Genomic DNA, 60,948 nt, shown 5'->3' with positions numbered 1-60,948 from the left:
ACTATTTTTATCGGGTTAGTTTCTTCTTTGCCCAGTATTGGGATGAATATTTTCCATATTTTTTTATTAAGTCCTCTCCTGCCTTGGTTCTGGTAGGCCTCGTATTCTCAGATTCTTTTCTTCCAGTCTATATGTTCAGTTTTTAAGACTTTCATTTCTCCTTTTAATTCTTTTATTGTTTGTGTATGACTGTCCAATCTTATTTGTATTTGTTCTATCCTTGTAAGCATATGTCCCAAATCCTTATGTATTGTTACCATCTCTACTTTCAAGGAGTTCTCCAGGGCCGCAAACATTTCTGCCATTTCTATTTTTGTTGGTAATTAAGCCTTCAGTGGTTGCTCATCTTTATGTCCTATCTCCAGATCTATTTCAAGATCTTGTTCTATTCTTGACTGGGAAAGTGTACTCACATCTGGTGATGTTCTATTCTGACCTTTTTTTTCCTTTCACTTCTGTTTGTCTTCCTTGGGCTCCTTGTTGCTTTTCTGTTGTCTGTTTTTCTGCATTGCCCCCTTGGGAAATATACTTTTTAATTTGACCAGGGCTTGCCTGCCTGATTCTTTAACTGCCACCTGCTTTGGCATCTGGCCTGTAATTGTCTCAAATCTGCTTCATAATTTGGGACTCTCCCTGGTCCTAAGGGAGAGGCATTCTTAAGAGACGCAGTCTCGATGTGGTCCAAAATAAAAAACACTGCTCTCCATGAGGGGAGCCCAGTGAATATTCAAATAATTCTAGAACATGGAGCTCAGTAACAGCTATCAGAGAAGTTCCAAATAATCCATGAAATATTAAACCAACTACAGGTGAAGCAAAGACATGTGGTAAAGAAAGATCATAACTTACGTAAAGAAAAAAAACATTGAGACAGTATCATATGTAGTTGGATACCTTGCAGTCTGCATCAATGTGATATAAAATCCATAAGCAGAACCACAGTAATACATTGGTGACCTGTGCTCAAAATAATCAAAATATTTAAAGTAATATAATACAAATTAATAAAAAAGCAGTGTAGGGCAACCAAAATCTACCTTGTACTTAAAGAAGCTTTACTACAAAAAAAGTGTACAACAAAAATTACGCTCACATTTGAAAATTAGGTAAAAATAACTTTAAAGTCCAATCAATAAATAGTGTGATCGCCACTGTGCCACTGTTATCCAAATAAAAGTGCTCCATATCTCTACCACCATATCGGTTTACCTCATGGCCATGACCTCTGCATTTCCAGAAAGGTCAAAGCAAGTTGTGTTCCCCTCAGGGATAATGGCTCTGACAGATGCTTGGCGAGTCCTCACTCCTTTCTCCTCACAAAACCACATGTAAATAGGAAGGAAATGGAAACAAACAAGATCTAATGCTCTGTTTAAAAATGTTATATATAAGAGATAACACTTACAGAGTGAAGGACTGCTGCCAGTGCTAACTTAAATGCACATGTCAAACACATTTGCCGCCATTCGGCTCTGAACACAGCCCGGGCTGTGTAGGTATATAAAAAGTGGACAGTGCAGCTCCACTACTACTGAAAAATTCCCCATTTTGGTCATAATACATATGGAGGGAAGGGGGAACAGAGCCTTGGGCGTGACATCATCCTGTGGCCATCCTGCTACAGAGCCGAATGCCGGCATATGTGTTTGACATGTACATTTAAGTTACACTGGCGGCAGTGCTTACTCAAAGTATAAAACATATATTTTATGTATAAAAGCTTTAAAAGGAGAGCAACTCCACTCACATACAATAGAGCTTCAAAGCCTCTTAGCAGATCATATTGACCATTAAATAAAAATAAATTCCTTTTTGTTATTCCGGGAATGTCTATTAATGGTGAGTGAAGTCACAATTTGGATACCATTAGAGGCATGTTTGATTTCAAGAGCGCTTTAAATGCGTTTAAACATGGTCAAGAGCGCTTTAAAGCGCTCTTGACCATGTTTTATTTAATGGTCCATACGATCGAGTAAGAGTCTTTGAAGCTTTATTGCATGCAAATGAAGGTGCGGAAGGGTAGATATGAAGCTGTGTGAAGGGTAGATATGAAGAATGTAGATAGGAGGCACACTTCGGAGTGGAGACCGTACCACACTATTATGGCTCCATACACACTGGTAGGGATGAGCCAAACACCCCCCCGGTTCGCAGCAAAACATGCGAACAGACCAAAAATTAGTGCGAACACGCAAACCCCGTTAACCACTTCATGACCAGGGCGCGACGATGTACGTCCCAGCTGCTGCACAACCGAGGTATCCATCTCTTCAGGCGAGATCACTGTTTTCAGCGGCGGAAGAGATACCACCACCCCTCCCGCTGCTCTCCCACACCCTCCGCCGCTTACCAGAGCCGTTGGTAGCGGTAGAGGCGATCGGGTCCTGTCTCCTGCTTGGTATGGATACGAGTGAGAGCAAGATGGCCCCCACCCGTCGCCATACCATAGCAGGGCAGAAGCAACGTCAAAAGTCACTTCCGCCCATACTTCTTAAAGGCACATTTTTTCAAATGACACATTTTTTTTTTTGCATTTAAGTCCAAATATGAAATCTGAGGACTTTTTGACCCCAGATCTCATATTTAAGAGGACCTGTCATGCTTTTTTCTATTACAAGGGATGTTTACATTCCTTGTAATAGGAATAAAAGGGACCCACATTTTTTTTTTTTTTTAAACTGCGGAAAAATAAATAAAAACAAGTAAAAAAAATTAGGATTTTTTTTTTAAATGCCCCGCCCTGACGAGCTTGAGTGCAGAAGCAAATGCATACGTGAGTAGCGCCCGCATATGAAAACGGTGGTCAAACCACACATGTGAGGTTTTACCGCGATCAGTAGCATGAAAGCAATAATTCTACCCTTAGACCTCCTCTGTAAACTGTAGAATTTTTTAAACGTCGCCTATGGAGAGTTTTAAGGGTAAAAGTTTGACACCATTCCATGAGCGGGCGCAATTTTGAAGTGTGACATGTTGAGTATCAATTTAGTCGGTGTAACATTATGTTTCACAATATAGAAAACAATTGGGCTAATTTTACTGTCATTTTATTTTTTATTCAAAAAAGTGTGCTTGTAAGACCGCTGCTCAAATGTGGTGTAAAAAAAATATTGCAATGCATTTTATTCTCCAGGGTGTTAGAAAATAAATAAATAATATATATATATATATATATATATATATATATATATATATATATATATATAAAATGTTTGGGGGCTCTAAGTAATTTTCTAGCAAAAAAACTGTTTTAAACATGTAAACACCAAAATCTCAAAACAAGGCTGGTCTTTATAGTCTATGGGACTCGAACGCGAAAAATCAAAAGTGCTAATTTTAAAGGCTAATATGCAAGTTATTGTCATAAAAAGTGTTTGGGGACCCGGGTCCTGCCCCAGGGGACATGTATCAATGCAAAAAAAAGTTTTAAAAACGGCTGTTTTTTCGGGAGCAGTGATTTTAATAAGGCTTAAAGTGAAATAATAAAAGTGAAATATTTGTTTAAATATCGTATCTGGGGGGTGTCTATAGTATGCCTGTAAAGTGGTGCATTTTCCCCATGTTTAGAACAGTTCCTGAACAAAATGATATTTCTTAACCGGTTCCCGACCGACTTCTGTAAATATACGTCAGCAGAATGGCACAGCTGGGCAAAGTAACGTGTCATACATTCTTGTTGTTTCACTGTTAGCTGCAATAACTAAATGAAAACAATTACACAAAAGTTCCCTTCTCCTTATGGTTGTAAGTCCACACTGACCAGTCCTCAATGAGCTCATCAAACTGCCAGAATCTCTCTGAAAACAATGACATGTCAGGAACTCCACGTTGTAGAGCTGATCTAAAGTTCAGGCTGACTTGGAATAAAGTCATAGCATAGGTATCAACATCAATCCCAAGTACCAGGCTACAGGTAAGGGGAAAGGAAGTCTAGTCCTATTACACAGAGGTAAATCTCATCTTAGTTCATAAATTATTTGAGAAGAAATGTTTTGTTACCTGAATGTTTTTGAACATTTTTTAAATGGGGGGGGGGGGCATTATTCATTATTTTATTACTGCATTATTCTACTTGTTTACTATCTAGTTACACTCTTTTCTGAATATGAAACTATTTTTATATTGTACCATTAATACACATGTTCACATTTTAGTTTACTAAAGTTTACTTTAGTTTTACCTCTCCTCAGTTCAGAAAAGCACAAATGCACAATAAGAACTACCTTACGGTTAAAATAACAATTAACTTTATAACATAAGATAGGGTTAGCTTGTATCCAGCTAATGCCCCATACACATGATCCAAAAATCGGATGGCAGATCGGCAGACTTTTTTTACCTTACTAGTTACAAGTAGAAATTAAATAGATTACTAAAGTCACGAAAATTCTCGTACATGCTGTAGTCCAATGGTCATCAACCCTGTCCTCAGGGCCCACTAACAGGCCAGGTTTGCAAGATAACTGAAATACATCACAGGTGATATCATTTGCTTGCAGTATGCTAGTCTGCATCTCCCCAAGGTAATACATAAAACCTGGCCAGTTAGTGGACCCTGAGGACAGGGTTGATGACCACTGCACTACAGCACATGACATCACTTCGGATTTTTTTTTTTCTGATGTACGAGAATTTTCGTGACTTTAGTAATCTATTTACTTTTTGTTGTAGTGTATTAGTATTGTATTTTCAGACGACAACTGTACTGACTAAACGAAAATCGTACGATCTGGTATCGTACGAGGAAAATTTTCAGGCTTGTCCGATTGAATAATATCAGATGAACTGTCATGATAGGCTCTAGAAAGCTCTCTACTAACGATCCGATTATCGTACGATTGAGTAGATTCTCAGATCGTGTGTAAGGGGCTTTTAGAACCATTATTTCATTGTATAATATATAAACAAATCTTAATTGTCTGACATTGCTATTTTTCTTTATATAGATTTCAATTACTGGGAATCCTTTTGGCTGTCTCTTCTTGACCTCCTCAATCTTTCAACATGTTGGTAAAAGTTGCAGCACTCGCACTTCTTGTGTGCGCAGTCACAGGTCAGTAAAATCACTATGTACACACTGGTACATATGGTCACAATTAAAAGGGGATGGAATTTAATTCAGGGGAAAGACCTACTCATCATGGGTGGGGCTAGTATCAAAAGTACTTGGCAGCACTTTAGAAAGAAACACTCCTGATGCACAGGCCCTCACACTCAATATCTGTAACTATAAGCTGAAAAGGCAAAACTGATCTGTACTGTTGTTACCTAGTGATAGTAATAAAACTCCAGTGTGCATGTATGTATATATATATATATATATATATATATATATATATATATATATATATATATATATATATATGTATATATATATATATATATATATATATATATATATGCCTATTCTTTCCTAAAAACCTTATTGTCACTACAGAACCATTTCTAAAGCTGTGGAATGGAGGGTGCAAATAGGTCAGTGGGGGCCTTCCGACAATATCTATATAGAGGGGTTTTCTCAAAATTGGTATTACTGGGAGCCATCACATAAAAATAAACTGCATGTAAAGAAGTGCTGATCTTACTACATGGTGAACAATAGGGTTTAAAGCCCAGATTAATTAAACATCAGGTTTTGGTGCCTCAGCACTAATGACCACCTCTGTAACAACCAGTCTCTGTATATGCTAGCTTTCTAAGTAGATAAAATGTGATTGTTTTTTATGAGCTACTGCACCTAATACCAGATCTAGCCACTGGGTTATTATATAAGCAAATTTAATGTGGCGTTCTATGTCTGTCTGATGATGGGTTCTTCTCCCCGTTAGGATCTCAGGCAGAAGTCAGCACTGACCAGGTATCCGATGCGTTCTGGAAATACTTCACTCAGCTGACCACTGGCACAAAGGACACTGTAGATCAGATCCAGCAATCTGACATCAACAAACAGCTAAAGTAAGTGAAAATCACTGTTTCAGCATAGTCAAAGTCAGTAGAACCTACTGGATAAATTATTTTGGCTTTAAAAGGCATAGCATTTTATCAACTCTTTACCCAAAAAATAAGCTACCTTGCCTATCAGCCTTTCTTGTTATAGAGGGTTGCAAGGGTTGTGGCAAGTAGGGGTTTATCTGTGAAATAATTTTCCTTGTAATTTTATTGGGGTACAGTATCGTGGGTGACATGGTATATGACTTTCCCTACTGCAAGAACCCGCTAGTGACAACAAATTTTGCCACAGCAATTTTGCTCATTATATCTAATGAACCTGTAAATGCTCTGTCCTCTAAAAATGTAATCTTTACCTAACTTAGGGTAGCCATGTTAACAGCTTAATTATCATCATTTCTGTCAGTAATGTACTTCTTTCACTAAACCTTAATTCCAAAATTGTTTTAGAAACATTGATCTATTCTGTACATTTCTAGGTGCTGCTTTACGTTATAAGTTTAGTGTTGTGTGTGTGCGCGTGTGTATTAATTCTGAATATCACACTTTATAGAAACTACTACAACATTTTTATATTTTTTTTCTCTGTAATGTTAAAACACATAGGTGATCAGCACTCAACAGGCTTGTGTAATGAATGACTGGCTTCTGTTTTTTTCAAATTGTAATAGTTTTTATCAGAATCATAACATATAAGTGCATAGCATAACAGGTAAATCTACATAAATGTTGCACAAGCAGGCACATCACAACTATAATGAAGATATAGAGTTTCAGTTTGGATTAAGTTGTCTACTCAATGGAGTTGATTTACTGAAATAGGCTGTTCACTTTGCAGTGAAAGTTGTTTTTCGCAAGGGAATTTTACCCAGAGCTTAGTCACTGTAGTGACGTTTTACTTTGGAAAGAATACCTAATCACATGCAAGGAAAAGAACATTTTTGCTTGCATATAATTGGATGATGGAAATAAGCAGAGCTTCACCTCATTCGCTAAGCTCTGAGGACCAATTCGCTCGCAATGTGCTACTTCCCTTGCAAAGTTAACCGTCTATTTGTCTTTAGTAATTCAAACCCAGTGCAATGTAAGCTTTACTTAATACTTCAAAGAAATGGGATATCTGGGAAAGGTATGACAATATTAATTAACCACATATAGATTAAGAAACGGTAGATAGCAGATAAAGAGATACCGGAAGCAAAATAAATCAACCAACTAGGTGTCATCATTATAAATGTTGTAGTCTTCAGAAGCCTTTCGATATTCTGCATGTCATTTATTTTCTACCTATGTAATTATGTAGGACAGATGTACTAAAGAAATGTAGACATTGCTATTGCTGGCTCCTCCTCCTGAAAATAATAGCCGATTGTTGATCTGAATCTATAACTTTAGTACTTTCGAAGCCACTGGCTTGGAACAAATATAAGATTCAGGAGTTCTGACTTGACTCTGACTTTCCTGGTCTGCTTGCTTATCCCAGCTCAGTGACTAAGATGGTTATAAAGTCTATGGCAGTCAAGCAACTAGCATTTTCACAAGACGACCAGCAATGACTACCTCCAGATAAAGAACAGGCAAAATTAAAACTATAATACTAATATACATCCTAAAATGTATCCAAAGTCCCAATTTTTGGTAGGTTTGGATAGAGTGGTAAGGGGTTAGGATGCCTATGAATTTGAGTATTGATATTTGTGCCCCTGTTAGGGACATTTGCTCTATTTTTATTCTGGTGAACACTGTCACTGGGACTACAAGCAATGTGAAAATCCAAAGATAGTTGTCATCAGAACAAGGAAATCTTCTACTGGAGACACTTGTTCCAGAGATAAATGTTTCAGATGGTATTTCTGTCACTTTACCCTCACTTCTTCTTGTCCCTCCAGGACACACGTGAAGGGTAATCTACACAAATAGGCACAGAAAAAAGAAAATGTTTACCTTTAGATATACTTTAATATTATTGATATATTTATTATAAAATGTGTTAAAAACAATAGATGAAATAGTGGACACATTTGATTTAGGTAAATGTGGTATTTGATTGCTTTGTTTCCACCCACAGTGTTTTAATTGAAGAAAACCTGAAGAGTGTAAATGTATATGCAGGGGAATTACAAAAACAACTCATTCCTTTTGCCAAGCAGATACATGAGAAATTAACACAGGATGCAGAAAAACGAAAAGAACAAATTAAAACCAAGTTGGAGACGCTGAAAGAGAAGATCTCCCCATATGCAGATGAGTGGCACAAGCACCTGAACAATAATGTCAAGGAACTTCAGATTAAACTGGCTCCATATGCAGAAGCCTTCCAAACCCAACTGGACAAAAATGCCCAGGAATTCAGTCAACAGCTTAAGTCTGTGACCAATGGCGTGGAAGCTAAGTTCAAAGAGAATGCAGACCATATACAGGCAACACTGGCTACATACTCACAAGAGTTTCAGGTCAAAGTAGATGAGAATATGGACCAATTGAGGAAGCAGGTGACACCTATTACAGAAAAAGTAAAAGAAAACATTGATCAGCAAATACAGGAGCTTTATAAAAGTCGGAATCCCTATGCAGAGGATGTTCAAGATGAGCTGTGAAAACAAATCCAGAACATGGAGTTTCAAATGAGAAAAAATGTGAATGAGATGGAGAACAGAGCTCTGAAGCTAACGGTACAACTCCGAGAACAACTCTACCCTTATGCCAATGAGTTAAGAAACAAGGTTAATGGAGATATGGCAAATTTCAAACAGATGCTGGAACCCTATCTGACCCAAGTAAACCAGCAAATTGATAAGAAAATCACAGAATTTAAAGACACAATTACACCAGAAATGGAAGCTCTTAACAAGGCTCTGGTGCAGAGAGTAGAGGACATGAAGAAGAAGTTGGGAGAATACACTGTGACTATGCAAGATCAGGTGGAGTACCTAGAGAAAGATGTTCGGGACAAAATCCATGAATTCATAAATCAGGGTGTTTCTAATGAAAACTGAGTTTTCCTCAGTCAAACTCATTTTCTGAATAGAAATATCGGTAATAATATCTACACAGCACTACACACAAAATGTGCTTTTAATTAAATTCATCAAGAATCCCATAAAATATGTCTACAACTTTCAACTCAATACATTTACACCCAGCACTATCTGTAGCATGTATTTATAATGTTATCCCGATTCTTCCTCAGTTTTATTTGCCTAGCACATTATCTGTAGCTTTTCAAGGAATACTGAACTGTACTTACCAAAATTTCCATAGTTTAGCAGGTTAGCTGATGTTGAAATTCAGCTTGAGAGTTCCAACATTCTCCAAATATAATATATGAAACAAATTGGGGTAAAGGGAACCCCAGTTACCAACAATGATGACATTTTTTATGCAATGGCCAGGATTCACGATAATTCCTTTTTATAGATTGCATTAAACATCTGAATGCAGTTTTGTAAAAAAAAGCACTATAAGGATGTATAAAAAAATGTTCCTTTCTGCTTTTAATGTTTAGTGTGCATATATATATATATATATATATACAGAAGGCAATATGATTGATAGTATTAAATATGTAAATGTACAATGTGAAGTCTGTTAAATAAAAAGTAACTTAGCAATGCATAGTTTTTCCTTTTTCTACTATTTGTTGAAGTGATTATAAACTATCACCGTGTAAAACAGCACATTCAGGTTATAATAGAAATAAAAGGCTAACCTTTTTTATATAGATATAATAATACATTATAAATACCCTTTTTCATAAGTTATCACATTCTCTCTTTTCTCAGCTGCACAAGAGCTGCCAGGGGGGGGGGGGGGAGCAGCAGTGCACTGAACTTCCCAGTGAATGGCCGTGCAGTGGGGGCGTGTGAGGACAAGTCTGGTTATTGGAGGAGAGTACACTGAATTCCCAGCAGAGCTAGAGAACTGACTATGTGCTCTCCTGTTTAATGTGGTCAGATTTGAATAAGAAAGCAAAGGGCCTGGAAGGATCACCAGGGATTTCACGCATAGGAAGCAATACAAAGAGAACAGAATACTTTCTCATATAAGTACATGGTACAGCTGGCACATATCAGGAATATTAAGTTTTGGGGTAACAAACGCTTTAATTACATGGTTGTTGAGTTTTACAAGAGTTACTGAATTAAAAAGTGGAATGGATTACTATGTAACTATAAGAAAAGGGTCATAAAATGAACAAGGAGGGAGATAGAGTGCATACATATGCATGAAATAATCTGGTATACATATATGCTTAAAACAGTAACAATATAGAAATATATTTGCTCCTAAGAAAAAGCTAAATAGTATTGAACAACAATAACAACACCTGGGTTTTAGTTTAAAAACTTTTGGATATTTGCAATATACTGCAAATATATATAAAGTGGACTATACATACAGTAATACACAATAATGTATTCACGTTTATTTATTACATAGTGTATAAGTGGTTCCCATATTGAAACTATGTGTTCACCCTTGGCCTTGAGACTTATTTTAGGCACAACTTCTTTGGTTAACCATGGCGAGGCCTGTTCTGAGTGGAACCTGTCCTGCTAAATCGTTGTATGGTCTTGGCTACAATGCAACAGCTCAGTTTCAGGGTCTTGGCAATATTCTTATAGCCTAGGCCATCTTTATGTAAGCGAGAATTATAATTTTTTTTTCAGATCCTCAAATAATTCTTTGTCATGAGATGCCATGTTGAACTTCCAGTGACCAGTATAAGAGAGTGAGAGCAATAACACCAAATTTAACACACCTGCCCTCCATTCACACCTGAGACCTTGTAACCCTAATGAATCACATGACTAATTGGGCTCAATTTGGACATTTCCACTTAGAGGTGTACTCACTTTTGTTGCCGACGGTTTACACATTAATAGCTGTATGTTGAGTTATTTTGAGGAGAAACTTACACTGTTTTACAAGCTAATGTGAGGGGTATACTCACTTTTGTGCAAATTGAAGATAGATGCGCTACCAAAAAAAAGGAAACAATGTGTACAAACTCAATTAATAATTGATATACTAAGTGAAACATGCAGTTATGTTTAAAAATAAACAAAGTAAATGTTCATCTGTGTGCATACATTTAAACCTTAGTTAATCCAACACTGTTACATAAAAAAATTATATATATCCAAAAAATATTAAGGTGTACACAATAGTCCAGAAAAAGAATCCTTGACCATTAACACCCGGTTTTCTTCTCACAGCATAGTCCCACCCTATAGCTACGGAATAATAAATGCCAGACGGAATAATAAATGCCAGATGGCCGCTTACCAGAGCCGTAGGATCTCTATTACGGAGATCATGCTGGCAAGAATAGGAGGGATAATTCAAGCAGGGACGGCACCTTCAAACATCCATCCTTCCAGATCCTCTTCTCCACTTGTAAAGCTGAACTTCCGATCTACTCCGTGGTGCTAACATTTGGGGTAAAGACTTTCAGAGGGTGAGTCAAAAAATGAAGAAAGAGGGCTCCACGGTGCAGTAAATTTAGTATAAAATCAAAGTTCCTTTATTTCTAAAAAAACAAATACAAACACTGCACCAAAGATAACAAGCAGGTACTTCTAAGCGAAAGACACAGCCATGGCTCATGCCAGCTGGCTGGTGTGAGATGTAGTATGATGTCCTGTCAGCTAGCTCCACCCGACGCTGCATTTTTCCGTAAGTGGCATCCACAGGGAATGAGGCTAGTGATATACCGTATTTATTGGCTTATAACACGCGCTTTTTCCCCCTAAAATCAGGAGGAAATCGGGGGTGCATGTTATACACCGATGCTTTCTGCCGCTCTGTAGCTTCCATGTATTTTCGGCCACACTCTGCCATTCTTGGCTATCTTCAGCTGCACTCGGCTATCTTCGGCCGCACTCGGTTATCTTCGGCTGTGCTCGGCCGTTCTCAGCAGCTTTCAGAAAGCCAAAAGCCGCTGAGATCGGCCGAGAGTGGCTGAAAATAGCCGAAAACGGCCGAAAATAACAGAGAAGGGCCAAGTGCGGCCGAAAATACCCGAACGGCAAATGACAAGGCTGCAAATGCAAGGCTGCATACGACTAACAAGGCTGCAAATGACTGACAAGGCTGCAAATGCAAGGCTGCAAACGATTGACAAGGTTCCAAACAACTCACAAGGCTGCAATGCATGGCTGTAAATGACTGACAAGGCTGCAATGCAAAGCTGCAAATGACACTGACAAGGCTGCATTGATGGGCATTTAAAGTTTTTTTCCTTAAACGTCCCTCCTAAAAGTTTTTTTCTTTTAAATTCCCTCCTAAACTTGGGGTGCGTGTTATACGTCGGCGCGTATTATACGCCGATAAATACGGTACTCACTTTTGTAAGATACTGTATCCATTACACACTATACATTTCATACTTATTCATACTCTGTTGCATCTACTTACGAAATTATGAAACAAATTTGATTGCTGTTGCATGAATTCTCATTGGATACCAGTACCTAATAAGCATGAAGAGAGAATACAGAGGAGCTTGCCTTCCCTATGAGAATTTATAAAAAATATTAACTAGTACTGTTATTGAGTAGGTATGAGCCGAGCAACCCCCGGTTCGATTCACAGCAGAACATGCGAACAAGGCAAAAAATTTGTGCGAACACGTGAACACCGTTAAAGTCTATGGGACTTGAACATGAAAAAATCAAAAGTGCTAATTTTAAAGGCTAATATGCAAGTTATTGTCATAAAAAGCATTTGGTGACCAGGGTCCTGCCACAGGAGACAAATATCAATGCAAAAAAAGTTTTAAAAACTGCTGTTTTCTCTGGACCAATGATTTTAATAGTACTCAAAGTGAAACAATAAAAGTGAAATATTCCATTAAATATCGTGCCGAGGGGGGGGGGGGGTGACGACTATAGTATGCCTGTAAAGTGGCACATTTTTCTGTGTTTAGAACAGTCCCTGCACAAAATTACATTTTTTAAAGGAATAAAAGTAATTTAAAACCGTTTGCAGATGTAATGTCAGGTTCCAGCAATATAGTTACATAGTTACATAGTTAGTCAGGTTGAAAAAAGACACAAGTCCATCTAGTTCAACCATATATAGATGAAAATCATTGAAAAAAATGGCATGGGTACCCCCCCCCCCCCCCAGCCCATTACCAGGCCCCTTGGGTCTGGTATGAATATTAAGGGTAACCCCGCACCCAAATTACAAAAAAAAGGCTTGGGGCCCCCAGGCCCTATATACTCTGAACAGCAGTATACAGTGTTACAAACATGATCGGGACTGTAGGTTTGTTGTTAAGTTGAATCTGTTTGTAATTTGGAACAGGTACATTTTTAAAGTGTAGCTCCAGCCAAAAAAAAGTATGTTAAGCTTCCTGGATAACATAGGGAAGGGTTATCACCCCTGTACCATTTGTTTTGCTGTCTGTCTGTGCCCCTGTTCAGAAGATTTCACCTCACTTTCTGTCCCAATGACTGGTCGTGTGTACAGGGTATTACAGGAGAATATTTTCCCTTCCTATGGGTAGATTTTCTCTCACTTCCTGTTGTCTCCCTCCGTTTGTAAGAGTCGTTTGTAAGTCGAATGTTTGAAAATAGGGGACCGCCTGTATATACTATACGGCCTGCCCTATACACTCTGTGGGAAATTGGCCCTTAGGTGTTGGTGGTACCAGAACACTGTAAGCCCTCACAGTTACTCTTAGTGGGCACTAGAACAGGCCCTGCTGTGAAATATTCACACACACTTCTCCCAAACTTATTTCTTTATTCTTTTACTCATTTCATCAATACAATATTTTAATTCATCACATCTCCCCAATCTTTTGTTTTTTGTTTTTTTTAATTTTGTGGTTAGTTTTTTTAATCAACATCTCCTTTTTTGACAGTTTGCTCATCTTTGCATTTTTTTGGTGTGTTTTGTGTGTCAACTTACCACAACACCATTATTATCTTTTTAATTTATTGTTTTCTTTTTTAATCCAGAGAAGGTTGTTTGGTGTTGGTGCCCCTTGTTATTCATTTGACTTTGTATTTTTGAAATGTACCTGCCTACTCACAAATAAACTGTCCTTTTTCAAGTAAAACACATACGCAAGCATTTCTTCAACCAAAAAAAACCTTTATTTAGGTGTCAAACAAATAAACAGGAAGGCAACACTGGAGAAACTGGTCAATTTGGCGAAGCCTTTGGCCCCCAGGGCAAACATGAACTAATTTGAAAATGCTAAATTGGTGCCCTGAGGAGTACATATCTCAGGGAGAGCAGTCTGGTCCAGAAGTCCAAGAGATCAGGAAGAACAGATGACATTCCCCAGGCTGTAGTCCTACAAGACGCTGCATCTTCTTTCAGACCAGACTAAACCCAGGCCATCACTCTCTGGTCTTCCTTGGGCACTTCCCTCCAGGCTTCCTTCCAGGCTGTGGCTCGGCTCCTGTAGTTGAGGAAGGAGGAGGAGGAGGAGGGCGATGCTCGACCTCCCGGCTGCCACTTGCCACAGCCTCCTCCTAGCTGAGGTCTTCCTGTGTGTGAAAATGGGACATAGTTTTAGTTTTTGGTCATCAATCACACAATTTTGTGCTCATGACTGTTGCAAATTGAATATTACCAAATAGAACAGACTATCATTCTGAGCCCAGCATTTTTCATTCTTGTCCCAATCATTTTTGGTCACTACTATCTATTGAGATGTAAACCACTTTGTTAAATCACAACTTACTGATCAATAATAACATCTAGTTAACATCATTAAATGTACGACAAAAATATGTTGAACAATGCTATACCTGTCTCAAGCTGGGCCCCTCCACATGTTGCTGCCTGGAAGGCCCAGGTTGGACATTGGAAGCCTCAGCTGGGGGTGAAGGAAGCCTTGAAGGAAGACTGGAGAGTGGTGGCGTGGGTTCCCCCTGGTCTGCCATAAAATGCAGCCTCTCGTAGTACAACATCTTGGGGTAATAAATGTCATGTGGATCTCCTGATCTCAGGGAATTCTGGTGCTTCTTTCACTCCCTGAGATATATACACCTCAGGTCACCAACTTTGCTCTTCACATAGGTCATGTCTGCTGTGGGGACCATGATCTTCACCAAAACAAGAAGTTTCTCCAGCGCTGCCTTCCTCTTTCTTAGGTCATTATAAAAGGGGTTGTTCTTCTGCCACAGGCAGGGCAGCTCCCTGAGCAGATCAATGAATAGCCCCATAAAATTTGAGTGTTTGAAGTGATCCATCTTGTCTGCAAGACACAAGACAAACCCTAATAATAATAATGCCATGCTAAACTCTCCTAATCTTGTCCCAACATATGCCTATATAGAAGCAGTATAGGTTAGTGATGTATCAAGTTAAAAATTGTACCTTCGTTTGCACGATCGTCCTCACTCTGCTCACAGATCGTACATATGACACACGCATGTTGCGTTTTATATACAGTGCGCATGCGTGAAACTCCGCCCGCCCGTGACGTTCTTTCTAGACTATTCTAGACCTTCTCTTTCGGCGCAGTGGGGAGAGCACATGGCGGAGACAATGCAGGTGCGCAATCATAGTTCCACTAACTAAGAGGGGGGCGAGGAAAGCCCGGAGCCTGAAATGTCCCGATCCTGGAGGAGAAGATTTAAGGCCTCAAATATGTATTTTGGAGAGATGTTGGAGATGGTGGACATATTGAAGAGGAACAACTATGATGGGAAGTATGGACCTTACCCAAACCCAAATATCAGAAAGGCCAAGATCATGACTAAAGTTGTGAAGAGTCTTCAGAAGAATTTTGGGGTACGAAGATCCAAGGATCAACTGAGAAATCGCTGGTCAGACCTGAAACTGAGGGAGCACAATCAGTACAGACGGATCAAGCGAGTTCTTCAAAAAAGTAAGTAGTTGTCGTATGTTCATATTATTATTATTACTTGCATACTGCTCCATGTGCTTTGATATAATGTTGTACAGTTTAAAATGGCCACTTTCAAGTTCATGGGTTCAATCGTTTGCACTAACATCGTTCGTTAGCCCACTCCCAAAACAATGTTTTTCCAACTTACACTTCACTACATTTGTTCACACTGCATGTAAGTATTCCAGCTTTAGAAAGTGTGAAAAATAATGTTCTCACCTTTGAACTCGGCCAAAATTACAATTGTACGACACTTCCAAGCAATGTTTCATATTCCTATTTCTGCCCTCTGTGTTCTAAGTATTCCTTTTTTACATTCTCATAGGGGAGAGAAGACTCGGGACGTCTGAGGACACCAGGGACCCCACACCTCCCAAAGAAGGGGGAATACCAACACCAGAAGCAGAGGAAGAGGAAGAATGATAAATTGTTGAAGTTGGACAAATTGTCACCACAATAGGTGAGTGTCGGAGACCACAGCTTCCGGTAAGTTAATCAATGTATGTCTGCATATTTATAATACATGGTGTGTTTATTTTATTTTTTAGGTGATGTGGAAGAAGAATCACATTTTACCAGTGAAAGTGCCCAGATCCTCATTGGGGAGATAATGGGGTGCAATCGCGATTTAGAGAATATACAGAAAAACATCAATGATGTTCAACAGAAAATGAAGAACATCATTGATGTTTTGGGGAGAGTCTGAAACACCGCAAACTAGCTAGCATCGTTTTTGATTTTTCCACAAAACTTTTATATTTTTCAAAAAGACAAATTTGGAAGATGCACACAGTGTGTCAACATGTAGTATCTCCCATCATGGTGGATCAATGTATGTGTTTTGTGGGTGCAACCCCTTCCTTGCTACTAAAGTGGCTGAGATAAAGGGGTTGCACCCCCAAAACATGTACATTGATACCCCATGATGGGAGATGGCACATGTTGACATTAGGCATGGGATCAGGGGGAAACTGGCCACTTTTGTATTCTCAATGAGTGTGCATCTTCAAAAATTTGGCTTTTCCAGGGGTGACACCCCATCTCATGAAGGCAATATCAGCACAGTTTGTACATATTCATGTCTGATATTGTCTTCACTTTTCAAATTTGAACTTTGTACTGTATGTTATGCTTTGATACATGACTGTTTACACAAAAACGCCAAATAATAAAAATGTTACCCAAAATAATGTTTTCTATACACCAAATATGTTGGTTTGTTGTAAAACCCTTTTCTAAACGCACATGTGAATGTGCTTTGAGTAAAAAGGGAAATTATCAACAATGTGTGGCTTCCTTTTTCAATGCGCAAAAGCAGTATTTGGAATAAAGTTGTTGGTTTCTGTCGCAATGGGTGTTATTTACTAAAGGCAAATCGACTTTGCACTCCAAGTGCAGTCTCAGGTGTACTTTTGCAGTGCACTTGTAGTGCATAGTGGATGTGCCTTTAGTAAATAACACCCACAGTGATGTTTAAATTTCCCCAATCACGCCATTTTAATGATCCCACATATTTCTGCCATGGTGCTGAAAATTAGCAATATTTTTGTCAGTAATGCACTACACACATTATCAGCAAAAACAAGGTGTGTGTGTAGCAGACCCAAAACATAATAAGATTATCTGAAGAAGAGACTGTCACCTCATCTTGCTCAGAACTTAGGGTTTGCACTGTTGTTAAAAAAGGCACAAAAAAACAGCAAAAATACCTATGAGACACCTAAAACAAAGCCAAGCAGTAAATGAAACCAAAGATTACTGGAGTTTCAAAGAAAAATGTATAAAAAAAATGCCTCTCAGACAATGTCTGGCATATCAATGGCCCCCCCTACCCACAAAGTACTCCATGTATTGGTTTCTGACCTCGCGGGCGCTTTGGGGGGGCAAGCCAGGATGAGCAGCTTCAAGGGGTGTGAGGTTGTCATTTTCTGGCAAGTCTGCATCTGGGCCAACTGAGACCACATAGTTTGAGGAATGTTTTTTCCAAAAATTGTGTAGAACGCAGCAGGCAAGCACTATATGATTTTGTTTATATTCCGCCATGTGGATTGGCATCAAAAATAGGCGGAACCGACTCTTCTGGCCAGCTGGAAATTAAAGATCCTCTGATTCGGGGTGAGGGTCCTCATCGGGAAAGGCCGCATCAGATGGTTTGACAGAGGTTAGACAACGCCTCATCTGTGACGAAAATGAACGGGAGTCCTTCCAGATTCTCCTCTGGAGGTGGCAAGCCCAGACTGCCACTCTGGAGACGCCAGTAGAATTTCGTCCATGCGAACACTCCACCATCCGACATCCGGCCATTTTGCCCCACGTCCACATACAAGAAGTCATAGTCGCTGACACTACCGCCAACATCACGATACTATTAAACCCCTTGTAATTATAATGGTAGGACCCCGAGTTGGGGGGTGGGACGATGTGGACATGTTTCCCATTAATTGCACCTCCACAATTGGGAAAGTCCCAACGGCTGGCAAAGTGGGAGGCCACAGTTTGCCATTCCTGTGGCGTTGAAGGAAACTGTGGAGTGAAACAAGAAAAAAAAATTGTAATTTTGCACATCAACATTGCAAGCAGATTAGACACAAACATTTTTGGACAGTATCAGTATAACATTTTGGGAAATTAGTATTTAAAGCCTAAAGTATAAGGTCCCCTTATCAGAGTCATCACCCCCCCCCATCTGATGGGCCCTTGCCATAAATGAGGGGGGGGGGTGTTTTGGGGGGTTCCTAATGAGTTTGGCCCAACCAAAAAAATAAATCTGTCACTCTGCATGAATTTAAGCACACACATAACATTTGTACACATTTTAGGGGGTGTTTAGGGAAAGCAATACTATGGAGCTGACAAAATACATTGCTAAGTGACTAGACTATAGTTTTATGGGCCCACAAGAGCATGCTGGGGAAGTTAGTGAAGGCAAATATGCATGAAGGACAAAAAAGGAACTTGAAAAGCTTCCAGCATGCATGAGGACAAAGGGGCACAGCATATCAATTAGAACATATTGCAATGATGGTAATTAGGGAATGAGGAAAGAAATCCAATACATTAGCAATCATTAAATACATAGAATGTGATGTTATAGGAGAAAACTTACCTTCATATAGTCCTTCTGCAGGACCTGAATGATGGCAGAACAGGTCTCTGGAATAATGATCCCCAGAGCCTGGGGGGAGATGCTTGTTGAGGTCCTGAAGGCTTCTCCCTGTCACCAAGTAGTGCAACGTGGCGATGAGCCTCTGCTACGGAGGGATGGCTTGCGGCATGCAGGTATCCTGCCTGCTGATATAAGGGGACAGCAAAGCCAGCAGACGGTGAAAAATGGGGTCCGTCATCCGGAGATAATTCCTGAAATCATCAGGATTATTCTCCCAGATCTCACGAAGCAAAGGCATGTGCGAGAACTGGTCACGTTGGCGCAACAAATTCTTGGTCCACAAACTCCTCCTCGTCCTGTTCACGGGCCGGGCTTGTGTCAAAGCTAAAAGCCCAACACCAAGCCCCTGCACAGCACAAACTCTATGACGAGTACGTACACGAAACATGGCTTAAAACGGTCGGCTGGTCAGAACGGACAACAGAAAGCACCGATAAACAGCAATGCCTGAAAGAACAACCTGAAAACCAGAAACTAGCAGACAATAAGCAATGAAAATCAAAGCGTACTATACCAAGATATAGTCCACAATGAGCAACAAATGCTAACTGACTACACGCACTGATAAGCAGATATGCACCGACAAGCACAAACTGAAGAGCAGTAATGAACTGAAGCACAAATCTGAAAGCGCAAATAGTCTCTCACCAAACTTCTACTAACACGCGATAAACACGAGATCAGCAGAAGGAGCTCAAAGGGTGCCGGACGTGGTGCTGAACTTCCCTTTTCTTGTCCCGTCATACGCTGCTTACATCACTGCGTTCTTGGCAACCGGAAATTCCTACAACTCAGTCCGACCGTGTGTATGCAACACCACTTCCGGACCACTTCCGGACTAAATCTGTCGGAATTTATCTGACGGATTTGGTTGCCGGAATGTCCAACCGTGGTACGGGGACTTACACTCTCTAGGCTAATCACAAAAAAGTGTTAAAAATGTTAAGAGGTGTCTACAGCATTTACAAGTTTATCATAGTGATGAACCACTGGGAATGCGACTGAGGTGGGAACAGGAAAGCTTTGTAACTACTCAGAAACGTTAGAGTCTTGACAGTTCAGAATGGCCAGTCCTCAAATATGTAGGAAACTGCTGCTGTAGTATGTGACTATATATTTATCAGCAGGATCAACTTTTATCAGAAGGGGGTATGTTTGTACAGGTCTTGAATAATACACAAATGTCAGTTCACAAAGATTATCAAGTGGGTTGTCACTCATTAAAATATTGTTATTTGTATAGGTGTCATTTACATCCTCTGGATTCACATTTTAGTGAGTGACTGACCTGAAACAAGTATGTGACTTTAATATGGGAACTCCTAATCTGGAAGCACGCTCCAGGTCAATACTGTACTGGGGTTTAGGAAAGGCAAATAGGTTGTTCACTTTGCAAGGCATGTTGCACTTTGCGAGGCATTTGTCCCAGAGCTCAGTCAATGTGCTTAAGGTTTCACTTTGCAAAGAATGACCAGTCACATGCAAGAAAAAAAAAAAAAGCTTGTACATGACTGGATGATGGACGTCAACAGAGTTTCACCTCGTTCAATAAGCTCTGGGGCAAATTCTCTATCAAAGTGCAATTTCCCTTGCAATGTGAACAGCCTGTTTGTCTTCAAAGTAGAATTCCAAGATAAACCTAATTAGTACTAAAAATGCAGCCCCTCAACACCTACGCTGACTAACCTTTATACAAAAGATGTATACACTCCGACTCAGTGGAGAGATGTGATCTGACTCCTTTATGTCAGCCAGTGGTGGATGCAAGGGAGAGGAGAGAGAACTAAACAATGGCTATTAAAGCCTGGAGTGGTGACGTCACTCTTAGACTCCTATGACCCACCCTTTGTCTGCTTTTCCTCCTTTCCCCTGCAGCTTCCACTGACTAACACAGATGAGCTGGTTCATGTAACCAGACCAAAATAGGTATAATAAGTGTATACATTTCTCTTACATAGGTTAGTCAGCATAGGTGTTAGCAGGGAGCATTTTTAACACTACTTAGGTTTATCCTGGAATTCTACTTTGATAAATCAACCCAACTTAAAGCAGAAGTATAGTCAAAGCTATTTTGGCTGTACTTCTACTATGGATCACAGAACTGCAGTTCGTTCGGCACTCCTGTGACTCGCTGACTGCTGACATCACAGAGCCGGTCCAGGCTCTGAAAAGATCCCAACCAAATAGTTGGGATCTATGCAGATGTCTCAACCGGTAGCTGGCTCAGCCTCTCAGCAAGCTGCTGAAAGCATGAGCCAGCTGCTACTCCCCTTGTACAGCCCAGCACTCCAGTGAGCCTTGGAGGGCAGAGAAGAGGGCCAGTGACTGACAGGTACCAGCTCTCTGCAGACTGAAGACTGAGAGCTGAGCGATCAGTGCTCTTTGATCGCTCAGTTCTCAGTCTGAGAGCCGGTGGGGGATCGATGCTGCAGCCATCTAGGTGAGTATGAATATCTGTTTGTTTTTAAAGCCATACTTCTCTTTTAAATGGTAGGGTCAAAGAACCTGCAGGCCTCTGATACCTTCTAAATGAGTTAGCAACGTCAGGGGTTCCATTTTCTTTAATTGTGGCTTACTAGGGGCCTTTCACTAAGTAAATACAGATCCTTTCCAATTAAATTGGCCCAGTGGTATAGTGGGTAGCAATCTTGCCTAGCAGTAAAAAGGGTTGCAGGTTTGTATCCCAACCATGACACTACCTGCCTGGAGTTTGCAGATTCTCCCTGTGACTCTGTGGGTGACCTCTGGTTTCCTCCCGCACTCCAAAGACATGCTGATAGGTTAATTGTCCCTAGTATATGAATGAGAGTTAGGGACCTTGGATTGTGGGCTCCTTGAGGGTAGGGAGTGATGTATGTGTGGAGTGCTGTGTAAATGTATGGTGCTATTGGGTCCCTAAATAAAAATAATAATAGATGAGCATCTTAATGAGATACAATGTATAGGAATATGGACAATTGTAGACTCACACTGGATGAACTGGTGTCTTTATTCAACCTTACTTACTATGTAAATCCAATTATTTGACCTCAATTGCCTCTAAGCTTTTTTTAGCTGAGTCGAGTATATATAAAAATAACCTATAACTCACCAAGTGTAAGCTTTAGTAGTAGTAGTAGTAGCAGTAGTAGTGTTGTTTCACTGTGAGCTGCAATAACTAAATTAAAATCCATACTGACCAGTCCTCAATGAACTCATCATACTTCCACAATCTTTCTGAAAACAATGACATGTCAGGAACTCCACGTTGTAAAGCTGATCTAAAGTTCAGCAGGCATAGAGTCATAACTTAGAGTCCAATATAAAGGGCAGACTGTATCATCGGTATCAACATCAATCCCAAGCACCAGGCTACAGGTAAGGGGAAAGGAAGACTAGTCCTATTACACAGGTGTAAATCTCATCTCAGTTCAGAATTAAATTGGGGGGGGGGGGGGGGGGTGCATTATTCATTATTTTATTACTGCATTATTCTACTTGTTTAGTATCTAGTTACACTCTTTTCTGAATATCAAACTATTTTTATATTGTACCATTAATACACATGTTCACATTTTACTTTACTAGTTCTGACTCTTATCTCCCAGAGATACATAACAGCAAACTTTGGGTTTTGTAACACTGGTTTCTGCATCCTAAAAATTATGCTAGACTATTGAAGAGGGTAACATAAAATAAGGTTAGCTTGTATACAGCTTAGAGCCATTATTTCATTGTATAATACAAATATTAATTGTCTGACATTGCGGATCATGTGTAAGGGGCTTTTAGAGCCATTATTTCATTGTATATAATATACACACAATCCTCAATTGTCTGACATTGCTATTTTTCTTTATATAGATTTCAGTTACTGGGGATCATTTGACTGTCTCTTCTTGACCTCCTCAATCATTCAACATGTTGGTAAAAGTTGCAGCACTCGCACTTCTTGTGTGCGCAGTCACAGGTCAGTAAAATCAGTATGTGACCAGGGTCATTTCTTTGAGAAGACAATGTAAAATCTTATCTAAGATAGCACATTTTAGGTGAAGCATGAGATGATATCTTCATCTAATGGCATCTATCCTTCTGTATACACCAGTAATATAATTTATCACATTGTTTCCATAGTGTTTACTCTGGTACATATGGTCACAATTAAAAGGGGATAGATTTTACTACAGGGTAAGGATCTACTCCTCATGGGTGGGGCTAGTAGCAGAAATACTTGGCAGCACTTTAGAAAGAAACACTCCTGATGCACAGGCCCACACACCCAATATCTGTAACTATAAGCTGAAAAAGCAAAACTGATCTGTACTGTTGTTACCTAGTGATAGTAATAAAACTCCAGTGTATATACCGTACTTATTTTTTCCTAAAGACTCCATTTCCACTACAGGACAATTTCTACAGCTGTGGAATAGAGGGTGCAAATAGGTCAGTGGGGGCCTTCCGACAATATCTATATAGAGAGGTTTTCTCAAAACTGGGATTACTGGAAGCCTTCACATACAAGTAAACTGCATGTAGAGAAGTGCTGATCTTACTACATGGTGAACAATAGAGTTTAAAGCCCAGATTAATTGAACCACAGGTTTCTGTGCCTCAGCACTAATAACTACCTCTGTACTTCTAATGCTGATTATTTTATACATTTACATGCATTAAACAATCTTCTGGCCCCCTTTTAAGATGTTTATAGTGCAGTGACCTATAACAATCAGTCTCTGTATAATATATAAATATAAAATGTGATGGTTTTTAATGAGCTACTGCACCTAAAACCAGATCTAACGTTCTATGTCTGATGGGTTCTTCTCTCCGTTAGGATCTCAGGCAGAAGTCAGTACTGACCAGGTATCCGATGCTTTCTGGAGATATTTCACTCAGCTGACCACTGGCACAAAGGACACTGTAGATCAGATCCAGCAATCTGACATCAGCAAACAGCTAAAGTAAGTGAAAATCACTGTAACAGCATCAAAGTCATAGTCAAAGTCAGTAGAACCTACTGGATAAGTTATTTTGGCTTTAAAAGACATAGTATTGTATCATCTCTTTACAAAAAAATTATAAACTACCTTGCCCATCAGCCTTTCCTGTTATATAGGGTTGCAAGGGATGTGACAAGTAGGGGTTTATCTGTGAAATCATTTTCCTTGTAATTTTATTGGGATACAATACTGTGGGTGACATGGTATGGGACTTGCCTTACTGCAAGCAACTGCTAGTGACAACAAATTTTGCAACAGCAATTTTGCCTCTGCTCGTATATCTAATGAACCTGTAAATGTTCTGTCCTCTAAGAAGTGAATCTTTGCCCAGCTTAGGATAGCCAAGTTAAATGCTTAATTATTATCATTTCTTTTATTTATTATTCATTCATTTATCATATACTTCTTTCACTAAACCTTAATTCCATAATTGTTTTCGAAATATTGATCTATTACAAATATAATGATCTACATTTCTAGGTGCTGCTTTACATTATAAGTTCCGTGTTGTCTGTATATTAGGGCTGTTACTGATTAAAATGTTCATGTTCGATTAATCATTTTTTTAAATCGATTAATCAACTAATTTTGATTAATTAATTATAATGCACATACAGATCCAACTACTTTTAGCTGATCTCCTTGCATTACAACTCTGCATTAGTCAGTGGTAAATGTGGTATACACTATTTACAATCACCCGACACTAGTTTCTACAATCCATGACTTAAAGCGGGAGTCCGCCGGGAGTCCGCCGGGACTCCGCGTTTTTTTTTTTTTAAAGTCAGCAGCTACAAATACTGCAGCTGCTGACTTTTAAAATAGTGACACTTACCTGTCCAGCGCGCCCGCGATGTCGGCACCCGAAGCCGATCTCTAGATCGACACTCGAGTGCTGCCGCCGCCATCTTGGGTATGGGAATCAGGAAATGGAGCCTTTCGGCTTCATTTCCCGGTTCCCTACTGCGCATGCGCGAGCCGCGCTGCGCAATGAGGACGGTCCCCCGCTGCCTCTGGGATCTGTGTGTTTCCCAGCAGGCAGCGGGGCACTTGCGGAAGGGGGCGGGCACTTGCGGAAAGGGACGTAATGTACGCCCCTTTCCGCAGAGAGCTAGCCCGGAAGTGGGTGCAGTTACCTGGATTATGAGCGGAAGGTCCATTTTAGGGTGGACCTCCGCTTTAACTTCACAGTTCACACAAGTACGTTTTAAATTCAAAATGTAGCACTGACGTAAGTATTTTTTTTCCAAAGTAGCATGACAATCCCTCCACCTCCGGTCTAACTAATCACTCTCACCTTATGGCATGGACCCCTGTGCAAACAGGTGGTCATGCAAGTGAGTATCAAAAGGGTTAACACGGACCATAAACTTCTCTCACGTCTCCTTAGATCTCAGCAAGGACACCAGGTCATGGGTAGAAAGAAAAGATCTAAGTGCTCACCTCTTAAGTATAAGATTTAATTTTTGTGTTCAAACACAAACTACTCACATAAAGATGATAAAAACACAGCATGTATAGCCAACAATCGTGTTAGTTCCGTAGGGCAGCAGCGGGTGATGTCATGCGTAGCTCCTCCCCGTACGTATTATGTTCAATCAGAACTTTGACATCACCGGACTCCTCACCCTTTCCTTTGTTAGCAGAAGGAGGCACTTGGGGAAGGGAGGAGGAGTCCAGTGACGTTGATGTCTGTGACGTCACCGGATCTCCGACGGAACTCCCTGAAGCCGGCGGAGAGGTGAGTACCAATCAAAAAGAATTTTGATTGATCAAAAAAAATTAATTGATTAATCGAGGAATTAACCTTTATTTTTTACAACCCTACTGTATATTAATTCTGAATTTCACACTTTATAGAAACGACTACAACATTTTTATATTTTTTATCTCTGCAACGTTAAAACACATAGGTGATCAGCACTCAACAGGCTTGTGTAATGAATGGCTGGCTTCTGTTTTTTTTTCAAATTGTAATAATTTTTTATTAGAATCATAACATATAAATGCATAGCATAGCAGGTAAATCTACATAAATGTTGCACAAGTAGGCACATCACAACTATAATGAAGTTTCAATTAAGTTGTCTACTCAATGGAGTTGATTTACTGAAGGCAAATAGGCTGTTCACTTTGCAGTGAAAGCTGTACTTTGCAAGGGAATTTTATTCTGAGCTTAGTCACTGTAGTGAAGTTTTACTTTGGAAAGAATACCTGATCCCATGCCAGGAAAAAAAAAAAACAGCATTTTTGCTTGCATATAGTTACATAGTTAGTCAGGTTGAAAAAAGACACAAGTTCATCCAGTTCAACCAAAAAAAAAAACCATACAATCCCATATACACAATCCTTCACCCAGAGTTGATCCAGAGGAAGGCAAAAAAAACCCAGTAAAACATGATCCAATTTGCTACAGCAGGGGAAGAAATTCCTTTCTGATCCCCCGAGAGGCAATTGGATCTTCCCTGGATCAACTTTACTTATAAATGTTAATATCCAGTTATATTATGTACGTTAATCACTTCAACCCCGGAAGGATTTGCCCCCTTCTTGACCAGAGCACTTTTTGTGTTTCAGCGTTGATTTAACTGACAATTGCGCGATCGTGCAACGTTGTACCCAAACAAAATTGACGCCTTTTTTTCCCACAAATAGACATTTCTTTTGGTGGTATCTGCGGTTTTTGTTTTTTTACGTTATAAACAAAAAAGAGTGACAATTTTGAAAAAAAAACAATATTTTTTATTTTTTGCTAGAATAATTATCCCCCAAAAAATCTATAAAAAACAAATTGTTTTCCTCAGTTTAGGCTGATAAGTATTTTACTACAGATCTGTGGTAAAAAAAAATCACAATAAGCGTATATTGAATGGTTTGCACAAAATTTATAGCATCTACAAAATAGGGGATAGTTTTATAGCATTTTTATAATTTTGTTTTTATTAGTAATGGCGGGGAGCTGCAATTTTTATCGTGACTGCGACATTATGGCTGACACATCGAACGCTTTTGACACTATTTTGGGACCATTGTCATTTATACACTGATCAATGCTATAAAAATGCACTGATTACTGTCTAAATGACACTGGCAGTGAAGGGGTTAACCACTAGGGGGCGATGAAGGGGTTAAGTGTGTCCTAGGGAGTGATACTAACTGTGGGGGGGATGGGCTTCAACATCTTGGTGACAGAGAGCAGTGATCTCTGTCATGACACTAGGCAGAATGGGGAAATGCTTTGTTTACAAAGGCATCTCCCCGTTCTACCTCTCTATGACACAATCGCGGATACCAGGCAGACATCGAGTCTGTGGGACCTGTGGTCATGGTCACGGGGCCCACCCGTGTCATTCTGCCGATGTATATCTTCGTGCAGCAGTCAGCAAGTGGTTAAGGAAAGAATCCAGGCCTTTTTTAAAGCAATCTACTGAGCTGGCCAGAACCACTTCTGGAGGGAATATATTCCACATTTTCACAGCTCTTATTGTGAAGAAACCTTTCCTGTATTTGGAGATAAAATCTTTTTTGATTGGATGATGGAAATCAGCAGAGCTTCACCCCATTTGCTAAGCTCTGAGGTCAAATTCCCTTGCAATGTGCTACCTCCCTTGCAAAGTGAACAGTCTATTTGTCTTTAGTAATTCAACGGCAGTGTAATGTAAGCCTTCTTTGATCCCTCAAAGAAATGGGATATCTGTGAAACGTATGACAATATTAATTAATCGCATGTAGATTAAGAAAATGGTAGATAGCAGAGAAAGGTTAAAGATATACAGGAAGAAAAATAAATCAACCAACTAGGTGTCATCATTATTATAAATGTTGTAGCCTTCAGAAGCCTTTCAATATACCGTATGTATACCGAGTCACTGGTTTGGAACAAATATAAGGTTCAAGAGTTCTGACTTGACTCTGGTCTGCTTAATTAAACCAGCTCAGTGACTCAGATGATAATAACGTCTATGGCAGTCAAGCAACTAGCATTTTCACAAAAAGACCAGCAATGACTACCTCATAACGTACCGTAACTATAATGCTAATATACATCCTAAAATTTACCTAATGCCCCAATGTTTGGGTTATTTGGATAGAATGGTAAGAGGTTAGGATGCCTGTGAATTTGTATATTGATATTTGTGTCCCTGTTAGGGACATTTACTCTATTTATTCTGGTGAAAACTGCCACTGGGACTAAAAGCAATGTGAAAATCCAAAACTCTGAGTTGTCAGAACAAGAGTAGGGGGAAATCTTCTACTGGAGACACTTGTTCCAAAGATAAAGGTTTCAGAGGGTATTTCTGTCACTTTACCCTCACTTCTTCTTGTCCCTCCAGGACACAAGTGAAGGGTAATCTACACAAAGAGGCACAGAAAAAATAAAATGTTTACCTTTAGATATACTTTAATGTCATTGATATTTTTTTTTATAAAATGTGTTAAAAACAATAGATGAAACAGTGGACACATTTGATTTAGGTAAATGTGGTATTTGATTGTTATGTTTCCACCCACAGTGTTTTAATTGAAGAAAACCTGAAGAGTGTAAATGTGTATGCAGGGGAATTACAGAAACAACTCATTCCTTTTGCCAAGCAGATACATGAGAAATTAACACAGGACGCAGAAAAACGAAAAGAACAAATTAAAACCGAGTTGGAGAGGCTGAAAGAGAAGATCTCCCCATATGCAGATGAGTTGCACAAGCACCTGAACAATAATGTCAAGGAACTTCAGATTAAACTGGCTCCATATGCAGAAGAGTTCCAAACCCAACTGGACAAAAATGCCCAGGAATTCAGCCAACAGATAAAGTCTGTGACCAATGACCTGGAAGCTAAGTTCAAAGAGAATGCAGACCATATACAGGCAACACTGGCTACATACTCACAAGAGTTTCAGGTCAAGGTAGATGAGAATATGGACCAATTGAGGAAGCAGGTGACACCTATCACAGAAAAAGTCAAAGAAAACATTGATCAGCAAATACAGGAGCTGTATAAAAGTCTGAATCCCTATGCAGAGGATGTTCAAGATGAGCTGCGAAAACAGATCCAGAACATGGAGTTTCAAATGAGAAAAAATGTGGCTGAGATGGAGAACAGAGCTCTGGAGCTAACGGTACAACTCCGAGAACAACTCTATCCTTATGCCAATGAGTTAAGAAACAAGGTTAATGGAGATATGGCAAATATCAAACAGATTCTGGAACCCTATCTGACCCAAGTAAACCAGCAAATTGACGAGAAAATTACAGAATTTAAAGGCACAATTACACCAGAAGTGGAAGCTCTTAACAAGGCTCTGGTGCAGAGAGTAGAGGACATGAAGAAGAAATTGGGAGAATACACTGTGACTATGCAAGATCAGGTGGAGTACCTAGAGAAAGATGTTCGGGACAAAATCCATGAATTCATAAATCAGGGTGTTTCTAATGAAAACTGAGTTTTCTTCAGTCAACCTCATTTTCTGAATAGAAATATCGGAAATAATATCTACACAGCACTACACACAAAATGTGCTGTTAATTAAATTCATCAAGAATCCCATAAAATATTTCAACAACTTTCCACTCTATACATTTCTCAGCACTATATGTAGCATGTATTTATAATGTTCTCCCGATTCTTCCTCAGTATTATTTGCCTAACACATTATCTGTAGCTTTTCAAGGAATACTGAACTGTACTTACCAAAATTACCATAGTTTAGCACATTACTGATGCTGAAATTCAACTTGTGAGTGCCAACATTCTCTGAAATAAAATATGAAACAAATTACGTTAAAGGGAACCCCAGTTACCAACAATGAAGAGATTTTTTTTAAAAAACAATGGCCAGGATTCACAATGATTCCTTTTTATAGATTGCATTAAACATCTGAATGCAGTTTTGTAAAAAAAAAAAAAAAAAAGAAAAGCACTATAAAGATGTATAGAAAATGGTTCCTTTCTGCTTTTAATGTTTAATATATATATATATATATATATATATATATATATATATATATATATATATATAGAAGGCAACATGATTGATAGTATTCAAAATGTAACTGTGCAATGTGTTACAAAGTCTATTAAATAAAAAGCAACTTATCAATGCAAAATTTTTACTTGTTCTACTTTTTGTTGAAGTGCTTGTAAACAATCACCTTGTAAAACAACCCATTCAATTGAAGATAGAAATAAAAGGCAAAACATTTTTGTATAGATATAAAAATACATTATAAATACAGTTTTTTCTCCCTTTTTCGTAAGGGATCACATTCTCTCTGTTCTCAGCTGCACAAGAGCTGGGGGAGGAAAAGCAGCAGCACACTGAACTTCCCAGTGAATGGCTGTGCAGTGGGGGCCTGTCATGACAAGTCTCATCATTGGAGGAGAATACACTGATTTCCCAGCAGAGCTAGAGAACTGACAATGGTGTGCTCTCCTGCTTAGTGTGGTCAGTTTTTTAAATTAGGAAAGCAGAGGGACTGGAAGGATCACCCGGGATTTCACACATAAGAAGCAATACAAAGGGAACAGGAGACTTTCTCATTTAAGTACATAGTACAGCAGGCACATATCAGAAATATGACGTTTTGGGGTAACAAACGCTTTAATTACATATCTGTTGAGTTTTATAAAGCTTACTGAATAAAAAATTGGAATGGATATGAAAAGGGGTATAAAATGGACAGGGAGGGAGATAGTGGGCATACATATGCATGAAATAATCTGGTATACATATATGCTTTAAACAATAACAATAATAACAATTTGCTCCTAAGAAAAAGCAAAAACTTATTGAACAACAACAAGAACACCTGGGTTTTAGAATACAAACTTTTGGATATTGAGGGGGAACATAGGTAATTCTATAATATATTTAAAGTAAACTATACATGCAGTAATAAGCAATAATAGAGTATATAGCACTTTTTCTCATTGTATTATTTATTATAAAGTGTGTATGTGTATTCCCGTTTATTTATGACATAGTGTATAGGTCTTCCCAAAATGTAAACTATTTGTTCACCCTTGGCCTTGAGACTTAAAGTATTACTTTATCTTTATCCTTTTCTCAGCATACAATGTTTTAACTGTCATATGTCATATGTTTGAAATTTCTATGTAACTTTTTTCTATATGCACAAAAAATGAATTTTTTCATAAAAAACCTTTATTGCCTTAAAAATCCCACAGTAGAGGTTTTTCTTATTGTTATGGATGAGCTTGCCTTCCCTATAGACATTTATAAAAATAGTAACTAGTACTGTTAGTGAGTCATTTAATGTTAGGATTAATGATCGTTATTTTTCATATTTTATATGATTTGTCAGACTTATTTAAGCTTACCTTAAGGACAAACGTGAAAGAAATTTGGAGATACGGGACTTTGAGGATACCGAAATACAAAAATCGCATGATACCAAAATAAAATAACAATTAAGTATTTATTGAAAACATTTTTAAAAAGAGAACATATATGATACCTGCAATCATATCTGTTATCATAGGCCTATACATATAACCCATTACAGAAAAACAGATTACAGCATTTAAATATATAGATCATTCTGTTCCCATTTTTTCGACATGTTTCGCTCATAGGGCTTCCTCAGGAAAAGGACACAGAATGCTTTATCTGAGTATATAAGAGAATGAATCCTCAAGACGTATATAACTAGAAAAGAACACAAAAATGAGTGCATCAAGATATATAGAAATATATTCACACAAATACAATACAAAACCAAATTTTTTGCAGATGCGTGGCTTCAGAACCCCATATCCCCAACAAGGTTCCAGAAAATATATGTTCCAATGCAAAACATGATGTTGCATGTTCCACCTACCTCCAAAACGGTGGGGCATGAGGATCATATCCAGTACAGAAATAGTTCCCAAAAATTCTGTTATGCACGTAAACCAGAGAAATAGTCCATGGAGTGCCAGATTACCCCTAGAGAGGGGTAAATTTGCTACAACCTTACTTCTATATCATGCAAATGCAATACCTGTGAAAGCATTAAATCATAAGAAAAAGAGGAGAAATTAATCAAACATAGAAGGAAGTAGGAAAACAGATCAAAACAGGCTTCTAATACTGATCCAGACTTACCTCCCACTAATGAGTAAACAGAGATATCAAAATAAATTCAGGTGCTCGGGTTGACCATACACTGAGCAATTGTCTTAACACCGACAAAGTCTGTATGCAAAAAATATCATAAAAATAATAATAGTGTGATACTATGACAAAAGGTTTCTCCTGGAAACATTTATATTAACTGTGTTCAAACACAGTAAAGATCTCTCACCTTTTATGGCTCCCACATCGCTAATATGGGGCATCCCGATGGATCCCCCCATGGGAGGGACAATCACAAGCAGGCACCCACACCCCCAACCAAGGGTAGGGCACCTCCCCAGAAAACAGATCGTTCCCAAAGGATGACCCGGTTTAAAAAATAACATATATATCAAATAGATACCAAATAAATAAATGTTTCCAAAGTACCCAATTAGAATATTCCCAAACATGGCCATACAGAGAAAAATTCTATACCTTCATGTCGCGATAAGCAAGTATCACGAGCTCCTCTATACTCCTCGGCCGGCTAAGAAAGACGGCCGGGTTTAAATAGGCCCTCTCCATGGTGCTAAACACCGGTGTGTGACGTCACGCTGCTATGGCGCCATGCGGACGCTCAACCAGAAGTCCAAAAACCGTCACCAAGCCGCCAGAATCAGAAATCACAAGTCACTTCCGGTGCAAGCTTACAAGTCACGATGGAAAGTGCCCCTTTGCTGACACTAAGCAGCAAAAGCCCTTATAAGGCTAAGATGTTAAAGGGAAGACTACTTAAAAGGGCTGATAGATTCAGTGGCATCGAGGACCTCCATAAATGGGCCAGTAGAGAGGAATATCAGTCCAACCCATAAAATAAAAGGGTAAAGACCAAATGCCTCCCCAAATAGGCCCCCAGGCATCTGTATGGGCATCTATAGCACATGGACCCAATGGCAGCAGCAAACAGAGGGAGAGAAAGAGAAAAAAAATAGGGGAGGAAGAGGGAGTTTTTTTTTTCTAAACCTAAGCAAAGCAAATCATCTGAAACCACACAACTACATTCCAAAAGTAATTATCATAACATACTTAACCTAAATAGTTCCCTATTACGGGAAAGAAAAATTTAATTTAAATATCAAATATAAAAACACACATATCCCTCCAATATTTGGAGGAAACTAGCAGCAGATGGCCAGGGTACCAACGTGGAGAGACCTCTCAAAAAATGTGTACAAAATATTGTGTCTGAATCCCTACTGGGGAGGGGAAAGTACTGAAAGACAAATTGGGAGGGAAATAGGAAAGCAGGAAGAGAAGTAGATAAAATAAGGGGAAAGGGGTCTTACCTTAAGGACAGGGATGTCAAAAGCTATTGATGGTCAAAGCTACATATGCCATTTATCTAACAATATTTATTTCATGCTGTTATCCATATTTGCCTATTATTTTAGCATTTAAGGGGCACTCACCCATAATGGCCCCGGAGTCTCGATGGGATTTAGAATAAGGTGAAAGCCTCACATCAGACCCAGATCTTTAAAGCAGTATTAACCCCAAAAGCAAACATTCATTATATTGCAGCTCACCAATTCCTAGATGTGATGGCTGCATTCGTTTTTTTTTAGTTTTTTTTTTTAGGCTTACTATTACTATCTTTATCTGGTAATCCTACCAGTTATCTGTCGTTTTCCAAAAGAACAAGCTATCTTGCAGTTACAGGGATGAGACAAAACATATACCACTGACAAAGGTGCTTACAATTATCAGCTTTTATTTATTATTGTAAAACCTTTGTCACAAAAGTTAAAAGCTGATTATAAATTATTAGATGAAGTACTGACAGCCTATTTAATTTCTTGAGACCCTAACATGCCAGAAAAGTACAAATACCCTCCAAATGGCCCCTTTTTGGAAAGAAGACATTCCAAGGTATTTAGAAAGATGCATGGTGAGTTTTTTGAAGTTGTCATTTTTTCCCACAATTCTTTGAAAAATCAAGATTTTTTTCTTTTTTTTTCACAAAATTGTCATATTAGCAGGTTATTTCTCACACACAGCATATGCATACCACAAATTACACCCCAAAACACATTCTGCTATTACTCCCAAGTATGGCGATACCACATGTGTGAGACTTTTGCACAACGTGGCCACATACAGAGGCCCAACATGCAGGGAGCACCTTCAGGCGTTCTGGAGCACCCACGCCAATTCTGACATTTCTCTCCTACATGTAAACATCATCATTTATTTGCCAGAAAATTACATAGCACCCCAAAACATTATATATTTTTTTAGCAAAGATCCTAGAGAATACAATGGCGGTCATTGCAACTTTTTATCTCGCACAATATTTGCACAGCAATTTTTCAAATGCATTTATTTGGGGAAAAAAACTGTTTTGTGCTTAAAAAAAAAAAAAGTAAAGTTCGCCAATGTTTTTGCATAATGTGAAAGATGAAGTTACACCGAGTAAATAGTTAGCTTACATGTCACCCTTCAAAATTGCACATGCTCGTGCAATGGCGCCAAACTTCACTACTTAAAAACCCCCATGAGCGACGCTATACATTTTTTTTACTGGTTACATGTTTTGAGTTACAGAGGTCCAGGGCCAAAATTATCGCTCTCTCTCTAACGTTCGCAGCGATACCTCACATGTGTGGTTTGAACACCGTTTTTATATGTGGGCGGGAGCACACGGGGACAGGGGTGCTTTGAAAAAAAAATATGTCAATGTTCATTTTACTTTAATTATTTTAGTTTGACAATTTTTGCCCAAAAAAAAAAAAAAAATTTTGATCACTTTTATTCTAATTACAAGGAATGTAAACATCGCTTGTAATAGGAATATGGCATGACAGGTCCTCTTTACAGTGAGATATGCGGTCAATAAGACCCCACATCTCACCTCTAGGCTGGGAAGCCTGAAATAATAAAAAAAAAGATCCTGGCTTCGATCGTAGCGGTGAGTCAGTAGAACTACTGGAGGGCAGCGGGAGGGGGTCATCCCCTCTTGCCTCCCATAAGAACGATCAAGCAGCGGAACAGCTGCTATGATCATTCTTATAGTGTAGGGAATAGCTGGCTGAAAAAGCTGCTATAAGTTGTCCAGTTATACAATATTTCTAACACATAGCATGTACATACCAAAAATGACACCCCAAAATAGATTCTCCTACTGCTCCTCAGTACGGCGATACCACATGTGTGAGACTTCCACAGCCTGGCCACATGCAGAGGCCGAGTACAGCCGAGTATGGCTGAGCATGGCTGGGTATGGCTGAGTATGGCTGGGTATGGCTGGGTACGGCTGGGTATTGCAGGGTATCGCCGAGTATGACTGGGTATGTTTGAGTATTGCTGAGTATGGCTGGGTATTGCAGAGTATGACAGGGTATTGCAGAGTATGGCTGGGTATTTCAGATTATGGCTGGGTATTGCAGGGTATTGCAAAGTATGGTAGAGTATTGCAGGGTATGGCAGAGTATTGCAGGGTATTACAGGGTATTGCGGGGTATTGCAGAGTATTGCAGGGTATTGCCGAGTATTACAGGTTATTGCAGGGTATTTCAGGGTATTGTAGAGTATTGCAGAGTATGGCAGAGCATGGCAGAGTATTGCAGGGTATTGCAGGGTATGGCAGGGTATTGCGGAGTATTGCAGAGTATTGCAGGGTATTGCCGAGTATTACAGGTTATTGCAGGGTATTGCAGAGTATGGCAGGGTATTTCAGGGTATTGCAGACTATTGCAGGGTATTGCAGGGTATTGCAGAGTATGGCAGAGTATTGCAGGATATTGCAGGGTATGGCATGGTATTGCAGGGTATTGCAGGGTATTGCAGAGTATTGCAGCATATTGCAGGGAATTACAGAGTATTGCAGGGTATGGCTGAGCATGGAGGGATGGCTGAGCATGGATGGATGGATGGCTGGACGTGACTGCAATTGTCACTGAGCAGCGTTGTGGGCACTACAGATCCAGCCCACAGAACTGCTGCCATCTGATCTCTCCCCCTCCACTGTACCGATCAACACACAGAGGGGAGAGAGGAACTGCCGTCATGACATGGCGCTGGTTTGTTTACAAGTGATCGCTCGGTCATTTGACGGAACGATCACGTAGTAAACAGCTGCTATCAGCGGCCATTTACCATGATCAAGGATGCTCTCAGGTGTAAGCCCCAGGGGGCTCAAGAGAGCGGGATTCTGGGAGGATGTCACTGTATGCCCTCCCAGAGTTATGCAACCACCCTGTAGGCATCTGAGTAGCAATTTTACTACCCCCAAACCCTACTTCCTTTAGCTGCTGAAGCAGCAGCCAAAGGTGTTCACATTAAGCCCCCTGCTGCTTTTGGCGGGTGCTACTGCCTGCCCCACAACTACATTCTTCTGCAGGGTTCAAGCTGTCTACCATTTAATACCTCCTAAACCGTGTAGGTTTAGGAGATATTTCTTGGACCTACAGGTAAGCCTTAATCTTGGCTTACCTGTAGGTTAAAGTGGTTTGTAAGGGTTTTAGACATGTGAGTTTCGTTCCATACAAATCTCAAATTCGTACGAATTTCCCTAAATTCGTACGTTCGGGAGGATCCGAAATACGAATTGCCATGCGTCCGAATTTTGTACGCAATACGAACTTTTGTTTACGAATTTCGGACCAGTTGTCGTCGCATCGACGACTCAGTCATTATGCTCATTATGAAGGGCTCCCACCATCTCTGTGCTATGCTGACTTCCTCCTGGGGCTTTACCTCTGCTGTGCTCATTATGAGGGTTTTCCACCATTCCTGTGCTGTGCTGACATACTGAGCACAGCAGGGGTACAGCCCCAGGAGGAATTCAGCACAGCACAGGGATGGTGGGAGCCCCTCATAATGAGCACATGGCTGCCATGCACAGCTGCTCCAGTTTTGATCCCCCGCACTGTACGGGGTCACTGGAAATTGTTTGGTGTTACCAAGCATGTGCTCTCCGCACACCCCGGTGACCCCAAACAGTGTGGGGTGATCTATCGAAACTGGAGCAGGCGAAAACTGGACCAGCAGTGCATGGCAGACAATCCGCTTCTCTCTTTCATTTTCAAATCTTAACGGAACGAACTGAAGAGAAGCTGATTGGTTGCCATGGGCAACTGCTCCAGATTCTGTTCGCTCCAATTTTGATCAATTTCCCTAAATGTATTTTTATCTGTTCTAGCAGTCATATGTGTAAATGAGGAGAATGGTGGGGGCACATCAGGGCACATTAGGATACATTGGGGCACATCAGGGCATATTGGAGCACACTGGGGCACAGCAGGGCACATCAGGGCATATTGGGGCACATTGGGGTACATCAGGGCATATTGGAGCACATTGGGACACATTGGGGAACATCAGGGCACATTGGGACACATCAGGGCATATTGGAGCACATTGGGACACATTGGGGAACATCAGGGCACATTGGGGCACATCAGGGCATATTGGAGCACATTGGGGCACATTGGGACACATTGGGGAACATCAGAGCACATTGGGGCACATCAGGGCATATTGGAGCACATTGGGGCACATTGGGGAACATCAGAACACATTGGGGAACATCAGGGCACAGCGTTTATCAGCCAGCATGCAGAGTAGCGCAGGAAGCGTGTGTAATAAGTTCTCTCTCCGCTCCTTCCTGGTGGCACCTCCTCTCTTCTCGTCCATCCCAGATGATGCAACAAGCAAATAGGGGTAGATGAATAGCGAGGGGAGGGATTGTGTGGAGGGACAGGGACCAAATACTAAGACCAAATGGCCATCTCTGCTGCAGACAGTTCAAGGAATGTTCAGAGTGAGGGAGGGGTACCCCAGCTTTGGCAAATTGATTTTCAAAAATGCTAATTGCTCCATTAGCTGGGGGGACAGCTGGGATCTTTGGGGTGACAGGATGTTTCCCGTCGCAGAAAACACCCGCTCACTCTGGACACTTGTCGAAGGGCAGGACAGTAGCTCCTTGGCAATATCTGCAAAGGCAGGCTACTCCTCGCTCTTCTCCTGTCAAAAAAACATTGGATCTGTGGTGGGGTGCACTGGTGGGGCTGACAAATAGGACATGACAACCTCCCTTGCTGATATGGATTTCTTGGTTGTGCACTATGCTGGAGGTTCCCATTAGGGTGTCAAGTGCCTCAGCCAAGACAGAAGATGCTCCGCTGGCAGGAGCTCTGCTCACTTCACTAGATGATACATGGGAGAGGGGGTCTTCAATATCTTCTTCCTCCTCTTCCTCTTCTCCCAGCCTTACCATCTGCCTTTCCCTCTGACGCACCCTGTCGATTAGTCCCGCCATGTTGTCAGAGCACTACACTGCACAGCCATTTTGCCCTTGATGCGAGGGTCACACATGGCAGCCAGCATCAGTTCTGGGCAAGAGGCGGTCAACTCCTGCGTGCGCCTGCCCAACTCCATCAGAAATGTGTTTAGCAGAGCCAACCCATCAGGTTGAGGGCCACCACCAGGCAAAGGTTCCTCAGCCGACTTGAACCGCTCCAATTTGCTCTGAAGGTGGTTGAAGAGTGGGAGCACATGACCAATGCTGGCATCCTCGCGGCTTAGGTGTTCTGTGACAGAGAGGAAAGGCTTGAGGACTGCCACAATCTGCCCAATTATGGCCCAGTCCTCCCTGCCTAAAGGTCTCTCTATGCCAATTTTATGATCACAGGCCATGGCATGGAGAGCCTTCTGCTGCTCAAGGATGCGTTCCAGCATTGCTAGGGTTGAATTCCACCCAGTCTCCACATCCTGTTTTAGACAGTGTTCTGGAAGGCCTGCCTTCCTCTGTTCCACCCTGAGGAGGTGGCTGTCCCTCACACTCCAATGGAGGTGGCCAGCCATCTTCCGACAAGAGTCCACCACTTTGGACAGCCTTCCATCGCCGCCAGAAATGGTCTCCACCAACCGAAAACTGTCAGTTACCACCTGGTGGAGAAGGTGGACTGAGCAGCGCACACCCACAAAGCTGCCATCCCTTACAGCCTTGACCATGTTGCTGCCTCCATCAGTGACAACATAGCCAATCCGGTAGTTGCTGTCTGCCTGTCCAAACCACTGCAACAACATTTTCTGCAGGGCTTGCAGGATGTTTCGCGCTGTGTGCTTTTCATCAAGCACCTCAGCGTGCAGGAGGAAGGAACGATGCCCATGTTTGTCAACTGCTGACGAGGATCCAGATGTTTGAACTACATCATGGGAAACTTGGCCTGCCACCAATGTGCCGTCAGGGACAGGAAGGCATGCTGGGCACTACACGCACTCCACAGGTCAGTGGTCAGGTGCACTGCCTATCCACCTGCCCTTCCAATCTCCTCCTTGAGCACCCCGACACAAGACCTGTATAAGGCTGGCACCACAGTTTGGCTGAAGGTCTTATGTGATGGCACACTGTACTGTGGTGCAACAGCCTGCATCAATTGCTTGAAGGGCTCACCTTCCACCATGTTGAAAGGTGCTCCTCCAACTGCAATGAGCTGGCCAATCAGGCGTGTTATTTTATGCACCTGCGCCCGAGACATACCCTTACTCTGAAAGCCACCAAAATCTTCCAGGGTGGCCTGGCTGGTATGGATTGGATGTGGGATAGTAACAGCATTCTTTTCTGCCTTATACTGGCTGGTGGTGCACTCATGGTGGCTGTGGCGGTGCCACTATTGGTTTCCCTTTTCCCTTTTGGTTCCCCTTTTCCCTTTTGGTGTTTGGAGGAGTGGCCATAATACTTTTCTCCTCTAACAGCACTGCATGGTGGTGCACACGCATGTGCTGGTTTATGCCACTATTACTGAGAGGCCTATGTCTCGGCCCCGGCTGACCTCCCTGCCACAGTGATTGCATTTGGCCTTCTGACCGACACCAATTCTTTTAAAATGCTGCCAAATGCTGGAACGGCATCCACCGCCTCAGACACTGCCTGATGGAATCCCTTCCACTAACACTCTCTTTCTGAGGTTCGGCAGGAGGTAGAGACCTGAACATCCCAGGTATTTTGGGTTCTGTGATGGATTGAGGTCTAATGGTTGCATTGGCCCATTCTGATGCTGGAGGCTTAGAAAGCCCTTGGGCAGGGGTCTTTTCAGGAGAAAAAAGTAGTGGGGACTGAGGGGAAATACCTTCTGGGCTGTCGGTGGTGCCAACATGGGTAGAGGGCTGGAAATTAAATGTGTCTACAACAATGTCAGGAAAGCCTGCTTCCACCTCTTTCACATTGCCAAGGGAACAGTGATCATTAGAAGCAGTAAACTCTGTCTCCTTGCTGACCACTGCCAAGCTCCCTGTAGTCCTGATGGTGATGGCACTGGCAGCAATGGTGGTGGTGACATCATCATGAGCCTCAGCCTCCTGAGATGTTTCCTGCTGCATGGCCAGGATCTCCAGCTTTGGCTGCACAAATGTATGTGCACTGGGAACCCCTTTGGCCTGCCCTCTTCCATAAAAGGTACCAATGGGCAGCATGCTACCAGCAGCAGTGGCAGAGGTGGTAGCGCCACTTTTGCTATGAATTGTGCTGCTGATTCTAGGAGGTAAATCCTGGAACAGCTGACGAAGTGCAAATGTCTGCTGTTTGCCAGGCTCTTTACCACCAGCAGTCTTCACTCCCATTCGCCTCAGATTTATGGGAGGTGAGCTGAGCTCAGAGGGCGCAGAGACAGAACGTCCCACCTGCTGCTCATGTACACAGCTCATAGATCTCCCTTTCCCAGCAGCACTCTTACTGCTTTTTTGGCCTTGTTTGCTGCTCATTTTTCCTTTAAAAGTTAGAAAAATGTAGACAAAAAAAAAAATAGATGATTTTGATTGCAGCAAACTAACACCAAAATCACCAAATGTACAAAAAAAAATTATACCAACAGAAAATAACAAAATATTAACTAAATGAAACAAGAAATGAAAAAAACAAAAAATCTCTCAAAACCAACCAAAAAACAAATAAAACCAGAAACTAAACACTAAGAGATGATACACTCGCAAACTACAACAGATATAAACTAAAATGAACAATGAAAAACGAAGGATTGCAAAGATATTCACTCAGATGCACAGACAAATAATCGTGTGATCTGCTCCACTACACTAACTAACCCATAAAGGGAAGTCACATGATCGGGCCTGCCCTGTAGGCCTCAGCAGCAGAAGAAAACCACTGATTGGTCAACCAAGTCACATGTTGTTTCCGTAGTAACGGAATTTGGACATATTGTGTTATTGAGGTATATATTTTTTCCTTGAAATTCATCTTAAAGAACGTTTGTACAAGTTAACGAACCTAACGACAATTCGTATTTTCCTACGAATTGAAATTGAATTTCGGACACGAAATACGAAGTACGAATTAATTCTAATACGAACCGGAACGGAACAGAAGGAAACTAATTTATTGACGGTGCCCATGTCTAAAGGGTTTACAACCACTTTAAAGCAAGTGGTGAGAAACACCATGCTTCCTGCTTTAACCCCTTGTTTTCTGTCTGTACTGCGCAAAGTTTCAGGGCACTTGCAGAGCGGCCTCATTAATTTGAAAGGGTCATGCTAGGCAGTTGCTACACCCCCCAACCATAACAGGGCATTAGGGATGAGCCGAACACCCCCCGGTTCGTCGGTTCGCACCAGAACTTGCGAACGACCCCCGCGTTCGGTACGAACGTTAGAACCCCATTGAAGTCTATGGGACTCGAACGTTCGAATTGGAAAGTGCTAATTTTAACGGCTAATATGCAAGATAGTGTGCTAAAAAGGGTTTGGCGACCTGCCTCCTGCCTCAGGGGACATGGGTCACTGCAAAAAAAAGTTTTAAAAACTACCGTTTTGGCGGGAGCACTGATTTTAATGACAATTAAAGTGAAAAAAAAAGTGAAATATTCCTTTAAATATGGTGCCTGGGGGGTGTCTATAGTATGCCTGTGAAGTGCCACGTGTTTCCTGTGTGCCTGCACAAAATGACATTAAACGGAAATAACACCATTTAAAACTGCTTGCGATTTTAATGTTATATCTGGTTCCTGCAATATGGTTGAAAATCATTGAGAAACATGGCATGGGTAGCCCTCCCTGCCCATTACCAGCCTATTTGGGTCTTGTACACATATTAAGGGGAACCCCGTACCCATATTAAAAAAAGGAAATGCGTGTGGCCCCCAGGCCCTATATACTCAGAACAGCAGTATACAGGCGGTGCAAACAAGACAGGGACTGTGTAGGTTTGTTGTGTTAAGTAGAATCTGTTTGTCATTTTCAACCGGTACATTTTTAAAGTGTAGCTCCAGTCAAAAAAACTATCTTTAAGCTTTTTGGAAAACATAGGGAAGGGTTATCACCCCTGTATAATTTGTTTTGTCGTCCATCTTTTTTCATCTCACTTGCTGCTGTCTCCTTGCGTTTGCAAGTAGGAGATGTTTGTAAGTTGGATGTTTGAAAGTAGGGGCCTGCCCTATATTATAGCGTTATGTACTGGGTACAGAGCACGCAGACAGCACGCACTATCTCCTAACACTACTGACTGCAAGCTCTATTATTAACCACTTGTTAGCCCAATGTTTGCATAAAGTGAAAGATGAAGTTATGCTGAGTAAATAGATATCAAACATGTCCATGCCCGTGGAATGGCGCCAAACGTCGCTACTTAAAAAATCCCCATAGGCGACGCTTTAAATATTTTTTTACTGGTTACATGTTTTGAGTTGCAGAGGAGGTCTAGGACTAGAATTATTGCTCTCGCTCTAACATTCTCGGCGATACCTCACATGTGTGGCACATGCGAGCACATGGGGACATGGGCGCTTTCATTTTTATTTTATTTTTTTATTGTTCATTTTACTTTATTTTAGTTTGACATTTTTTTTCCCAAAAATATATTTTTGATCACTTTTATTCCTATTACAAGAAATGTAAACATCCCTTGTAATAGGAATATGGGGTGACAGGTCCTCTTTACAGTGAAATCTGGGGGGTCAATATGACCCCACATCTCACCTCTAGGCTGGGAAGCCTGAAATAAAAAATAAAAAAAAAGATTCTGGCTTTGATCGTACTGGCGAGTTGGTAGAAGCACCGGAGGGCGGTGAGGGGTGGGGGGCGTCTATGGCTGGGTACTTCAGGGTATCACCGAGTATGGCTGGGTATCTCTGAGTATGGCTGGGTATGGCAATTTATGGCAGGGTATTACAGAGTATTGGCGGGGTATTGGCGGGGTACTACAGAGTAATAGCAGGGTACTGCAGAGTATTGGGGGTACTGCAGAGTAATGGCGGGTACTGCAGAGTAATGGGGGTTACTGCAGAGTAATGGGGGTTACTGCAGAGTAATGGGGGGTACTGCAGAGTAATGGCAGGGTACTGCAGAGTAATGGCAGGGTACTGCAGAGTATTGGGGGTTACTGCAGAGTAATGGGGGGTACTGCAGAGTAATGGGGGGTACTGCAGAGTAATGGCGGGGTACTGCAGAGTAATGGCAGGGTACTGCAGAGTAATGGCAGGGTACTGCACTGCAGAGTAATGGCAGGGTACTGCACTGCAGAGTAATGGCGGGGTACTGCACTGCAGAGTAATGGCGGGGTACTGCAGAGTAATGGCGGGGTACTGCAGAGTAATGGCAGGGTACTGCACTGCAGAGTAATGGCAGGGTACTGCACTGCAGAGTAATGGCGGGGTACTGCACTGCAGAGTAATGGCGGGGTACTGCACTGCAGAGTAATGGCGGGGTACTGCAGAGTAATGGCGGGGTACTGCAGAGTAATGGCAGGGTACTGCACTGCAGAGTAATGGCGGGGTACTGCACTGCAGAGTAATGGCGGGGTACTGCAGAGTAATGGCGGGGTACTGCAGAGTAATGACAGGGTACTGCAGAGTATGCACTGGTATTGCAGAGTATTGGCAGGGAATTGAGGGGTTAAATTTGGTGAGCAGCGATGTGGGCACTGCAGATGCAGCCCACATCGCTGCTGACACCGATCTCTTTCCCCTCCGCTGTACCGATCGGTACAGAAAGGGGAGGGAGGAACAGGCGTCATAACATGACGCCGGTTTGTTTCCAAGTGATCACTCCGTCATTTGACGGAGCAATCACGTGGTAAACGGCCGCTATGAGCGGCCGTTTACCGCATAGGACCCGGCGGTCACGGATGCTCTCGAGTGCGCACACCTCGGGGCACGCGAGAGCAGAATTCTGGGAGGCCGTTAATTAACGGCCTCTCTGAGTTAAACAACCGCCCTGAAGCCGTTAATCGGCAATGGGCAGTTGTTAAGTGGTTAAAGCTAGATCACTAGCTATATAGGTGAGGTGAATATAGTGGTGTATACTGCAGTCAGGGCACAGACAACAACCACTACACAGCAGCAAGATAGGAAATCAGCCAAAAACTATTGGTGTGTACTGTGTTGAAGGTACACAGAACACCCACTGCTTCAGATGCAAAGTAACACACTACAGGAGGCCGCCTTAAAGGCGGCCTTATATAGTGTGGGGCGTGCACTACACAGTCTGAGCTATGATTGGCCACAGGCAGGATGCCTGTGGCCAATCATGGCTCTCCTCGCTGCCGGCGCTGCGATTGGCCAAGCATGCGGGGTCACAGTGCATGCTTGGCCAATCATCGGACAGCAATGCACTGCGCCAACGCAGTGCATTGTGGTCCGCGCGCGCGTCACTCGAATTTTGACGCGAACGGCCAAAACGTTCGGAATTCGCCGAACGCACGAACAGCCAATGTTCGAGTCGAACGTACGTTCGACTCGAACACGAAGCTCATCCCTACAGGGCATATAACTCTTGCTGCAACATTTGTACATCCCTGGCCAATGCAGGTAAAGGGGGTACGGTTAGGGTGGGGGTGATAAAAACATCTTAGCTATGGGGTTTTATATTCCCGCAAACTGCAAATGTAAATGAACCCTAAAGCCGCGTACACACGGGCGGACTGTATGGCCTACTTAGTCCGTCGAAACACATTTCAGCGGACAGTCCACTCGTGTGTGGGCTTCAGCGGACTTTTTCAGCGTGCAGTCTGGCGTACTAAGTATTTCGGAATTTTCGAAATTCTGTCCGTCATACTTTGGTTTCAGCGGACAATCCGCTCGTCAGTAGGCTAGTCGGACGGACTAAGAATGACGCATGCCCAGAAAGGATTTACAGGGCGGAAGCGCTCGGTCTTGTAAAACTAGTGTTCGTATTGAAGCTAGCATATTCGTCATGCTGCTAATTTTGTGTTTTTTTAATATAGCCCATTCTTTTCTTCTTCATAATGCAAGAAAAGTGAAGTAGCTTTGCTGCTTATATTCACACAGAGTTATCACAAATGTTTTTATTCATCCTCATCCTATGATTAATATTCCAATTTGAGAAAAAAAAAAAAATTATATATATAAATATATATATATATATATATATATATATATATATATATATATATATATATATATATATATATAATTTTATAATTTATCTATTACTATATATTTTTGGAACTACTATTGTCAGTTTAAAATTATTTATTTATTTATTTTTTTGTGGGGGGGGGGGGGTTGTTTAAACAAGATGGACTTGCGTTTTTTTTGGCCAAGCAGACTATGTAAGTAGAGATAGATAGATAGATAGATAGATAGATAGATAGATAGATACCCAAACCAGCATTTTAGCTTACACATGATTGAATGTTCAAAATCAGCAGAGCTTCCCCTCATTTCAAATGTTAGCCTCAAATTTACAGCGACTGCACTTCCAAGTGCACTTGCAGTGCTTTAAAAATTGCACTTGAAGTTAGCATATTTATATTAACATGAACGTGTGTTTTGTAAATAACCCCCATAGTCTTTTGACATGTACCTGCCTACTCACAAATAAACTCTGTTTTTTTAAGCCAAAAAAAATAAAAAAATTACAATATTTTTGGAAATAATAAATATTTATTTTTAGTCTGTACAAAACAAAATCAAGAGGGAGGCAACACTGGAGACAATTTTGAAGTTTGTGAAGCCTTTTGTCCCCCAGACACACATCAAGTCAGTGGCCACCAAAATTCAGATCCTGTGTAACATGAAAATAGGGAGCACAACATGGTCCTAGAATCCCACAGACCAGGAACAGCAGCAGATGAGATCTATGTCCCCAGACTGTGGTACTACAACAGCCTGCCTCTTCTTTCAGAGCAGACTGAAGCCAGGCAGTCACTTCCGACTCTTCCGTCTAGTCTTCCATCCACGCTTCGCTGGAGGCTGTGCCTCTGGTGGTGGACTTGTGGTAGGAGGAGGAGGAGGAGCAGTAGGGTCTGTGTTGTACAGTCTGGTGGTTGGTGTTAGCTCACCCTTCAGACTCCGTTGAATAGTGTCAAAAAAAATCGCTTCGCACAAGTTGCGCTGTCCCTTCTCCATTTCAAGCAACTTGCTTGCCAAATATGTAGCGTAGGCCTCCTCAGGATTGGGGGGTTTACTCAGCACTTGGGTGGCTTGGCGTATAAGCGCCAATGACTCCTCCTCTGTCTGCGTCATCCTCCTGGGCCTTTTGCTGGCTAGGCGGAGGGGAGAGACCTGACTTTCGGTCCGACTCCTGCTGGGCCCAGCTAGCTCCTGCGTGTGGCTGGTCCCGGCCTCCTCCTCCATACCACTGGTCCCGGCCTCCTCCTGGGTGAGCTCATCCTGTGTAAAAAATAAAGAAATAAATAAATAAAATATGTCTATATTTTGAAATCATCAATCACTGACAATTTTACAGTTCTCACTTGCAAATACATTTGTCTTGAAATACAAAAGACTATAATTTTGACACCATCATTTTTCCATCAGTTCACCAAGATTTGAGCCACATTTGTGGAAACTACTGTATCCTTATATCTAATTTAATTTGTGATGAAATCCTAGATTTGGAAGCAATTCAAACATTGAACTTTACATCATTAATATTTGAGCAATCCTAACTTTAGAAACTAAAATATACCTGGCTCCAGCTGGGCGCATCAACTTCGTCCAGCAAGGAAGGGTCTGGATCTTCCAGGGATGGCTCACCTGAGGTGGAGGGAAGGGTGGAGGGAAGGGTAGACGGAAGAGTGGAAAGTGACTGCCTGGCTTTTGACGTGTCATCCAGAAAACGCAGCCTGTCATAATACCACAGCTTAGGTACATATATCTGATCTGCTGCTGCTCCTGATGTTTGGGAGTCTAGGACCTTTTTGCGCTCCCGCCTATACATGTTACGCAGGTTCTGAATTTTGGAGCTCACAAAGTTAAGGTCTGCCTGGGGGAGTCGGGTTTTCACAAACGTCAAAATTGTCCCCAGTGTCTTCCTCCGGCCAGGACGGCTTGAATATAGTGGGTGCTTGGAATCCCACAGGCTCCTGTGCATCTCCAACATATCTATAAATGTGGAGAGGAAGGCCTCCTCCTTAAAGGGGTCCGGAGTGTACTTTTGCATTTTGATTTCTGAAAAAAAAAAAAAACATAAATACTAATGTCAGACCAAATGCACACTATTTATATTGTGACAATGTAGGCGAGACACACACTACACCGACACTACCCCCACACACACACTACCACACACACTACCCCCCCACACACACACTACCCCCCCACACACACTACCCCCCCCATACACCCACCCCCACCCCCACACACACTACCACACACACTACCCCCCACACAGCCACCCCCACCCCCACACACACTACCACACACACTACCCCCCCACACACACACTACCCCCCCACACACACACTACCCCCCCACATACACACTACCCCCCCATACACCCACCCCCACCCCCACACACACTACCACACACACTACCCCCCCATACACCCACCCCCACCCCCACACTACCACACAAAACACCAACCCCACTCAACCACCAACCCACATAAAAATCAACTAACCATCCACAAGGTGAAATCGCACTATATACATTCCTAACGCAGGCCTAAAACCCTAGAAATAAAAAGATAACCATCTTACCGTCGCGTGTATCACTCGCTGCTTCCGTTGGGACAAACGTACGGCCTCGCGGTAACGCTTTATATACAGCGCATGCGTTCAAGCTCCGCCTGCGTCGCCCACGTTGCCCGCCCCGGACGTTCCGTGTGACCGTATTTCCCCGCCCCTTTTACCCTCGTTCCGCTGTGGGAGATTGATAGATGAAAATGGCGGACGGAATTTCAGTGAGCAGCGCGGAGGAAAGCCCTGAACCCCATGCTTCCGGAGCAAGGAAGAGGTATAAGGCCACAAACATGGCCTTTGAAGAGATGGTGGAGATGGTGGAGATGGTGGATATACTGAGAAGGGAGGATTACGATGGGGAAAATGGCCCGTATCCCAAACCCAATATCAGAAAAAATGGCATCATGAATATAGTTGTGAGCACTTTGGAAAGCAAATTTGGGGTCCGAAGAGCCAAAGATCAGCTCCGGAAACGATGGTCCGACATCAAATCCAGGGAGCCGGACCAATACAGGAGAATCAAAAAGGCCCTGAAAAAAAGTGAGTACTCTGCGCTTATCGTGATGGTCGGACATAATCGTTCGTATAGGTATACGATATATTTGTAAATCTGGCGAATTTGATCGTTCGTGTGGTTAATAGTTCATGTAATGAGCGAATATGCTCGTTCGTATATGTGGACGTAAATAGCATGAATTTGTATATGGTGTAAATTTATCTGGTGTTGGATTAGATTTTAATTAGTTATTAATTTTTTTTGTATTGTTCATGATAAACTGAATTGTCACACTCAGTTTAGGATATCTTTGTGTACATGTCTTTATAGCTGCAGCTGTTTCATAAATTTATTCAGTGTAATGTAGTCTAAATAAAAAAAAGAGATAGATAGATAGATAGATAGATAGATAGATAGATAGATAGATAGATAGATAGATAGATAGAATGCTGGTTCAACATCTGGACTGGGAATCATTTAGTGTAGTTTGGGACATCATAGAACATTTTTTGACATAATCACACACAGGTACTCCAGGGGATGATTCGAGTGTGTCCGTCTGTGAAACTTGGACAAAAGATATAAAGTATCGCAGTTTGGTTAAAGGCTAGGTTCACATTGCTGCAATGTACGAGATCGAATGTGATTTGCACCGCACTGCAGTGCAAATCACATGTGATCTCTGTTTGATGCGATTTCAGCCATACATATAGTATGGCTGAATTCGCATCGCATCCGGCCCAAACTTGTACATGGCCCTTTTTTTAGTCCACAGCAGAATCGGATCACATGGGTGTTCACACCATGTGGTCCAATTCCTGTCCGAGTTTAAAGATTGCACTGTGATATGAGAACTAATTTGGAGGTGTCAATAAAACTTTAAACTGACACTCCCAGCAGGTCACATAGGGCAGTGTGAACTGCCTCCGGGAGGCATGCGATGCGTGAAACCACAGTAGATTTGCAGCGTTCGCACATCGCAGCAGTCTGAACACAGCCTAACTAAAAAAATATCATTTTAATGATGTATTAAACTAGGATCTTGTAATAACCAGCTAATAATTGTACACCACTTCAAACCAATGTTTCATATTCCAATTTCTGAACTCAAATATCACTATGCTTAAAATTATACCTTCTTTTTGTTTTTTTTCATTCTCATAGGGGAACAAAGACTCAGACAAGAGGCGGAGCAGCCCAGGACCCCCCGGCCTCACCAGCCTGATTGGGCAGTTAGCCCAAGCCCAGTGTCCGAGCTGGAGCAGCCCAGCCCAGTGTCCGAGCTGGAGCAGCCCAGCCCAGTGTCCGAGCTGGAGCAGCCCAGCCCAGTGTCAGAGATGGAGCAGCCCAGCCCAGTGTCAGAGATGGAGCAGCCCAGCCCAGTGTCAGAGATAGAGCAGCCCAGCCCAGAGCTAGATGTGGAGGAGGAAGAGGTGGTGGAGATACGCACCCCACAAAGTGAGTGTCTGACAACCCAGCTTAAGGTAAACAATTAATGGCTGTATATTTTAACACATTTTTTTTATCTACACATGTTTTTAGGTGATGATCTGGTTGTGGAGGGACAAGCCGCGGAGCCATTTTCCTCTGACAGTGCCCAGAGACTGATTGGTCAGATCATGGCCTGGAATGGCAAGATTGATGAAATGCAGAACAAGATGCAAAACATGCAACGAGAACTGGAAACTATGAGGCAGGAAATAAAGAACATGATCGATGTTTTAGGGAGAATCTAAGCCCCTTTTCCCTAAAACGAAAGATCATGTTCTTCATTTCCTTGTAAAAAAGTTTTTAATGTTTTTATAACATTGTTTTTAGAGGCCAAATTTTGAAGATGCACACGGTGTGCCAACATGTGCTATGTGCCATCAGAGGATCGCAATGTACGCATTTTGTGTTTGCAAACTCTTCCTCATTCTAGTATGTGAGAGGAAGGGATTGCACCCACCAAACACGTCCATTGATCACTCATGATGGTAAATAGCACATGTTGACATTACCAATTTTTGGTGTGCATCTTCAAAATTTGGCTTTACCCCTTGTTTTCTGTAAATAGTTAAAAATTCGATTTTATGTATTTTTTTTATTTTATTATATATATATATCTATATATAGATATATATATATTTATATGTTTACAAAAAAAAATGTTTACAAAAACAAAACAAAACAAAAAGAAAAATATCTAAAAAAGAGGCACTGGTTGGAATGTGCACTATTAAAAATTAAAAAAAAAGATGTGTGTGTGTGTGTGTCTACTTCTTTCAATACTCAATACCAGTTTGGGAAGTCATTTTGTGTTGTCTGTCACAAAGGGCCTTATTTCCTATTGGCAAAAACCACTTTGCAATACAAATGCACTAGGACAGGAATATGCAATTAGTGGAAATCCAGCTGTTGCAGAACTACAAGTCCCATGAAGCATAGCAAGACTGACATTCACAAGCATGAGACCCAGAGGCATGATTGACTTGTAGTTTTGCACCAGCTGGAGGTCGGCCAATTGCATATCCCTGAATTAGGAGAATGTAGGAGACAAGCACCGTGAAAAGCAAACAAGAACCAAACTTAAAAATTTGATCAGACAATACATATTTAAACAAAAAGAAATTTTTATTGGTCAGCTGGCATTGGAATAGCCCCCCTACCATTAAAATAGGTGACATACCGGTCACGCACCTCACGTGCTGTTTGGGGGGCTAAGCCAGGATGGGCATGATCCAGCCCTGTGAGTTCAGGTAATATTAGTCCGGCCTCAGGCCCAATTGGTTGCAGGTACTGGTTTCCAGAAAGTTTGCGTAAAAAATTGTGCAAAATGCAGCAGCAAAGAATTACATAGTTCAGTTTGTACTCTGCCAAGTTTATTGCTGTCATAAACAGACGGAACCGGCTGGCCATAATACCAAAGGCATTCTCCACAACCCTTCTTGCTCTGGCCAGCCGGTAATTAAAAACACTCCTCTCCGGGGTGAGGGTCCTTTGGGGGAAGGGTTTCATCAAATGGTCACTCAGACCGAACGCTTCATCAGCAATAAAAACAAAAGGTAGACCCTCCACATTATCGGCATCTGGTGGCAAGTCCAGGCCACCAGTGATGAGACGGTGGCAGAACTCGGTATGCCTAAACACTCCTCCGTCAGACATCCGGCTGTTCTTCCCCACATCCACATACAGAAAGTCACATTGTGCTGACACCACCGCCATTAACACCACACTATGGAACCCCTTATAATTCCAATAGTAGGACCCCGAACGGGCTGGGGGCACAATCCTCACATGTTTCCCGTCGATCACCCCTCCACAGTTGGGAAAGTCCCAACGGGCAGCGAATTGGGAAGCCACAGTCTGCCATTCCTGTGGCGTGGAAGGAAACTGGGGAGTCAAACACAGGAAAAAATAAATAAATAATTAGTCATTAAATCAAAACAATTCATAACAAATAAAACTCAAAAACATTTTGGAACAACAGTTAAAGAGGGATTCCACCTGCAAAAAAAATATTAAAAGCCAGCAGCTATAAATACTACAGCTGCTGACTTTTAATAAATGGACACTCACCTGTCCCGGGTTCCAGCGATGCCGGCAGCCGAGGCCGATCGATCGCTCGGCCCTCGGCTGCTGCCGCCGCCATTCTAGCTGAGGGAATCAGGAAGTGAAACGAATCGGCTTCACTTCCCGGTTCCCTACTGCGCATGCGCGAGCCGCGCCGCGCAATAGGAAATCTCCGCGCTGTCACTGGGACCCGTGTGTGTCCCAGCAGACAGCGCGGCAGGGCAGGAAATGGCATAGACTTCCGTGGGAGTCTATGCCCGGAAGTGGGTGAAAATACCTGTCTTTGACAGGTATCTCCACCCCCCTCCCCCCTGAAAGGTGTCAATTGTGACACCGGAGGGGGGGAGGGATCCGATCAGCGGAGGTTCCACTTTAGGGTGGAATCCCGCTTTAAACAGAAATATTGAAAAAAAAAATTCTGCAAAAAAAAAAAAATAGACGGCCCAATTCACAGATTACTCAACCCTCTGATGGACCAGGGGACATAAGTTAGGTGGGTGAGTGGGGTGGGGGCCTAATTAATGAGTATACAATCCCTGCAACCAATTTGAGTGGGGTGGAGGACTAATTAATGAGTATACAATCCTTGCAACCAATTTGAGTGGGGTGGGGGGCCTAATTAATGAGTATACAATCCCTGCAATCAATTTGAGTGGGGTGGGGGCCTAATTAATGAGTATGCAATCCCTGCAACCAATTTGAGTGGGGTGGGGGCCTAATTAATGAGTATGCAATCCCTGCAACCAATTTGAGTGGGGTGGGGGTCTAATTAATGAGTATACAATCCCTGCAACCAATTTGAGTGGGGTGGGGGACTAATTAATGAGTATACAATCCCTATATATATATATATATATATATATATATATATATATATATATATATATACACATACACAGGGTGTATACAAAGAGTATACAAAGGGTGGGGGGCAGTAAAACAGTACAATGGATCTGACAATATGAATTAGAGAAAAACAGTCTCGGCTGTGGGTGTATAGGGGCCCAGGATTGCATGCTGGGGACGTTAGTGAAAGCAAATATGCACGTGAGGCACAAAAAGGTAAAAGCTATAAAAAAAATGACACAAAAAAAAAAAAAAAATACATCAAAAAAAAAATTGCATGCATTCATATAAAGGGGACATTCACAGCATATTCCTGTCATGGATATTAAAAGTCATGATGAAATTAATACAAACATACAATGCATATAATGCAATATTAAAAGAACAAACTTACCTTCATATATTCCTTCTGCAGGACCCGAATAATGGCAGAACAGGTCTCTGGAATAATGATCCCCAGAGCCTGGGGGGAGATGCCTGTAGAGAACTTGAGGTCCTGAAGGCTTCTCCCTGTCGCCAAGTAGCGCAACGTGGCAATGAGCCTCTGCTCCGGAGTGATGGCTTGCCGCATGCAGGTATCCTGCCTGCTGATATAAGGGGTCAGCAAAGCCAGCAGACGGTGAAAAACGGGGTCCGTCATCCTGAGATAATTCCTGAAATCATCAGGATTATTCTCACGGATCTCACGGAGTAAAGGCATATGCGAGAATTGGTCACGCTGGCGCAACCAATTCTTTGTCCATGAACTCCTCCTCACCCTGTTCACAGACTGGGCTCGGGTCAAAGTATTAACCCCAACACCAAGCCCCAATATAGCACGAACTCGTTCCCGAGTACGTCCACTCTCCATGGCTTTGAAACGGTCGGCTGGACAAACAAGCTTAACTGAACGCACTGAAGAACAGCCAGACCTATGAAGAACGACCTGAAACCCAGAAACGAGCGGACCAGAAGCGCCTAACAACAGGTACCAACTGATCCACGCGTACCGAAAGACAGATACAAACCTCACAGGTAGACTGCGCCGCAGAAAACGGACAAATTAAGCTGAAGTCTGAAAAGCACGAATCGTCTCTAACCAAACTTCTACTAACGCAAAGTCAGCAGAAGGAGCCCAAAGGGTGCTTTGCTGTGTCTTGGACTTCCTATTTCTAGTCCCGTCGTACGTGCTGTACGTCATCGCGCAAGCTTTCGTCGGACTGTTTGGCTATCCGTGTGTGGTCAAGTCCGTTCAGTGGAAAGTATGTCGGACTGTCCGTCGGATTGTATGACGGACTAAGTAGGCCATACAGTCCGCTCGTGTGTACGCGGCTTTACTGTTCTGAGCTCCCTATAAGGCTGCTTTCACACTGATGTGCTGTGGTTTACCTGGACTACAGGTGCAGTGCAGTACATCTGCAAATTTGCACCAAGCCCTCAGGATATTATAGAAGTCTATGGCTAACCTCAGCAAACCCACAGGAAATCTGCAGGTACACTGCACACTGGTACACTGGTAAACAGCAGAACATCGGTGTGAAAGCAGCCCTATACTATTATGCCCAGTGTATTGCTTCACACTGACCTGAAGATCTCTTCTTTCCTGCTGCTGGCACCACTCTGGAGATGGAAAGGTGGGATAACAGGTGGAGTGCAGTTGGTATCACTCTGCATGGGACAGGATCCAGCACTACAGAGAGGGCTTAAGCGGCTCTTGCTCCCTACTACAGCTCCAACTTTAAAAGTGATCCCTCTGCATTGCACTCTGTTTGTTGCTCTGCAATGGCGAGTCTGCCGGTCAGCAAGGGGATCATGACAAAGTCATGTGACAGTGACGAACACGTGCGGGAACACGAGGCACAGGAAGTGACGTGGGCAAGCTTGCAGCTCGTTTGTTACATGCCTGTTTGATACTTCTTATTGTGAGTACCTTGATTTTACATTTACTGTTTTGCCAATAAACATTTGGAAATACTACACTATTGTGCATCCCTCTTTACATCCCCCCATGCCCCGTTGCAAGGTTCATTGGATGTGGACACACCAGGGACAATAGTGGGACTCCAGACTAGAGACACACACCAGTGGAGCCGGATACGCCATACTGGGATGCTGCCAAGAAACACATTGAGATATACCCACAATGCTGTTACCTTACAGTGGTAAGCTAAGGGTACATTTATACATTACTCTGCACAGGAACCAGGACGTTGCTTATCATCAGCACTTTATGCCAGAGGATTGTCACCAGCACTTTGTCATTTTATGCTGACACTGCTAATATACAGCCACTTTCCTACCTTGCACCTTATATGGACACTACTTATCTTTTTGCTTTCACCTATAAGAACATTTCCAGCATATGCCTATATGCAGGAAACTTTTTTTGTATGCTTTTGTAGCACTAACCCCCAAAGAAACTGCTGGTTATATTGGGCTTACCGTTACCTTCTTTTTCTTCTCACTTCACGTCTAGGGGTGTCCCATGGTAGATGGCCCAGCAACTTGAGAGACTGACGACAGATCCACTTAAATGGATTTTAATTTTCAAAAACGTAAACAATGAACAGTCTATTAAAATGGGATCAGAGGGTTGGAAAGTAAGTTCAGCTACTCTTATTGTCAAAGTCAATATTGAAGAACTTGCTTACTTTGACTGCATCCAGAGAATAGCCATTCGCAACTGGATGTTCACTCAAGTTGCACAGTACCCTCTCTCCCAAGGCCTAGCAGCCAACAAGGTACTCAGGAACAAGTCTTCCTTGGGGCTGGTCAGGAGGACCAGGACTATGAAGTCAGTACATCCTTCTGGACCAGAACCCTGAACCACGTGACCTCCGCATCTTAAATACCCTCTTCCAGAAAGCACAGCAAGAGCACCACTCCCACTGGGCGGGCTCCGAGAGAGAGTAGCTTAAACACCCAACCAGACCATAGTTCCATGCCTGCCATAAGAGACAGTGCCCCCTGTGGTCAGGCTGAAAATCTCATAGTCAGACTGATGCTGAATTCTAAATTTAGACAATTGTACCCAAGCCAAACTGCAGTTCAGGTGTAACCTTAAATTTTAAAAACACATAGCGTGTGCTCTTCAGGAGCCGGCGATACACTTTTAGGATTTTACCTATTTTTTCAGGATTTATTGCAATTGTAGTGCACCCTCTTTTGACCACTGTTTTTTCACTTCATGTGCACACCATTTTGATATATTTCCTATCACTGTTGTATGAAGAATCATCTGAGTATTTGATATACTTTTATTGTCTTATTGATTCACTTTTATTGTTTTATCCAAAGAAATTGCAGGGCATGCGACACGTTTTTATACTGCCTAGGACTGGATATATATTGACCTTTGAACATTGCCTCTTCCAACCATATCTTTCATTGAGCACCTTTGCACTTTATTATGCTCAGTATTTAAGTTCATAGCGCAGCACTACCTTCACTTTATATATAGATAGTGTTATGGGATAGGGCCAACTGATTATGGCATTATGAGATAAAAGCCAGTATGTGCTTGGTGTCTGTTGTTTCCATGGAGCAGGATGCTAGGAAATTGTTGAATACATTCCAAGCTGTGTGGTAAGCTTTGAGCGTGTTGTGAGACAGAGACTGGTTGATGAGTTGTGTCGCTCCTTGCAGATGCTGTTCTAGTCCAGGGTCAGCTTCGACCAAGCAGGGTCAAGGGCTGATACTGGATTGGCTCCGGGATTCTGCTGAAAAAAGGAAGTGTAATTAAAGCATGCATCTGCTGCTAGGTTGCACTTGCCCAGAATGAATGAACAGTGGGCGTTAAATTGGTGCTGCAGAGATAGACGTACCAGCCTGCGTAGGAAGGACATAATCGAGAGCCACTTGGACCTGCCATTATTAATAATGTCGGCCGTGGCCTGGTTGTCGGTGATGAAGGCCACGGTTTGTCCTGTCCAGAGATGACCCCAGAGCTGAACAGCTGCCACAATTGGGTAAAGCTCGAACAGAGAGGAGGTCTGGGTAAACACGGGGATTAAGAGTTTCTCTGGAGGCCATGGTGTTGCAAACCAATGGTGGCCAAAAATTGCAGCGAAGCCTGTGGAGGCTGCGGCATCTGTCACTACCTGGGGTGATAGGGACAATATTGATGGTATAAACATTGGTATACCATTCCACGTAGTAAGGAACTCCTCCAACATTGATAGGTCCGCTACTGACACGGACCTATCGGGAGGCTTAAGACAAAAGATCGACCCTGTGGAATGATCTGCATTGCAAAATTGAGCATTCCCAAGAGAGACTGAAGCTGCTTCTTAGTACACCCCCGTGTATGGGTGAAGTCTTGACCTGATGCGGGTCAGCTTGTCAGGGGAGGCTGGCCTGCATCAAGCAAGTATCGATGTTGACTCAGAGGAAAGTGATGGAGTGTGCTGGTCCCTCTACCTTGTGTTCTGCAATGGGAACATTGAGATTCCCAACAGGGCTGTTTAATTAACAAGAAGTCGTCCAAGTAAGGGATGACTTCTTGTCACTGAGCTTGATGCAACAGTATCCAGGTGAGGGACTGTGAAAAAATGTCAAAGAGCCAGGGGCTACTCTTAGAGCCAAAGGTCAGTTTGGTAGAAAAGTAGTATGAATCTTTCCACTTAATGCCGTGCCAGCATCAGAGGGACGGGTGGATGGGTAGAAGCTTAAAAGCGTCCAAAATGTCAGCCTTAGAGAGCCAGGCACCTGTGCCTGCTTTGATAATGGCCTGAATTGCCATGTCTACAGAAGCATACTTCAGGGAGAACTCCTCTGAGGGAATTGAGGCTCGGAATGTGGGAAGAATGAGGAGCAGACAGGTCATACACCAAATGGACTTATTTGAGAACTTGCCCTTGACAAGCCACGGGGGGGACCGTGAAGGAGGAAATTTAACAAGCTCAGTTTTAGCCCTTGTACACATGGTCGGACATTCCGACAACAAAATCCGTCGGATTTTGTCTGAAACTTGTGTTGCATACACACGGTCGGACACAGTTGTCAGAAAATCCGATCGTACATAACGTGATGACGTTATTTAGTTACGACGGGACTACGTTCAGGCTAGTAGCCAATAGCTTTGGTTTAGGAATTTGATCTGAGCATGCATGGCACTTTGTCCAATCGGAATTCTCTACACACAATCGGATCATGTTGTTGGAAAGTTTTATAGCCCAGCTCTAAAACTTTGTCTGTCGGATATTCCGACGGAAACAGTCTGATGGAGCCCACACACAGTCGGATTATCCGACAACACGATCCGATCAGACATTTTCCGTCGGAATGTCTGACCGTGTGTACAAGAGCTAAGAAAGATTGAGTTTGAGGAAGTAGTGTGACATTCATATCGATATGTCATTTAGTAAGTTTGAGATCCTTGAGGAGATTGAGGGGGTGAGTTGAGGAGTGGAGAGATAGATCTGGGTGTCCTTGGCATAGAGGTGGTATTGGAAGCCATTGGAGGTTATCAGCTGGCTCAGGGAAGAGGTATAGAGTGAGAATAGGAGAGGCCCAAGGACGGAGCCTTGTACCCCAACAGAAAGAGAAAGTGTAGTGGAGGAGATGGAATTGTAAGTGACACTGAAAGTGCGCTGAGATAGGTAGGAGGAGAACCAGGATAAAGCAGAATCACGGAGGCCAAGGGAGTCTAATTTGCTGAGGAGGACACAAGGGACATATGTGACCCGGGCCTTCTATCTCCTTTTATATTCACTTTCTAAAATATTCATGAGTGGCTTTCACGTATTGTATGCAAATTTAAAAATTCATAAGTATTATTGAGACCATAAGCTATCCATTCACTGGCATGATCACTGTGTTTTTACAACATGCGATTTTCTAGTATGCCCCACAAAGTTCTGGCTGGCTAGAGTCTCGGTCTAGTGTAACAACCCATGCCAAGAGCCAGGGGCAGACTGACAACTCATGGGGCCCCCAGGCAATAGGAGATTATGGGGCACCCCGGGCAATAGGAGAAGATTATGGGGCCCTAGGGCAATAGGAGATTATGGGGCCCCTAGGCAATAGGAGATTATGGAGCCCCCAGGCAATAGATTATGGGGCCACACAGTATACACACACAATATACACTCACAGTACACACACACAGAATACACATACATATACACACACTTAAAAGGTACTGGAGAGGCGGGGCAGCTATAATCTTGGGATTTTTTTTTTTAAAACACAGATTTTTACATATTGTCCCTTGGTGGCATGGGGCCCTCGGGTAGTGCCCGAGTGCCCGAATGGTCAGTCCACCCCTGCCAAGAGCAACAAATCTACAAATAAAATTTTAAAGGGTTAGTTCACCTTTTCACAAAACATAAAGGTAAAGTAACGCACAACACCTTCCCTTCACATCACAGGTCCCCTTAAGTTATCATGATATAAAATTATGAATGTGGGGGCCTTTTGGTGGGTGTGATTTTTTTTTTGGGTGGGGGAGCAGCATTTCATGCTTGGTACCAGGCAACACAATGACTTGGGCCGGCCCTGCTCACACTTGAGCTTGAAAGTACTGGTGTCAGATGAGCATAAGGATAGACATCAGGTCACAAACCTGAAAATCACCTGGCTTTTAGGAAAGAACTCAAGACCTTCCTCTTTTAGCAGATGATCAAAGCTCGCCACAGCGCCTAGAGGCGATTCAGTTCGCATTGTGTGCTATACAAGTATTTCATTTATTCATTCAAACCAAGTTCGGTAACAGCCAGGTAGATAGGTATCAAATCCAGGTCAGAAACATTTAATAATTCTGTGTGCATTTCTGTGGGCCAAACATTTTGTAGGCATTCTCTGGCAGCAAGGGTATTCCAAAGAAGGGCCAAGCATAGTCAGATCAGGAACAGAGTCAAACGATCATCCAGCGATGACTCAATGCAGTAGCAGCGATTTTTAAGCAAGTGTGCATGGACTCTTACTTTTGGAGAATAAATCTTCTCTTCTGGGACAGCAATAAAAACCAAATAGAGTTTCTAACTCTTACGCCCCATACACACTGTCAGTTTTTCTGCTGAGTTTTACCAAAACCACCAGATTTACCAAAACCATATAATATGAGGTCAAGCCTTAGGAGTTTCAGTTTGTATGCAATCAGGCAGGCCCTTGCACTACATGGGTTTGGTAAACCTGAAGGAAAAACTCAGCAGAAAAACTGACAGTGTGTATGGGGCTACACTCTCTAGTCTAGTCACAAAAAAGGGCTAAAAATTTAGGGGGTGTCTAGTCTACAGGATTTACAAGTTCATCATAGTAATGGACCACTGGGAATGTTACTGAGATGGGAACAGGAAAGCTTGACAGTTCAGAATGGCCAGCACTCAAATATGTAGGAAGCTGTTGCTGTAGTATGTGATTACAAATTATATTTATCAGCAGGGGGTATGTTTGTACAGGTCTTAAATAATACACAAACGTCAGTTCACAAAGATTATCAAATAGGTTGTCACTCATTAAAATATTATTATTTTTATAGGTGTCATTTACATCCTCTGGATTCACATTTTAGTGAGTGACTGATCTGAAACAAGTATGTGACTTTAATATCGGGACTCCTAATCTGCAAGCATGCTCCAGGTCAATACTGTACTGTGGTTTATGAAAGGCAAATAGGTTGTTCACTTTGCAAGGTATGTTGCATTTTTTAAGGGGATTTGTCCAAGAGTTTATTCAATTTGGTAAGGTTTCACTTTGCATAGAATACCCAGTCACAAAAAAAAAAAAACAGCTTGTTTCAGTTTCACCTCATTCAATAAGCTCTGGGGAAAATTCCCTATCAAAGCACAATTTCCCTTGCAATGTGAACAGCCTATTAGTCTTTAAAATAGATTTCCAAGATAAACTTACTTAGTATCAAAAATGCAGCCCCCCCAACCCCCAAGCTGACTAAGCTTTGTAGGAAAGATGTATACACTCGGTGGGGTGATGTGATCTGGCTCCCTTGTGTCAGCCAGTGGCGGCTGCAAGGGAGAGGAGAGAGAACTCAACAGCGTGTTAGGTCTGGGCTCAGCCCTTCCTTCTCTGAGCTGGCCGCTCAGCTGTCATCTAATTGCCAGCTCCCATCTCTCTCCACATCACAAGAAACTATCGCCTGCATTCCT

At 42.0% G+C, this 60,948-nt stretch overlaps 1 protein-coding gene and 1 pseudogene across 2 annotated transcripts; both read left to right on the top strand.

Moving 5' to 3' along the window:
* Positions 1 to 3,895: 3,895 nt before the first annotated feature.
* On the top strand, positions 3,896 to 9,458 carry LOC143933872 (uncharacterized; annotated as a pseudogene). The gene is made up of 4 exons (XR_013263156.1): positions 3,896 to 3,913; positions 4,947 to 5,053; positions 5,829 to 5,955; positions 8,018 to 9,458. The product of XR_013263156.1 is annotated as an uncharacterized LOC143933872 (transcript).
* Positions 9,459 to 22,301: 12,843 nt separating this feature from the next.
* Positions 22,302 to 29,764, top strand: LOC143933871 (uncharacterized). Its single transcript, XM_077456966.1, has 4 exons — positions 22,302 to 22,352; positions 22,839 to 22,944; positions 23,809 to 23,935; positions 28,489 to 29,764. The coding sequence occupies exons 2-4, from the start codon at positions 22,896 to 22,898 to the stop codon at positions 29,414 to 29,416; spliced, it is 1,104 nt and encodes a 367-aa protein (XP_077313092.1). The 5' UTR covers positions 22,302 to 22,352; positions 22,839 to 22,895; the 3' UTR covers positions 29,417 to 29,764.
* The last annotated feature ends 31,184 nt before the right edge of the window (positions 29,765 to 60,948 follow it).

The sequence above is a fragment of the Lithobates pipiens genome, unplaced genomic scaffold (assembly GCF_037356315.1).
Source record: "Lithobates pipiens isolate NorthernLeopardFrog02 unplaced genomic scaffold, aLitPip1_a1.2 Scaffold_27, whole genome shotgun sequence".
Lineage (NCBI taxonomy): Eukaryota > Metazoa > Chordata > Amphibia > Anura > Ranidae > Lithobates > Lithobates pipiens.
Note: the sequence above shows the minus strand (reverse complement) of the source record. Positions and strands in the feature narration are given on the sequence as shown.

Excerpts from the sequence above, each read along its gene's own strand:
- LOC143933871 (XM_077456966.1), top strand. The coding sequence starts at position 22,896 with ATGTTGGTAAAAGTTGCAGCACTCGCACTTCTTGTGTGCGCAGTCACA. Across the intron at positions 22,945-23,808 it reads TCTTGTGTGCGCAGTCACAG|GATCTCAGGCAGAAGTCAGT; the intron begins GTCAGTAAAATC and ends TCTCTCCGTTAG. Across the intron at positions 23,936-28,488 it reads GACATCAGCAAACAGCTAAA|TGTTTTAATTGAAGAAAACC; the intron begins GTAAGTGAAAAT and ends TTCCACCCACAG.